This window comes from Saimiri boliviensis, chromosome 7, assembly GCF_048565385.1.
Source record: "Saimiri boliviensis isolate mSaiBol1 chromosome 7, mSaiBol1.pri, whole genome shotgun sequence".
NCBI lineage: Eukaryota > Metazoa > Chordata > Mammalia > Primates > Cebidae > Saimiri > Saimiri boliviensis.
Genome location: NC_133455.1, coordinates 123,940,736 through 124,011,974, shown reverse-complemented (window position 1 = coordinate 124,011,974; position 71,239 = coordinate 123,940,736). Strand labels below are relative to the sequence as shown.

Sequence of the window (71,239 nt, the reverse complement as noted above, 5' to 3'; positions counted from 1 at the left end):
GCCTCCCAAGTAGCTGGGACTACAGCCCTGTACTATCACGCCTGGCTAATTTTTGTATTTTTAGTAGAGATGCAGTTTCACCACGTTGTTCCAGGCTGGTCTCAAACTTCTGATCTCATATGATCCACCTGCCATGGCCTCCCAAAGTGCTGGGATTCAGGTGTGAGCCTGAATTCAGGTGTGAGCCACCATGCCCAGCCCTAGAAACCATGTTCTTACAGAATATTTAATGATATAACATTCCCCTGATATGTGATTAAATGAAAAAAGAGTAGGCCGCTATTTATTTATGAGCTTGATTTTTTTTTTTGAGACAGAGTCTCACTTTGTTGCCCGTTGCCAGGCACCAGGCTGGAGTGCAGTGGCACAGTCTCGGCTCACTGCAACCTCCACCTCCCGGGTTCAAGCAGTTCTCCTGCCTCAGCCTCCCAAGTAGCTGGGACTACAGGCACACGCCACCATGCCCAGCTAATTTTTGTATTTTTAGTAGAGACAGGGTTTCACCATGTTGGCCAGAATGGTCTCGATCTCTTGACCTCGTGATCTTCCCTCCTCGGCCTTCCAAAGTGCTGGGATTACAGGCTTGAGCCACCGTGCCGGGCCATGAGCTTGATTTTTAAGAAAAAATACATACATATTTTCAAAAGACAAGAAAAAAACATGTAATTCATATCAAGGGTTTCTATACTTAGTAGTTATAATGTTAAAAATGCTTGCTCTGCTCTATTACTAATGAATTTGTTTCCTGAGACACATGCATACAAATAAGCAAGGTGTCTTTCACAAAGAAAATTATCCAGAGGGTAGGTGACAGAGAACATACAAATTGTTCTCTGTGGCTATTCATACATACTAAAGCAAGGCAACTGACTATTTTTACTGTGTAATAGAATACAGCTGAGAATGTTTTTTAAAAAAACCTTAGTTGAGGGGTAGTGTGTGCCTGGTATTTGTTTTGCTTATTTTTAATTAGGTCACTTTATGATGCTAAGATAAAGCTCTTTAAGACTTACAAGAATAGAGGCAGGGCACAGTGGCTCAGGGCTGTAAACCCAGCACACTTTGGGAAGCCAGGGCGGGCGGATCACTTGAGGTCGGAAGTTCGAGATCACCCTGGCCAACATGGCAAAACCGTGTCTCTACTAAAAATACAAAATTAGCTGGGTGTGGTAGTCCCAGCTACTTTGGAGGCTGAAGCAGGAGAATGGTTTGAACCTGGAAGGCAGAGGTTACAGTGAGCCAAGATCGTGCCACTGTACTCCAGACTGAGTGACAGAGCACGATTGTCTCAAAAAAAAAAAAAAAAAATTTAATTTAAAAAATTATTAAGACTTACTATAATAGAGACAAGAGGATTTTAAGTTTTAGACTAAAAATGGACAGACAAAACTGACATCAGATAGCACAGACCGAGAGTGTTTGGGACCAACTGAGAACTGTGGTTTTGTTATTATCCAAGTTATTTCTAACACCACTACTTTGCTCTTTTCTTCTATTGCTTTGAAGTTGGAAATTGTAGTGGTTCATGCAGATTTAATAAAAGAGAAAGTCTTGGGCCTTTACTGGCAGGGATTTTCTTGCACCACCCACTGTCATAATTGATTACATGCTGTACCCTGATGGAAGAACAGAATTTCTAGGCCAACAGAAAATCACAAATACATGGTAAACCATCTGCTTTGTCCAGCCACTGAGAAATAATAATGTGACCAATGATCCAAGTGAGAAGGGACTGCCAGTCCAACTGTGCCCAGTCCTCCATCAGCTTGATGTCTGAAGGTGGAGGGAGATTTGTTTTGGCAGCTACTCTGCCAACATCTGACATCTGTCACCAATAGCTCCCCATTATCGCCGGTTCCAAAAAAATTATATCTGCCAGTCAAACAGCTTTCCTACTGATGGACAGTCGAAAGATGCCTTCTCAGCCTGCCATGCTTCTGGGGAACTCCCCTTTATTTGAATACATGCATCCTCTAATCCCTTTTCACGCCTTGCCTGTTAGCCTGTCGCTTAGCGGAGAAGAGAATGCTCCCCAAGCCCAAGTTCTTTGCTGTTTGGAAGAAGGGCAGCAGCACCGAGGGGATATGATGAGAGCCGTAAACAATCATGTATCACCGCTGTGCTCTTGATAGTAGTCTCATCAGGATCCACAGAAGAGCCCTATCCACCTCCACCCCTGACTTTTTGGGAAAGTAACATCACATCTATAATGCTTTCCAAAGGAATGAACACAGTACTTGTTGTGTTTGCGTATGTTCAGACTAGCTGATTCTTGTTCAAGTTTCCTATATATTAGGCACGTTACGTAGACTACGTCATTTAATCCTTCTAATTATCTAGAGATTTTATAAAAGAACAGCGGAGACTCAGGGCTTATACAGCTAAGCGGCAGCCCTGGGATTCAAAGTCAGATCATCTTTTTAAGTAAGCCTTTTTCCGATGCAGCATCCTGACTTTGTCACAATGATTATATGTAATGCAGAAATGCGTGATACAGGTCGTAATATTCCAGGCAAGTAGCAAGCACTGGGGGGACATCAACTAGAAAGGCCAAGTCTCTTGCTCTTACCAGAGCCCTGACAGAATGCTAAAGAAAAGAGAAGACCGGTGGGCCCTACAATCCTAGGTGTCCTGGCCCTAATACCCAGCCAGTGCCATGCAGAAGTAAATCTTCCATAGTCCCTTCGTTTTGAGTTTATAGGAACATGTGAAAAATATAAGTGAGTGACTGCTTTTAAAAGATGTGGTTCTTCAAGATTTTCTGAGACAGTATTAACCAAGATGTCCAGAGGCTTATTATTATGATTAACCAAGATGTCAGAGCAATGATTGGAAGCCTGCAGAGGCCCGGGCTTCTCTTTCATGTTCCTTCACACATTGCTGGGTCACCCTCAGTGTGGCATCCACTCTTAAAGGGCCTCAGGTCATTGCGTCCATGGTAAAACAATATTTTTTAAAATATTAATCAGCATTTTTCCTCTAGTATTTTTCCTCTACATTTTCGGGCCCTTCCTCTTGTATCCCTTTTTTCAGGCCAAGGAAGGTGTTCACAAAGATCCAAGAAAAATAGTATCTCTTCCTATAGGATAATGAAAGGAATCTTGACATAGCAAAGGCTTGGGAGGCTGTGAAGACAAAAGCAAGGCTTCCCTGCCCCCCGGACTCAGATTCTCTGGGCTAGAAGCGGGAGGGAGAGAGTGTTGGAGGAGAAATAATAATAACACAGATATTCATGGGTCCCTGAAGACAAACTAGAAATGTGATTCTTTTCCTAATTGACGTAGGTTTGGGGATTTGGGAGGAAAGCAGACCCCATGGCTCCCTCCCTGGCGGAGCCCTGGGGAAGTGGTGAGACCCCTGACGGGTAGTGGCTGGGCAGTGCACCTAGAGTCCTGAACAGTCCCTTGGTGCCAAGCCCCAGAAGGGTGTGGGAGCAGCAGAGCTTTTCTTTTGCATCTGAGAGTAGTAAAAAGTCATGGAGAAAATCACAGTTACACTCTCTGCAGTTCTCCTTAAAATATTTCCGAACATGTAGCATCTGTGGATGTGATTTAGGAAAGCTGTAACCCAGGTGCTACCAGCAGCTCTGTCTTAATCAGCTCAGGCAGCTTAAGCGCAAACATTTATTTCTTATAGTTCTGGAACATGAAAAACTGAGACCAGGGTGCCAGTAGGGTTGGGTGAGGGCTCTCTTCAGAGATGCAGACCCCTGACCTCTCATTGTGTCCTCACATGGAGGAAAGAGGGCAAGAAAAGTCTCTGGGGTACCTTTTATAAGGGCACTAATCCCATTCCTGAGGGCTCCACCCATATGACGTAATCACCTCCCAAAGGCCCCACTTCCTGATACCATCACATTGGGAGTTAAGATTTCAACCAAGGAATTTGGAAGGGTGGCGCAACATTTAGTCACGCATTCTACTCAAGAATGTGTCATCTAGGGGTAGCCTACTGGGACCCTCATCAAGGGCCTCACATCCACAAGATATTCTGTTATCTGTACTTGAGTGGATAATGGATACTTTACTAACCATATCTTCAATTTCAGAACTGAGATTTTATCGGTGAAAATAGCAGCCTGTCAAATCACAAAGCAAGTTCAAAAGGGACCTCACTGAAGTCAAGATAGGCGCATTGGCTGCCTTAGACACATTGGAGACACTCCTCAGCCCTGAAGGAATGCGGTGAAGAGCCCAGGAGCCTGTGGCCTGCACCTTTAGGGCTACCACTGAGCCTGGCCTCTCCTCCAGCCACCAGATTGGGAGGCCTCTGCTTGCTTGCTGCTGACTCTAAGCTAAAAGAATCCCATTTTTGGAATATTCACCTTGAGGGGGGAACTTTCATGCGAAGTGGCAGTGGAGACAGATCCTTGGAGTGTCACAAATCATGTCATCTGTGTAGGGCCTGCTGCTGGTCTGCTAAACGTCTGTCTGTATGCACCACAAAATTTAGTTAAAAACTTGCTTTCCTCATGAGTTAACGGCAAAGTTGTGAGGGAAAGGCCAAGGCTCACCCCCTTTAAATTTTTTAGTGGCTACAAATATCAACCAAAAGAACTTAAGAATGTACTTAGGTCAGTATGGGAAAATCATCGATCCTAATGGGCCCAGTGATGGGTGGGAGGATTACGTCCCCTTCCCCTGCCCCTGTACCAGCACCTGAGTGCTGTGGTGAAGCAAACCTGAACTGAAAGGGGGAACAAAACTGTGAATGGCTTGAGATTCAGGTTCTTCCTGTAAAAACTTGAGTTTCAGGGGAAATAGTTTCATTCTTGCATGTGTGAGTTTATGAGTGACTCATTTACAACCTGCGTAGAATGCGTCTGAAGAACAGCCAAGGGGCAAGGCAAAGACGCTGGAAAGAAAAGGCTTCTCCCTTGGTGTATATTCACTAACAAACTTCTCAGATTACAAGCCTCTTTACTTTTTTTTTTTTTTTTTTTTTTTGAGGCGGAGTTTCGCTCTTGTTACCCAGGCCGGGAGTGCAATGGCGCGATCTCGGCTCACCGCAACCTCCGCCTCCTGGGTTCAGGCAATTCTCCTGCCTCAGCCTCCTGAGTAGCTGGGATTACAGGCACGTGCCACCATGCCCAGCGGATTTTTTGTATTTTAGTAGAGACGGGGTTTCACCATGTTGACCAGGATGGTCTCGATTTCTTGACCTCGTGATCCACCCGCCTCCGCCTCTCCCAAAGTGCTGAGATTACAGGTTTGAGCCACCACGCCCAGCTGGCCCTTTACTTTCTAAATGGACTTTGTCTTCATTAAAAAACTGGCCAGGCCGGGCGCGGTGGCTCAAGCCTGTAATCCCAGCACTTTGGGAGGCCGAGACGGGTCGATCACGAGGTCAAGAAATCGAGACCATCCTGGTCAATATGGTGAAACCCCGTCTCTACTAAAAATACAAAAAATCCGCTGGGCATGGTGGTGAGTGCCTGTAATCCCAGCTACTCAGGAGGCTGAGGCAGGAGAATTGCCTGAACCCAGGAGGCGGAGGTTGCGGTGAGCCGAGATCGCGCCATTGCACTCCGGCCTGGGTAACAAGAGCGAAACTCCGCCTCAAAAAAGAAAAACAAACAAACAAAAAAACTGGCTGGGCTCGGTGGCTCACCCCTATAATCCCAGCACTTTGGGAGGCCGAGGCAGGAAAATAATGAGGTCAGGAGTTCAAGACCAGGCCTGGCCAACATACTGAAATCCCATCTCTACTAAAAATACAAAAATTAGCCAGGCATGGTGGCACATGCCTGTAGTCCCAGCCACTCAGGAGGCTGAGGCAGGTGAATCACTTGAACCCAGGAGGTGAAGGTTGCAGTGAGCCAAGATCATGCCAATGGCCTCTAGCTTGGGCAACAGAGTGAGACTTCATCTCAAAAAAAAAAAAAAACAAACAACTATCCCCTGATGATTTCAATAAGTAATGTCATCACCCAACTCTCCCACCCCCCACATTGGGCTAAAATTCTCAGTCTTTCAGCTCAATGCTCAGTAAACAAAATATAGATCAATAAAGTAGCCCAGTGTAGCAGAAGACGCAGGATGTTTTGAATTGAGACACATCTGAGATCCAGTGCTAGCCTAACTTTGTAATGAGCCACGCAACCCTCCATCACTTAGCTACAAAACAAGGTACCAAACTCACCAGAGAGTTACGGGAGATTGCAGGAGAGGCTTGTAGAACGCTCTTTTGAAACTATGAAACCCCATTTCACAGATGAAAAAACTGAGTCACTGAGTTTACTATGAGTTACTGGGTGGCTCGGTAATAAGCCCAAGGTCACGAAGTGAGAGGCTGGCTAGGTGGGCATTCCAGAGCAGGCTGGCCACACAGCACTCGTTTTCTGGGCCAGCCACCAAATGGCAGTCATCTTTTTATTAGCCTGTGAGAGCAGAGATCTCATCCCTGGAAAAGCAAATACTGAAGACACATTTGTTGAATGAGGCGTCCCATGCGGAGCACCAGGCATGTACCCAGCCCTCATCCATTGAATAAACCAGCAGTGCCCAGGAATCTTATGGGCGAAGGGGATGATGAAGAGTAATGATTTCCAGTGAATGGGTTGATTGAAACATAGCCACAGAGATTTGCACTTTTTCAACGAATCTAGAAATCTCACAGATTTGTCTTCTCATGGGGTCTCCATGGTGCCAGGAGCACTAAAAATGACTCCCCAGACAATCAAAAGAAGGCAAAACTGTCTGCACGCAGTGGCTCATACCTGTAACCCAGCACTTCGGGAGGCCGAGGTGGGAAGGATCTTTTGAGGCCCGGAGTTTGAGAGCAGCCAGGGCAAAATAGTGAGACCCTGTTTCTACACATTTTTTAAAAAATGATCTAGGTGTGGTGGTGAATGCATGTGTTCCCCGTTACTTGGGAGGCTGAGGCGGGAGGACCACTTTGGCCTAGGAGATTGAGGCTGCCCTCCACCCTCAGTGACAAAGGAAGGCCCTATCTCCCGAAACAAAACAAAACAAAAAACCAGAAAAAGCAGATCTTTACCCACCCAGTCTATTTGCGCCTACCTGGAAACCTGTGCCTGGAGCTGAGTATTGGGATCTCATAGGAATTTCAAAAATCTGGCCCAGCCCCAGGGTAATCTGATAACTAAAAACAAAAGAGACTGTAATGCTTAATGAGGTGTGAAGGTCTTTATCTGCGAAGAAGAGGTTGTGGTTCACAAACTGAAGAGCGTATTCCAGGTCTGTCTGTGGTGGAGAAGACTGGAGGAAGATGACTCTACCTGGGGTTTATTGGATCCTCCTTCCCTGTCCAGGGGGTAAAACCAGCACAGATTAGGCTACAGAGCTGTAATCCCTAAGCGGACTGGCAGGTGCTGTAAAAGAGAGCAGCGGGTTCAGTGGGTTGTGGGGTGGGCAGGGGGTAGAGAAAGGGGCCGGTCACACTCAGCTGCAGCCTTGTAGGCCTGTGGTTGCCAGGACTTAAATTTCCCAAGAGTGGTTAAAATCCTGACTTTTACGTGAAAGCACTCGTATTGGCAAGTAAATCCAAGACAATTTCAATCACTGTGGGAGTCAAGCTAATGATGTCTGCAGGCTGGATTTGGTCTGCAAGCTGCCAGTGTGCCATCGCTGGATTAGACATGGAAAAGAATCGGGAAAGGTGACAGACCAGCACCAGCCACCCCAGAGAGAGTCGCGACGCGGAGGTAGTGAGAGAACCAGGTTCGGGATCTGCACGAGGAGCAGACGGGAAAGGCCTGAGGTTCACTGCCAGGCTGCCCTGGGGCGAGGACGCACGCAGGCTGCTGCTCCTGCCGTCTGCGGTCGGGAGGTGCTCCCTTCCTTCTAGGGCAGAGCCATCCTATACCTGGCTGGCTCTGGGTTTGTGAGGGATCCCCGTCTGTGGCATTAGTACCACCTAGTGGACTTTGCAGGAAGAACCGTATGTTGAAACCATGCGGACTGTCATTTACCGGAGTGGTGGGGGTAAGGGCAGTCGAACGGCCAGGGCCCAGGCAAATCAGTATCAAAGAAACCGTCATAATGAATAAACTCAAAGAAGCTTCAGGGGGATAATCAGACAGAGGCCGGGGAGGTAAGTTGAGCTGGTCTTGCTGCTTTCTCGGGCTGCCCAGTTCTATTTGACTGAACCTGTGGGCCGAGCTGACGGAATCCGCCCCTCCAGTGTGGGGCAGGCCTCCAAAGCCCAATGACAAGGAAAGCCACCAGTCATCTTGAAACTCCCAGCCTTCTTTCCTTAAGCCTCATGAGAAATTAAGTGGGTGGTAATCCCAGATCAATGTTTGTGCCTGTGCTTATCCTGTTTCACAAGCGTAACATCTGTGTTTATAGTGTTTAGAATCTATTAAATTGTGTGTGCTCTTCAAGCTGCCTATTTGAATATTTTGTCTTCATTTAAAAAAATTACTTCCCATCTCTTTTATTTTTGGAAAAGGTCACACTGTTTACATTTCCAAACTATGCTGACCCACACGAACTTCCTAACAAACGCATTTTCCTAAAACCCACTTGCTTGAGGAAACCTGTTCCATCTACTCTGAAAGGGCCCCCTCCAACACCTTAGCATCGATTTCCCCTGGATTCATTTGCATTCGCTGCTGTTCCTCTCGGCAATTTAATAGGCCTGTGTGTCCTGAGGTTCTCTGTGCTTTTCCTTAAAGGCCCAGTACAGGCCCCACCTAGACATCAGCTGTGAGCACTAGGCTTATCTTGATATGCTGAATCTCCCAGCTCCGTCCATAGCATGTTTGCTGCTGCTGTTACTGCTAGCAGAGCAGGGCAGAAGCAATCTGGTGTAATATTCAGCTTTCGAGTACTTGCTTCGTGTCAGTATTTTGACAGTATTACTGCTAAGTCAACTGGGAAGTTGGATTTTGGTGATACCTCTGCATGTTGAATAAAAGCTCCAGATCTCTGAAAGTCGTTAGATACAAAAGCATTCCCTTGAACACACACACAAAAAAGATCGGGGATTTCCAGGTCTTCATTGCATTTTTAACTGCCACTTTCAGGAAAGGCACTTTTAAGTTTGAGATTTTTCCAGTTATAAGATGATCTGGATCTGAAAGAGCATGGATGGGGCAGTGAGATTTATCACTGCTCGACCGTGTGCTTCATCTGCTCTTCCTGCCCTTAAAACATTCATCGCTCAGAATGGGGCAAGCCTGGCAGTGGTGCTGGGTGGCCTTTGGGAGACGGAGTGGCGTTGTCGTGCTGTAAACAAGACAGCATTGCTCCTACAGAGCAGAAAGATGGGGAACGGGAGGGAGAGGGACCCAGTTGGACGTCATGTCATGCCAAAGAGAATTCCAAGGATGGTTATGAATCGCAACCAGAGGCCCTTGAAACTCCCTAGAGGCCAGCAAACTTCACTAGGCAGAAACCCAAGAAAAAGTTACCACTATTTGTCTCTAAGAATGGTGGATGTCAATGGAGAATGGAAACAAAGGGGAATTTGTAGGGTCCTTGTAAGCTTAAAAGTCCTATGAAGTGAAGTTACTTGAGATCCACAGGGAATATCTTATTCTGGACTTCCCCAATGGCCAGTTTACAATCTTACTGTTTACAACTCAGGTCAGAATTAAAATGGAAAGCAGCCTTCAATGACTTTCGGACAGAAAACTTTGGAGAAAATGAATTTTATAACAACATGAAAATGTCTATTAGAACTTGTGCAAAAGCTCCAATGTACCTAATCTGTCCCCAAAAATAAGAAAATTAACCGGGCATGGTGGCGTCTGCCTGTAATCCCAGCTACTTGGGAGGCTGAGGGAAGAGGATTGCTTCAGCCCAGGAGTTTGAGGCGACAGCAAGCTGGGTTTGTGTCACTGCACTCCAGGCTGGGGGACAGAGAAAGACCCTGTTTCAAAAAAAATAAAAATAAAAAAAGGCCAGGCACGGTGGCTCATGCCTATAATCCCAGCACTTTGGGAGGCTGAGGCAGGCAGATCACGAGGTCAGGAGATTGAGACCATCCTAACAGTAAAACCCTGTCTCTACTAAAAATACAAAAAATTAGCTGGGCATGGTGGCGCGTGCCTGTAATCCCAGCTACTCAGGAGGCCGAGGCAGGAGAATTGCCTGAACCCAGGAGGCGGAGGTTGTGGTGAGCCGAGATCGCGCCATTGCACTCCAGCCTGGGTAACAAGAGCGAAACTCCGTCTCAAAAAAAAAAAAAAAAAAAAAAAAAAGTGTTTATTAGGCTGCCTTCTGTATACCCACCACACCTGGGAAGAAAGCTGGTCTGAAGAGCTGAGGTCCAAGAGCAGCTGAGCCTAGGGCCCTGAAATTCATTCAAGCAGTATGGAGACTGTCACATCCCATTCCCAGGCTCTGCCTCTCCAGACTCCACCAAGGGCAGTTGTGGCCTGTGTCTCAGAGGAGGGGTGAGGAAGGATCAGAAATCAGATGGGAGCCACTAAGAACAGCAGGCAGAAGCCAGGAAAGCTGCAGGGGCAGGGTTCCCCAGAATGTGGAGATGGCACCACAGGCTTCTGGTATCTCTCATGCCAGGAGATGCTTCCTCACAGCCTAGAGTGAGTAGCTGGCAACCATCAGGGGTATCCTCTGAGGACCAGTCATACTGTGTGGGATGTACCACCTTCTGAAGGTGGACTAGGACTTCTCGCTTATAATCTGGCTACACGGGCACTCCCGTCCCCTAGCAATGTCAACAGTGACTTGTCCTGCCGTAACACAGAGGCACACGTAGATTCTACTCCAGGTCAGAATGTGCCTTTTATGTCCCTACCAATTGTTGCAGCAGCATACGAGTTCTGACATGACACAAATGTATTCCATTCTGAGGACTGCTGGTTGAGAAATAAGTCAAAAATGGCCAGATAGTTTAGGTCAAGGTGAGTTTATTGTCCAAATAGCATAACCTAATTGCATTCAAAACCATTTTCAAATCCATCTTTAAACTAGCCAGAAAACAGGTTATTATTTTTTTAAATCACTTAATACTGAACAAATAAGACCTCTTAAAATGCAGCTGACTATATCATGTCACCATCATAGCCAATACAACATTTTGCCATACTTCCTAAAAACCTTTCTGCATACACTGATCATGCTACTTCAGCACTTTCTAACGTCCTGACCAAATACACACCCACACCTCTTATAGAGTACATGGTGAGAGAATAACATTGACTTGATATGGCATCACACTTGTTTTAAAGCAAAAAAAAAAAAAAAAAGAAAAAAAGAAAAAAGAAAAAAAGAAAGTCCAAGACGAGAAACTACAAGAGAGAGAGAGGAGAGAGATCTGAGGTACATGGTATAAGGGTAATGAACATAATGGAAAAAATCCAATGGCCCAGTGATTTGCTGGGGATGTAAGAGTTGGCCAGCAGTAAGAACTAAACCAATTAAAAATAAAAATAGAAACCTTGTGTTTCAAGGACAGGCACCTGTCAAAAGACATTGGATACTGTAATGGCTACAGTCAGTAAGGCACTTTATTTCCCCAAAGTAGGCTGCAGGCAAAGGAATGAAGGCTGCAGCTGCAGCGGGCACGTACGCATTTGCTGATGGCTTCTTAAAACCTGAGCCAAGAGTAGGGTCCGATAGCCCAGCCAAGTTTAAAAGCAGAGACACACAAATGTAGTATCATTGTGCCTGAAATGACCATTCTGGGTCATTTCATCCAGAATCATCAAAAGCCATGTGGTATGAGGAAGCAATAAACATCCTCTGGAATCTTCTTACCCTATTTTGCACAAATGGATGGCTGCATGAACAGCTCTTGTAAATTGCTCTGAGTCAACACCAACAGAAGACTGCACTCATTCTACAGCTACGGAGGGTTTGTTGGCTTAAGGGGACTTTATCGTCTCAGCATTAATTTCCTTTTTAAAGCTATTCTCAAGGTTGGACTGTCTCAGAGATAAACAAAGAGGAATCCTTTTGGCTTAGAAGCCAACTGGCTTACTCAGACTTCCTCTCCTTCCTACCTCCAATTCCCACGCTACCAATATTATCTTCCTGAACTAGAAAATCAATTATTTACATGACATAAGGTGCAAGTCTATTTCTTCTCCCAGCCCTGTCCCCTGCGGCCCATGGAGAGAAAATTCCCCTGCCCTCTTTGAGAAAGTCATCTGATCCTGCCTAATGTTCTTAACCTTTCAGTCCCAGAGCTCCCTGGGCACAGTCTGGAGAGGCCCTAGAGGTGCTAGACAGAAGGAAAGCGGCAGCTCCGTCTGAAGAGCTGCCCATCCTGCTAGCAAAGGATGCCGTGTGACGCTGTCAGGGTTGTGTTCTCTCTGGCTTTGTCACATAAGCCATGTGTGCCCCTGACCTGGCTGGTAAGAGGCAGAACAGAGCCTCCAGTACAGAGCACACAGACCAAGGGTAAGCCAGGGGTAAGGCATGCTGTGCTCTCCAGTGGGGTCCTGGGGCGGTTCAAAATAAAGCCTCCTGGAAGAGCAGCTCCTTTTTGAAGGAGCTTGCCTCTCGGCACGCATCCGGCGTTCTGCAGAGGGAACTGCCCTCGGCTTTCTCCTGCAGGCTTCTTGGCTATTACAGACCCGCAAGGAGTTTAATTATGCTTAGCATATATTTTTGGCATACTAGGATTTCTTCCCCCTAGGATCTGGCCAAAAGAGGGGAAGGATTAAAATTTGGCAGGCTGGGGGAACAACTCAGCCCCCACTGACGGAGAGAAACAAACAGGTGGGAGTAAAGACGAGCTACAAAGACAGTAAGGGAGAGAAAGACCAGGAAAATCTAGAACCCCTTTAGTGGAAGGTGAGAAAAAGAAGAGAAAGAACAACAACAAAAAAGAGCGAGTTCAAATCCATAGGGAGAACCCCTCTGGAACAAACTCCTACCAAGGAGACCAAGATCCAAAAAGAGGGCAAAATCCAAGGTTTTGGATTTTGGACAAATCCAGGATTCGTTCTTTTGTTTCAGCAGGGAGCAGGTAAAAAGCCCAACAGCCCCGCACCTTCCCATCAGCAGCCCCAGACCCATCAACACGAGAGGCCCCAAGGATGGGAAAGAGAAAAGCTAGGACTCGGGGCCTCGGGGCGACAGGAAGAGTGGAAAGTGACAGACTGTAAATGGAGTCTGAGAGGCCTGTCCCCTTCCTTATTTTCGGGTTCTTTCATTTGCTGCTTCTGTTTAAGCTCAAGGGTCAGTCGCCATGAATGGATTTGCACCTCGTTTCCTCTTTAGGCTCCAAGATTCCCAAGAACTCCAGAGTTCCCACTTTCCCCATTCTGTGGGACTCCTTGGGGCCCAGGAGAGCGTGCTGAGCAGAGCTGGCTCTTGAGAAAACTCTGGCTAACTTGCTGGTTGCTCCACTTTCTTCTCCAAAACTTCAGAGTTCACCACCCACTGTCCCACCAGAAATCCCCTAGAATTTTAGGGTCATGCTAACTACAAAATCCTGAACACTTCTAAACACACTTCCCCAGAGACTGACTCATCTGGAATTTCACCTCTGTAGAGAAGCAGCCTCTTCACCTCCCTTCAACTACCATCCCATATTTATCTGACCTATTTTTCTTATCCTGCCAATTCAGTAGGATTGAAAACCCGAAAACCATTGAGTACCGCTTAGCAGAGGACGTGGGTTTGCATAGTGCCTGCCCGCACCGTGTGAGACAGAGGGAGAAGGAAGCGCCACACACGCGGCTTGCTGCAGATTCATCTACTCGCAGATTCAGACCTCACAAATCTGCAGAGATGATCCTGAACTCAAGGTGTCCATGCCAGGGAAGGGGAAAGACGGAGGAAAAAAACTTCAAGATGAAAGGGCCCTTTGCAGATGAAGCCCTGCTTCTGAAAAAGCTGCAAGATAAGGCTCTCTATACAGCCTGCTGGAATTCTTTTTAGTCTGCTTCCTGATACCTGGTACCTAAGTGCAAATCACGATGTTTGTACTGAACGTCTGCCTTGAAGGGGAGGGAGGATCCCTTGGTTCAATGTATTTTTTCCATCATGAGGAGGATACCGGGGTGAAAATGGGAGCCCAATGGCCTCCATGACCAAAAAGGTCCTTGGGAGTAAGACTGCCCTGCCTTCCACCAGAGGGAAGTTCAGCCCTGCTCACACTGTTCTCTATTCCTCACACGAATGGGCTCCCAAGCAGAAAGTATACGGCTGTGAGGTATAACGAAAACCAAAGTGTGAATCGTTGTCTTTTGTAGTTATTGATTTTGTCCAGTAAACCTGAGGTAAAGAATACTCCGTCTTTGAAGAATGTGATCAGAGGAAAACAAAAAAAAACAAAAAACAAAAAAACCAAAAAACCAAAAAGGAAAACAAAAAAACAAACAAACAAAAAACCATGAATAGGCTACGAGGAAAAAAAGCAAACTACGGAAGGGCTTTTCCAGTACAAAGAACGCCTATCTTAACCATCTACTTCAGGACTTGGAATTTAAGCAGTAAAATAATATATTATAAAAATGTTTATAAAATAGCAGCACACTCTGTGAAACATTACAGCTAGGTACTGTCAATGTGAATAAGGATGGATGATTTTAGCTTCTTAGCAGCGCAAAAAAAAAAAAAAAAAAAAAACTGAACGAAACAAAATGAAAAAATAAGAGACCCTTAGATTTTTTTTCCATCTTCAACCCTCATACTGTGAAACAAGGCAGAATCTGTGTATAAAATAATTCTTCAAAGTAGCCCTGTTCTGATTTTTCTTTTTTACTTGAAAAGGCAAATATTTTAACAAATAGCTTCATTACCTATCAATTACAAATTATGCAAAAAAAAAAAAAAAAGTTGCTCCAACCTCTTTGCTAACTGAATGCCTCTAAGAAGTGGAGAGGAAAAAAAAAAAATTCAAGTACGCTGAATACAACTTTGCAATAAAATTAACAATGACAATAACAAAAAGAAAAAAAAAAAAAACAGAAAAGGGAACAAAATGCCACACCCTGATGTTCAGCCATCTGTCTTTGCACCAGCAATAACTTTTCTTTCCATGGCCAAAGGAGAAGTACAGAGATGGGAACTAAGATCCTTCTGTGCCATCAGAATGGTAGTTTATAGGCTTTTCTGAGGAATGTTGTGATGGGAATGTCAGCAGAAAGGGGGTGTCTCAAGAGTCCTGGTAGGAACACCAGAACTGTGTACCAAAGAATCAGATAATAGAAGCAAAGAATAACCCAGACTGGGGGCAGAAGGGAGGGGGCAGAAGAGAAAAGGAGAGGAGTATTCAGCTTGACTTGCATAAACCATCCCATCTATCGCTTGGGAACAATTTTTCAAAGTGCTTTTCGAATGGAATGGTTTATAACAATGCTAAACTGTGAACCAGACATGCCAATCAGCACCAAAAATTAGGTTTTTTTTCTAAGAAGAAATGCCAAGGCCACATTACCCTTTTAAATAGAATAACAGAAAAGATTCCATTCTGGCTCCCACCCTTGGTCTCCATCTTCCTCTGTTTCATGTGAGTTTTGGTTATGGTCCATAGCTACATTTCCCCATTAGACAGCAATACGGTGGTGTCTGCAATGAACTGCATTTGGAAGAAGAAGCAGGATGTCACAGAACATGAAACCCAGGAGCCTAACACCTGTGTCCAACTGGCAAAATAAAACATCTGTTTTAGGTAGCAGCTACTGTAGACAGCGAGAGGACGTAAAGTAGAGATCCAACCACGCTCCTGACTTAGTAACAAGTGGCTGAGAGCAAAAATGCTTCTCCTTTCCAAATGGTTCCATCGTGTTGAGAGATTGTTTTGTACTGCCTCCCCGTCATGTCCCTCCTTATCTCAATTCCTTCTTGAGTTCATTGCTTTGCAATCTAATCATGCCATAAATGGCGTACACAGTTCCTTGAAATTATACTACAAGGGGGTGTATGTGCTAGCTCATAACATGAAAAAAAAAAAAAGTCTCCTCTAATTTGTTCCCATATTGCAGGCATACATATTCTCTAACTACGCTGCAGGTTTTCCTGTAAGCATTTTACTATTACTTTTACATAATCAAACAATAACTGTTCGCATATACAAGGGATTCCCTTATGCTGTACTTCAAATAGGCACCAAATGCTTTTTATTATTCGGTTTTTATAGGACCTTTTTCTCTCACTTCTAAAAGATCTTTAAATATGATCTAGGTGGGGGCAGAATTTTTTTTTTTTTTTTTAAGTTTCACCCTAAAACACAAAGCACAAAACATAACCAGAAAGAAGGAGAGAGCAGATTATGAGTGCGCCTCTCTTCCGGCCCGACTGCCATCCTCACAGGTCAATATCCCGCACGTCTGTAGGGGTGCTGGCTTGGTCCAGTTCATCCTCCGACTTGGATCCGTCGCGCTGGTCCTGACGGTACTGCTGCAGGCTGTTGAGGAGCACGGCCTCAATCTGCTCCTGGCAGGCTTTGAGACAATCCTAGAACAATGGTCCAGACCAGAGCTGTTAGCAAGAGGAACAGGACGCAGAGCATCCTACCAAAGAATACCAAGGAAACATGCATAATTTAGCCCGCATAATTCTATGCTAGTTTCCAGCAGGAATAAATGTGAAATAAAGGAGGGATGTTCTTAAAGTGCCGAGGAACCTCACTACTCCAGGTGGGGTCTGTGGGCCGGCAGCATCAGCATCACCTGTGAGCTTGTTGGAACTGCAGAATCTCAGTCAACCCAGGCCGAGCTAATCAGAACCTGCATTTTAGCAGAGCCCAGGTGATGGGTATTCTGAGAAGCACTGGCCTAAATGATGGTCTGCTTAGGGATGCCTGGTGATCAAGGGGCCAACCAGATGCTTTCTGCCTGGGGAGGCTGGGATGTGGCAGAGAAAAGGGAAAGGCTACCAGAGGTGCTATGACATTAGCAAACTCAGCCCCCGAGAACTAGAGAAGAAGGAAGCCAAGAGGCCACTGTACTGACCCTCACTTAAACTGTAAATACTTCTTTCTTCCTTTTTTTTTTTTTTGAGACAGAGTCTCACTCTCTCCTCCAGGCTGGAGTGCAGTGGTACGATCTTGGCTCACTGCAACCTCCACCACCCAGGCTCAAGCGATCCTCCTGCCTCAGCCTCCTGAGTAGCTGGAATTACAGGTGCACACCACCATACCCAGCTAATTTTTGTATTTTTAGTAGAGACGTGGTTTCACCATGCTGGCCAGGAAGGTCTCGATCTCTTGACCTCGTGATTCACCCGCCTCCCTTTTGTTTCTTTCACTGTGCAATTCTTACCACCTAGAGGCTTTCTATTTGCCAAGCAGAAAAGCATTATCTTTATTTCCCAAAAAGCTAAAATGCACCTAGCCAGGCACATTGGTATCTGCTGTCCACCCACCATACTTGCAGGTGGCACGGAAGTTATTTAACTTTTCTTTTTCTTTTTTTGAGACGGAGTTTCGCTCTTGTTACCCAGGCTGGAGTGCAATGGCGCGATCTCGGCTCACCGCAACCTCCGCCTCCTGGGTTCAGGCAATTCTCCTGCCTCAGCCTCCTGAGTAGCTGGGATTACAGGCACGCGCCACCATGCCCAGCTAATTTTTTTTTTTTTTTTTTTTTTTTAGTAGAGACGGGGTTTCATCATGTTGACCAAGATGTTCTTGATCTCTTGACCTCGTGATCCACCCGCCTCGGCCTCCCAAAGTGCTGGGATTACAGCCACTGCGCCTGGCCTAGTTATTTAACTTTTCTGATCTGTTTCCCCATCCATAAAGCAAGGACAACAAAACACTCAGAGTAAAGGGCAACTGAGATGCTCCTGGGATATGTGTAGTGCTAAGTGGAGCTCAACAAATGGTCACTATTATGTGTAACAGTAAATTGGTCCTGGAACCTGAAAGAATACCTCAGATTTCTTTGAAATGAGGTCTAGATTAGCGTTTAGTCAAGACTGGTGAATTGTGTGTCAAGATCTTGACACTCTTTAGTGAAGATTGTGTGTCTGGTGCTAGGGAGAGCGCTGACGGTGACGTGACCCAGCAGCAGGGGTTTCCGTGCCACCCTGAACGAGGCTGAGGCGGAGTCAGGTACTGGCTTCCAGGACTTGCTAACATCTCTCAGACTTTCCTGTGGCATCTCCTGGTCGCACCCCTTACCCTGCCCGACCCGCTGAGCTGAATGAATGATGAGAAATCTCATGGGGCTCGCCTGCCTTACCACTGTTCCACTCTTCCCAAAGTTTTTCCCTCAAGGACTATGTGGCAGTTTTGTCATCATAGCTTACCACTTGCTAGGTGGCGAAAGCTAAAGGTATAATGTTTCTTTTTTCTTTTCTTTCTTTCTCTTTTTTTGAGATGGAGTCTCGCTCTGTTGCTCAGGCTGGAGTGCAATGGCGCAGTCTCAGCTCACTGCAACCTCCATCTCTCAGGTTCAAGGGATTCTCCTGCCTCAGCCTTCCAAGTAGCTGGGATTGCAGGCATGTGCCACCACGCCCAGCTAATTTTGGTATTTTTAGTAGAGATGGGGTTTTACCATGTTGACCAAGCTGGTCTTGAACTCCTGACCTCAGGCGGTCTGCCTGCCTTGGCCTCCCAAAATGCTGGAATTACAGGCGTGAGCCACCACGTGTGGCCTGAAAGTATAATGTTTCTAGCAGCACTTACATTTTGGTAGATGTTTGAAAACCTCAAACCTTATAATCTGAAAAAGTTAATATTAAATATAGAATCAGAAAGAATGTGGGGGTTAAAGGCAAAAAGTGATTATAGTCAAAATTACTGTGGCATGTCCCGTGGGAAGGTTCCACATCAGAGAGGAATGGTAAGTCTCACCCTATCAGTTTTTCTTCTAAAGCTGGGACAGACATGACAGCCCTTTCTGCATTTGAGCACGGCAGGAAGGAGTCGACTTAAATGCTGGAATCAACGTGGTGTGATGAAATGCTCACTCCACGGTGCAGGGGCAGGAACCAAGACCCAGCACAGCAGCTTCAACCCCATATCCCATCTGTCCTCCCTCACCCGCTATGTGCACTCAATGAGTGAAATGCTGAACCTAACAATCTAAATTCATATTTTCTTCTTTCTCTGTTTTTTTTTTTTTTTTTTTTTTTTTTCTTGCAGAGAATAATGCACTGAATCCAGGAAGTTCACGTGTAATGTCCTTCCACTGTACAGGGACTTGAGGAACAGCTGAAGGGGATGTTAACAATTGTTCTTTTTTCCCAGGAGGCAGAGAGACTAGCTCAGAGTACCTCCCTACCATAGAGGCAGTGACTATATACTTGTTTTCAACTGAATGCTCGTCCATGAAAGACAAATCCTACCCAAAGCGTAAGGCCTAAGAGCTTTTGTTATCTAAAGGAGATGGCAGGATTCTTGGCTGACTGAGGGACCTTCTGTGTGTTAAAGTGATTCTCCCACCTCAGCCTCCCAAATAGCTGGGACTACAGTTGTGTGCCACCATGCCCAGCTAATTTTTGTATTTTTAATAGAGACAGGGTTTTACCATATTGGTCAGGCTGGTCTTGAACTCCCGACCTTAGGTGATCCACCCACCTTGGCCTCCCAAAGTGCTGGGATTACCAACATGAGCCACCACGCCAGCCTGACCAGCTCTTGATCAATGATCCCTCTGACTGGAAGGTAAAAGGATGACCAAAGCAGGTACTCCATGAGAGAAGAATTCTGAACTCCCTTCCCCACCCTCTTCTAGACTTACCTCGTGGCGAAGCAGGATGCTAACCCTCTCTGTAGTCCTGCCTAACCTTCTTTCAGGCTCCACTTCCTCGCAACTTGACAATGATCAGCTTGACTTTCAACTACACAAATCCCTCATTCTGGCTCAGCAAGACTAAAGGGCAAAAGCCTGTCTTGTATAAATGATGTCAAACATTATTCTCTGATGGTGGAGAGACAACTTGGCCTCTCCCTTCCATGCGACGTAGCTCACTCCCCGCATATGAATACCTTTATTTAACATGGCAGGGGCCCTCTTTGGACTTGTGAAGGGCATAAAAATTCTGTACACTGGTGGAAGGTGAAGGGAGAGGAGACTGCGCAGTGGTGCCAATACCTGCCACTGGATGTGCCAACTCCACACAATCCCGGTCTTGCCCAAAGCAGAAGGGCAGGAGAATGCATGGGATTGGGATGGGGTGGGGATGGGGCAGCCACCTGGAGAGAAGACCCCCACTCCAGCTTAAATCCAACCGGCCTGCTTCTGTTAGATGATCAAGCTGAGAGAAGAGTGGAGTTCGTGTTTCCGAAGGGCTGGATTATAAGAAGACATATATAAATAATCACAGACTTGGATAATTTGGAGGTCTAAAGGGCCTTCGGAAGTCAAATAGCCAAGTGCTCTCGTTTCCCAGCTAGGGAATGGAGCCTGGAGAGCTGAAGTGGCCTGCCCCACAATGACATCTGGCCAAAAGCTCAGCTTGGCTTCAGAGAGGGCAAGCCTCCAATTTCAGAACTTTCTTTTTCTGTATACCTTGACTTCTAAGCTCTAAGTAAAGACAGACAGACCAGAGAATCTCCAAGAAAGAGAAACATCGCCCAAGTGGCTGGAAAAACACGAAAGCGCCTCCAATAAAAAGATGTTACATGCATGTAAAGTGCGGCGGCTCTAGGACATCAGCTTTCCTGCAGCCTCCAGAGCACCAGCCATTGTGTTAAGACGCCCCAAATTAAGCTGATTAAAAGGGAAGCCATAATGCTCGTCTGTCAGCCTGGACAGGTGGTACCGTACCGCGCTGGAGGTCGGGCAGACCTCCAACTTCCACGATGATAGGCCCCCTCCCTCGCCCCCACCCCCGCCAAGCCTGGAGCCCTGACAGCAGTGTTTGTGATCTTGAGCTCGTTACAAGGGCCTCTGACTTCCTCTGCTTGCTGGCTCGAGCTCTGCGCCCTGCACCCTCCTCTGCCTCCATGAATGGGCTGACGGAACTCCTACCATTAGCCCTCAGTGTAACTGCACCACTCCATTGTCACCACACACGCACTGCACTCAACAGGGGGACAAAGGGCTGAATGAGCCCCAGACCCGCGGCCAACTCAGGCAGAGACAACTTAGGAAACTATCTCATTCTTCCTTTCTTCACAGGCTGTTTGGCTCATTTCCTTGCATACCAAATGAGGTCCACAGAAAAACGAGGCAGGAGAGGGAGGCATCAGCCGCCCCCCCCCCCCCGCCCAATTCCATGCCACCTCCCCACCCCCAGCTTCCAGCAACACTTCACAAGGTTCCTGACCACAGGCCCTGAAGACAGAATCTGCAACAGCGGAGCCTTTAAAATGACATGTGCTTCGAGGGTGCTGGGGCTTCCAGCCATGGAGCAGAAAGACACGATGCGAGACCCCATGCATTACATGTGGTCAAAACCGAGACTTCTTTCACGGCGCGGCTTTTTACTAGCTCACTGACAACCAGTTTTGATGTGACCGAGATATAAAATGCTGGGATGACCCTAAGGAAGAGATATCCTGGAATCTTCTCTGGGCAAGATTTAAGAATGTGTCTAGGGGCGGGGACAAGAGTTGAAAAACTTGCTATTGGGTACCATGTATACTGTTTGGATGACAGATTCACCTGAAGCCCAAACCTCAGCTTCACACAATATATCTACATAACAAACCTGCATGTGGACCCCCTCAATCTAAAGTGTTTTTTTTTGTTGTTTTTTTTTTAAAGAATGTGACAAAGAGTTTTGATGTGACCTAGACAAAAAAGGATAGTCTAATGAACAGATGACTAGAGTCTCTATTCTGTTAAATATCTTGCAATAACTTCACAACATCTTCACGGCCTGTGAGCCTCAATTCCACTTTTTAGTTAGTGAGTTTGTGCACCTGTGTCATGTGAAAATGAAGCCACTTCCGCTAAGATACCGTTAGGGAAAACTCAGAAGACTCGCAAGGCCCTGACACAGAATTAAAGTGAAAATGAAGATCCAACTTTTCAAAGGACATGGGGAGACCAGCGAATCGGAAACACACTGGAAACCCATCTGCCTGCCTTTGTCCTTCGGGGGCTCCTTCCTTCCTCTTCCCTCCCGCTCTTAAGCATTACTCCCAATGACTCTGCCAGGGGCTCGGATAAAGAGCTGAGGAAAAGCTGGGCCTTATTCAAGAGGTTCTATAGACAAGGAAGCACTGAGATAAAGGCTGGCGTGCAGCCCGAGGAGAGTGCAGAGGGGACGAGGACCCCAGTTCGGCTTAAGGAAGCAGGGGACCCAGGCCCGTGCTGTTCTCCCCTCTCAAACCTACCCAAGGCACTGGACACCCCCAACAGAAGTGCCCCCTAAAGCCAAACTGCCTCTCTAGCTGTTTTTTCCAACTCTTACGATTGGAAGGAAAAAGTATTTAAAATATACCACCTTCTGAGACTTTTATTCCCTATAGAACTATCAGGCCCCTCGCTCAGCTTTCTCTTTGGAATGAAGCATTCCGGTTTATTTTGGCAACCAGACAGAGCAACAAAGGCTGACTTTCTCAGAGCCGCGTGGGTCCCTCCCATCAAAGCTATCTGCTGCCGGCCAGTGAACCAGAGAGACCCGCCTGGCCATCTCACAAGATCAGGGGGACCCTCTTTCAACAGCTCGATCCCCGACAGCCTGCAACCTAACATGCAAAGTGACAGAGAGCACGTTTGAAGAAATCATAAACAGCAAGGTGTGTAGGAGCTGACGTGTGACTTCAGGGGCTCTCAGGGAAACCGTGAGCCTCTCCCAATTCTTGTTTGTCAATGCATTAGGGCCAGGGGGCAAAATTCTGTCCTGTGTACTTGGCTTTTTCTGGGAAGAGCTCAACACCAACCTATGGGCATTTCATAGCGTGGCTCAAGGTTGTTTTAGACATATGTACACACATATATATACCTATGTGTGCATGCGTGTATGCATGTACATATATGCACACACATTTTACTGTGGTAAATATACATAACGTCAAATTTCCCATTTTAGCCGCTTTTCAATGTACAGTGGTGTTAAGTACATTCACACTGTGTGTGGCCATCAGAACTCTCCATTTACAGAATTGTTTCCATCATCCCAAACTGAAAAGATAAACCTACGAAACAGTAATTCCTCATCCTCTCCTCCCTCTCAGACTCCTGGGAACCTCTATTCTACCCTGTCTTTATGAAATTTGACTTTTCCAGGTACCTCGTATAAGTGGAATCATACAGTATTTGTCTTTTTGTGTCTGACTCATTTCACTTAACATAGTATTTTCAAGGTTTGCCTATGTTATAACATGGATCGGAACTTCATTTCGTTAAATAACATTCCCTTGTGTGCGCATACATTTTGTTTCTCTGCTCTAAGAACAGTTTCTATTACCCAAGTTTTCTCTGCTGGGAGGCCTGCATTCTACGTTAGGCATCATGAGCTCCTGCTTTTGGGTTGATTTCCTCTTGCATTTAGCGTTCGTAACACATTAGTTAGCAGACATTCATTTATGTTCTTAATTTCCTAGGGTTTTGCGTGCTTTACTCTTGATTCATCATACAGCTGCTAAGTTCCCTGAATGCAGGAATTTCATCCTCTATCTCCCACATGCCACCCATCCGCCCCGACTTCTAGCAACAACTGGGCCTTCAGTAAAGACTTCCAGAAACGGATGAAGACTTTAAGTGCTTGAAATACACCACTTCTTGACTCAAGAAATGGTAAACAGAGCTCAGGATGCAAAATTCACCACCCTCCCAATGCTGATGCGTTCTACATTCTAGTCCTTTTATCTTTCTTCCCTCATCAGCTTTTCAGAGAACACAGGCTAACGGATGGGAGGAGATTTATCACTTGGGAAGTTACACACACACACACACACACACACACACACACACACACACACACACAGCCTAGCCCAGCGCTGCTTGAATCTTTCCACTAACAACATTTTCAGGGAGAGTGAACAAGCCTCTGGGGTGCCAGAGGTAAGCTTGGAACTTCCTGAGGTCTCCGATTTTTATTTGAAAAACTGTTATTAATTTTACATTTCACTATGTTCACTCTTGGTTTTTAAATATGAAAATGTTTAACCTAGGCCCACTGGTATGAATGAGGCATACACAGGCAGCCCTAGTTAAGAAACACAGTGTGTGCCCGTTATAGAAGTGACGTACCAACTCAACCAACAGCTGGGATTTATAGGAGGCCACTCCTCAACCAGCTTCCTACCCACTTCATGTCTATTTGGCCTGGCTATGTGGTATCAGAAAAAGGCAAAACAGTATCTCCAGATGAGATGACAAACTGACTTGCCTGCAGTCTTGAAAAGCCAAGAGATTTAGCAGCAACTCCCAGGAGTGAAATTGACACCACCGTGCACGTGAGATCAGTAAGGGAGCACAGAGGGAGGTGAGAAAAGGCTGGAGACAGAAGGGTGGTCAGCCCTCAGGTCTGTCAACTTTGGGAAAAGGTTCCAACGCCTGGGGGCAGGAGGAGGGGAGCCGCTCACACTCTGACATTTTTGTCTCCAGGCTTTGAGGAAGGGCTGGTCTTAAATTGGTTGGGAGTCCTATTTGTAAGGCAGCCTTAACTGGAGACATTCAGAAAAAGAAGAAAGCATACCATTTCTATAAATGTTAATTCCTGTCCATGATTTTTCTCTGGAGGATTAGAAAAGCATTCTTCACGCTGCACTGGAGGGAGCTTTTCGGTCTGTGTTTTGGAGTCCTCGTTTAAAAAGCGTATGTTTGGAGCCCGCATTTTAAAACCGTATCTAAGAACTATCTCAGAGGAGGACCTCGGATTTGCTCTGTCAGCATCTCCCTGCACCATTTCTCTGAGCTGGGAACAAATGCCAGGAAAAATCCAGGTGGACGGCAGAGAAAGGCTGCAGCCGTGGGCTCTCTGACGTTTAATCTGTTCAGTATCCCTTGTGCAGGCCTCAGCCTAGGCCTGTAAATCACATGATCCCTTAACTCAATAAAAGCCCGCAGAGGGCCTCTGAATCCCCCTGGACCATCCAGAGGGTGTCATCGTGAAGTGCTCTGCGTTCTTGAGCCTCTCCATGGCGATGCATGAAGGCTCAGGGCCAACAAACCCCTCTCGGGTTGCCTTTAAACCCAAGGTTTTTTTCAAACCAGAAGATCCCAGGAGCGGTAGCAAGGGTGGGGTGGAATGTTTCTTAGGGGCAGGTGGAGTTTGGGGGTTCTAGTCCCGGCTCTGCCACAGCCCCGCCTCCTGGCTGGTTACTACAGCCCGTGTCCTGCCCATGGAAAATGAAGGAACTGCCTCTCTGACGTCTCAGCACCATCCCGGCTGGGACGCCCTGGGACTGCAGCTTCCTACCAGCTGCATTCAGAGTCTCACTTGACTCTGGTCTCTCTCAAAACCTTTCTTCTCAGGAGCTCCAAATTCTGGCAACAGGAAGTAACAGCCTCTGGGCCGTCCACAGGGCACACAGAATGGGGAAGCTCCCGAAGCTAATAATAGTTTCTTGAGTTTGTATGGAACTTCGTCTTTTGAAAGCACTTTGTAATCCACTACTGCACTGAACAAAAGGGAAGAGAGACCGGGGAGGGGTTGAGAGGTCTCCCAGGGACGGACGCCGTTCTCACAGTGGGGCACCTCGTGTGTGTGTGCTCTGTCCACGGCAGCCGAGTCCTGGCTCTCCTTTCTCCTCTCCGTGCCTTACAGCCTCAGCGTGTGTGAGCAGACACGGCAGCTCTAACGCTGCTGGGCAGAGGCAGCCCGTCAGCGTGTACAAATATGGCAATGAAGCCACAATTCAGACCCACTGGGAAGCCCACGCCAGAGAGGAACATCGGTAAACAGCCCTCCGCCCGCCCCTGCATCTGCTTCCTGAGTTTTCTTCTGTATTTTACGGTGCACGGTCTTTCAGAATTTTAAGAGGGGGGTGTCACCTGCTGAACTTTGTACTCCCTTGGATGTTGATCTTAGAAAACAAATCCCCAAAACACCCCTGACATGACATAATCAAACCCGCTGTCTCTTTCCCTGAGCCGAGAAGAGACATCTGGTCTCAGCCAAGACGGTGGAGGCCACCTACCACGTCTGTGTTGGTGATCTTAGCCAGCAGCTCAGTCAGGGCATCGCAAGTGAGCGAACTCACTTCCTCATCCTGCTGGAGGCCACAGATGGCTGCTCCCACACTTCCAGTTGCGATCATCGATGGTGGGTACATGGCGAACTTAAAGTCTGCAAGGAAGGAGAGGCACAAGGTCAGGGCACAGAATGAATTTGGATGCAGGCGCTCCCCAGACTGCAGAGACTCAGAAACAGGATGGCAGCAGGCCAGTGGCACAAGTGACCCCTTGCCCTACAGGCATGTCCTCCCTTGAGTTCCTTCACAAGGGGCCCTGTGTTTATTTGCCATCACCATGGCTGTTCCAGATTTAAACGGAGGAGACTGAGGCAGGGAAGGAAGATAGCTTATCTGAGTGCACATAATCAATGCACAGAGGAGTCAAGGTCCCCAGTCCCCAAATCCCAGTCATATTAAGCATGTCTGAGGTAACACTCTTGACGCTGGTGGCGGCAGCAAGGTGAGTGAATCGTGGTCTCCTCTAGAGGTGATGGTGGGAACAGAGCAGAGAATGTCTGAGACCAGTGCAGTTAAGGTACCCCATGGGCTGTGCAAGCAGGATAGACCGGGGGCTCCAGATGAAAGAAGGAGGGAGAGTACAAGGAGGCGAGAGAATCGGGCAAAATCGATGCAGAACGCTAATTCAGATGGGATCTTGCTATAGTTTCTGGACAGGCATCGAGGATTAATATGACCCAGAACAAAGATTTGATTTAAAACAGGAAATGAGAGAAGCAGCAATGCAGGGAGTGGGCGAGTGGGGGCCGAGTTCCACCCAATTCCCAACCTCTGGCTCAACGGCAAGGATCTCAGAACATTACGGCAGGGGATTCTAACCCTAACACAGGGCTCTAACTAAGCACCAAAGATGAACCATTGCGTCCGAATCAGATGGGTGACTTGGTTTCAGTGTTATGACTCATGAGCCTGAAGGGCCATTTTATTGTTAAGAGAAGACAATGTCACTTGCTACAGAAAAGTGCAGAATGAGGAGAATAAATGAGAGGGGCTTGAACCCCAACCACTGCCATTTCCGACAGCAAATACAGAGGATGCTCCTGTGTGCTAGAGGGATCCTCTTGGAAGACCAGACCCCTTGTCTTTCTCTGAGCACTCCCCAGAGGTGCTGGATGACCACGACACAGCAGCTGCTTGGTCCATCAAGGGGAAATAAAGGCAGCCAACTTCCCCATTACTGCTGCCGACAGCTCCCAATGACCACCATATGCAATACGATACATGTTACATCCTGTTTAATCCACCCATCAGCCACTGAAGGTGCACACGAGCATCACCCTAATGCTGTGGGTGAGAACCCTGAGACCTTTGAGAGTTTAAGTAAGCTGCCCCTGCTGGTGTTGACACAACCATAGGGTGGGGACAGTTTCAGCCATCACCCTAGTGACAGTCCTGGAGAGCGGCAAGTCTTCCGAAGTGTACTCTTTCTAGTTTAGCATTGCTCCGTTGAACTTACTGTGTGTAGACACGGGAAGGGCACACAGGGGCAGAAGACAGCATATAGGGAAACATGGGTCACCCTTCAACTTACAGCAGAAACAATCAGGTTAAACCTACAAAAACCAGCCCCTCTCTTATTTCCCCTTCTTCCTATGTGAGGCTCTATTACACACACATTTTCCACGGCAGCTCTTTTTTTTTTTTTGAGACAGAGTTTCGCTCGTTACCCAGGCTAGAGTGCAATGGCGCGATCTCGGCTCACTGCAACCTCTGCCTCCTGGGTTCAGGCAATTCTCCTGTCTCAGCCTCCTGAGTAGTTGGGATTACAGGCACGTGCCACCATGCCCAGCTAATTTTTTTTTTTTTTTTTAGTAGAGACGGGGTTTCATCATGTTGACCAGGATGGTCTCGATCTCTTGACCTCGTGATCCGCCCGCCTCGGCCTCCCAAAGTGCTGGGATTACAGGCTTGAGCCACCGCGCCCGGCCCCACGGCAGCTCTTTTAATGATAAGCCCGTCACCCCAGCATAAGTTAGCAGTGTTGGCAGACACCATGGACCCCCACACCATGCACAGCCCCCCCTCCCCCGACTCCCATCATGAATGCAGAGCAAACCTGGCCATCTGCCTGTCTCTTTGGCTTTTCCTCCTTTACCATCTCCACCTCTTGAGGAACAAATATGATGGTGCTGTGCCCACGCCTGCTGTCCCCCTGCCCCTCCTATGCTTTCTCTGTCACCATGGACGGTGTGACAAAGCCGCCTCCCTGCCTCTTGCTCTGCTGTAGGTCTCTTCCACATGGGTCACAGGAGAGTGTTTCTCTGCCCAATAACCTCGTTAGCTCCCCCCTGTGACATTCATAACACAAGCGGGGGGCAGCCAGCCAATGGCCCTGGGCCCACAAAGGCGCGGGTGGGAGCATCTGCCAGGGAAGGGGCAGGAAAGTATCCTCAGCCCTCCCTTCCCTCTGCCACAGGCCTCAGAGCGGGGAGCACACCTCACACATGCCCGTCTCTGCTGTCCCACTGCTAGCAAAACCAACTCTTATTATTGGCATATGAATTAACTTGTGGAAGCCAGCAAGCACAGCGGGAACAGGAGCATGGTTGCACAGGGAGACTTCACCTCCTTTTTGTTTTACTGAGAAAATGTTCAGGGGAGTCCTCTGGGGGACACGGTCCCATCCCACAGAATTGGGGAGCACTGTGTGCATGAACTTGGCTGTGTCTCAGCAGCTCAGAGTGGCACCAAAGGGGCAATGTTCCCACAGCCAGACAGAAGACCTGCTGCCCCCGCTGCCATCGCCTGCTACACAGGAGATCAGCATCTTCCTCTGGACCCCTGACCCTCACCCCATCTCTCCACCAGGTTAGTCCAATACTAAGGTCACATCAGCCCTCCAGCTAGGTCCAGACTGTGAGCCTGTGGGCAAGTCACTTCCTCTTTCCAAGGGCCTGGCTTCTCATTTGTCTAATAAGGGGTTGGGTTGGGTAAGTGTTTTTCTAATTTCTAGTTGCAACTTATTAATGGGTCATGAAATTCACGTGTGGGTCGTGACCAGCATTTTTTTGTTGTTCTCCTTTAATCAAATAAGAGTAGGATAGAAAGTATCCGGCTCACTGCAAGTAGTAAGAGTAAATAGTGTTTGGGGATTTTGTATCAGTCTGATGTACTTGTACAAGCATCCTGAGTTGTGTTGTAAAATGCATTTCTTCTTTCATGACTTAGGTCAAAGAGTTTAAAAATAGCAGGCAGGATAGTCTCCCAGGTGCCTTACAGCTCTTCTTTGCTCTTAATTGAGGATCTGGACTGAGAATGACTCCCAAGGAGAAGAACAATGAGGAGACAATAGAATGTATCGTGACAATAGAATGTATCGTGACATTTACCAGCTGGCCAAGTCACAAAGCACCCCTCTCCACTGAGCAGCACTACTTCCCTGCAGCCCAGGGCTGCCCCAGGACCACCGACAAGGACATACCCCTCTGTGCTGGTGGGGAACACTGAACAGAGAGAAAAACAGAAAAACGAAACATCAATTCATCTGTGCACTAGCTACCTAGCTGTGGTGAGTCAACCCCCTCCCCCGCGACCTGTAAAAAGCTCCACCTACCCAATGCAGCCATTCCTGGAAACCTTCAGCTTTGTCTCTATGACAGGACAGAGAAATGGTCACAATATCCACTTAGAAGAAGGGAGCAGAAAACCAAATTGCATGCATGCAAAGACGAAGATGACCACCATGGGTAAATACACACATACGTGCCTACGGATGAACTGGAAGGAGGCACGGAGATAAAAGCTGTTCTGTTAGGTGGGGGAAACGCAGCTAAGATTGTAAAACTTTCATGTAATGTTATTTTAATGAATAAGAACCAGGTAAAAATTTCTCAGCAGTCTCTTACGTCTCTTGATCAAAAATGCCAACGAGCTGTATGCTGGTACAGAAGGCACATTCAGGGGCGAGGGTGTACCCTCTCCAGCATTAATTGACCACCTGGAGAGGTGAGATGCTGGTGACTTCCTGAGATCCCGCCTTCTCCTGCGGCAGAGAGAGGGGCAATTAACTGATCAGCGATCCATTCTGATCAGCTCATTACAATGTGCTCCTCCCTGTTTCAGGCAGCATGGAGGACTCTCCCAAAAATATACAACATTGAGACTTCTTACAGCTGGGCATCAATGCACTGGATAGCAGAGGATGGTGTGCTGTAATGGCTAGGTCTGTACTACAATATAGGTAACTTCTAAAGAAACTTCTCAAAAAAACGAGGCTCTTGAAGGCTGGGCGCAGTAGCTCACATCTGTAATCCCAGTACTTTGGGAGGCCAAGGCAGGTGGATCGCCTGAAATCGGAAGTTCGAGACCAGCCTGGCCAACATGGTGAAACCCTGTCTCTACAAAAATTAGCCAGGCATAGTGGCAGGCACCTGTAATCCCAGCTACCCAAGAGGCTGAAGCAGGAGAATCACTTGAACCCAGGAGGCAGAGTTTGCAGTAAGCAGATATTGTGCCACTGCACTCCAGCCTGGGCAACAGGCTCAAAAAAAAAAAAAAAAAAAAAAAAGAAAAAAAAAGAAAAGAAAAACCCCCCATCAAACAAAAAAGGAAGCTCATAAGTGGAGAGGAGCATTTGAGACACTTCTCAGAAGACTCTCCAGGGAGATAGAAAGGATTGGGAGATCGCCCAGGAAGCTCTGAGTTGGAAGGTGGAGTGCTTGGAGCTTGGGCAGCCTCCACTCCTGCCCCAGTCCCCAACCAAACCCAGGGCCTCCTCTAGGTTGCTGCATCTGGAGAGCTGAAGAAAGCAGAAGCAGCCACACACCTTGTCATGGGGGACAGAGCATCCCAGGGCCTAGGGCTCCAGCTCCCCTCCAACCAAAGCAGACCTCTGGAGAACGCAGCTCACTGGTTCAGAGTACTAGCTCTGGAATGAGAGTGAGGTTGAATCTCCATCCCATCACCTACCAAGGGTGTGAAGATGAGCACGTTACCTGATCTCTCTGAGTCTTCATTTTCTGACCTCCAAATAATGAGAATAACAATACCCACCCATAGTGTTGTTCTGAGGATGAACTAAAATAATCCTTGTAAAGCACAGTGCCCGGTTCAAGGTAAGCAATGAATGTCAGCCAGCCTCCTCCCCATCCTGCCCCTCCACCGCTCTCACTCCTGGGACTTCCTGCAGGACTGTGGTGGGTAGTTCTGACTGGAGATGCTCTCCAGTGTCTGGAGGGGTGAGGAGAAAGGCGCCTAGCATCCCTGGTTTGCAGGCAGACGCAGAGAGCAGGCCAAGCAGGCCAGGAAGAATGAGGGCTCTGTGCTTCCTGGAGAATCTGTCACTATCCAGTTGTGTATGTGTCCCAGAAATGACATCATCGAGTCCCCAAAGCCGCCTGCTGCTTTGCAGAACTGGGAGAAAGTGCAGCCCCACAAGGGAATGAAAAGAACCCCATGAACACTCAGCGAATGGAAGAGAGGAGTTGGCAACTCTAGCCCTGCACATTCCACATTCATTCAGATGCGGTTCACCCGAGCCAAGGAACGATACCCACACAACCAGGAACAGCTGACATTCCCGCCTCCCTCCTGGCAAAACGGTGGAGGTGAGGGGCACACCTCAGGGGAATCCCAGCTGGACCCACAGGCGCCAGGGGCAGCTCTGGTGTGGTCTGTATGCCTGTTCATGGCGGTGGTGGTGATGGTGAGGTATTAATAAAAAGGAGCTTGAAATTCATCAGTTTCAAACATCTTCTACAGGTGAATCAATGAAGTCTTGGGGGATGAAGTGATCTGTCTCATGTCACTCACTGTGAGTGCTGGGCCTGCAGTCCAGATGAAACTTTGGGACTCTGGATCCAGAGCTCCTCATAACTTACCGGAAGCTGACCAGCTCCTCAAGGTCACCTCCCATATACCACTAAGGAAGACAGGGCAGCCCTTCATGTCACGAGTGGAAGAAAAGCCCCAAAGGCGGCACTCTGGCTCAGGAATCAAAGCACTTGGGTCCCAGCCTCAGCCCGGGCACCAGCAAGCACAATGGCTTATCCTCCCAAGGACACTCGGGAGCCCCTGAGGAGGGTCCCACTGGGCTCCCCAACCTGGGCACCAGCCCTGAGAAGTGCTCCATTTCAGCAACTTGGTATCTGTACTTCTTGGCAGGATTTTAATGAAGAAAGAGTTTAGGGCTAAATAAGTTTAAAACCACGGACTACGTGGTCGTGCCCAGTAACTTTAGCGTTCAACATTTTGGCTACGGTGGCCAAGGTCTTTGGGTGCAAGGGTGACGGCTTTGCTCCTGTCCACAGATAGTGGGAGAGAGACAGTGCTGAGACTGAAGACGAAGAGGAAGGCAGGGTCGGGCTTTCCCCATCTCTCCCCTCCTCCCACTCAGAGTCAGGTGGAAATTCAAAGAGCTAGAACCAGGGTGTTCATAAGGCCAGGGACATCACTGAGCGTGCACCTCATCTGTCACTCCCAGAACAGGAAGGACCAGCATGGCCCGTCCTTGTGGGGCGGGGCTGCCACGACAAGGGAATGCCCATGCAATTGCAAGGCCTGCTGGGAGGAGTTGGGGAGGGGGCTAGTGCTACCCATTCTCTTAGGGCCAGAGGGAAGAGAGATGGCAAGCCCCCCACTGCCTGGCTGCCTGTCCCCACAGGGCATGCTAACAACTCCCCTCAGTCCCATGACCTCTCAGCTTCAGGGGCAGCTCAGAGGCTTGCAGATGCAAAGACGGGTTTCCACTCCCCTTCCCAGCACCCATCAAGGTGAATCTCCCACTCTAAATCAAGGGCCACAGCATTGAACTTCTCGGGGCCACCACTGTGTCCCTCTCACTTGGGGATGGAATCTGAGGGAACGCCTGGAAGTAAAGCCAGGGCAGGGGCTGGGACAGCACAAAGGGTTATAGTCAACACTGGGCTCTGGCCTTGGGGCGGCTATCCTGTGCACAGATAGCAAGGAGCAGCATCTTAGGGTGGGCTTCTAGTGCAGAAAGGGGATGTGGGTTCCTGGGGAGGGTGAGCACCTCCCTGCCCCTGGTGCCAGCTGTAAACTCAATGCCGCTGGCTCTCCTAGACTAACTGGAATCATGCATGGAGCATGGCACCACATGTCAGGAAATCTCCCAATGCCACAGTACCGTCCCGGGTCACATCCAGTGGTCTTTCCTCACTTGCAGACCTGGGCGCTCTATCAGCAGAGCTGCGACCGGGAAAGCGATGGCCCAGTTCTGCTTCCCCCAGTTTCGGAAACTCCAGGAACGGGAATGCTAGGTCTGTAGTCAGGAAGATCCCCTCCCAAACACACACACACCCACGCCTGCACTGACCAGGACCTGCTGTAGAGGGATATCAGCAGCTTGACGCCCTCCCTCTTCCAGAAGCCATTTTAGGCTGAGCAGGAAAGGGAAGGGAAGGAGGGATCCTCTGTGCCTGGTCACCATCTTACCCCAGAGCCCCATAAAGCAAGACCACTCTGCCACCCTTCCCACGGCCCCTGTGTTCTGCTCTCCCTTCCCCTTTCACACACACATACGCTCCCCACACGCTGCAGAACCGATGCCAGCTCTTTCACAACCAGCTTTTCCTGTCAAATTGCTGCACGGCCTGAGGGTTGGTTACCATCTCTCGGGACCCTCACCCTCCACCCGCTGTGCACCTCCAAGACCCTGGCCGCAGGTGTTTCATCAGCTTCAGAAGGAGCATCCAGGACTGGGAGGAAAGGGGAGGAGCAGGTGAGGACAGCAGCTCAGGCTGGGATCCGCGCCTCCTACCTCTGGTCCTCAGCTCCTCTGTGCCCGCCACTGGCCAGACACAGTCCCAGGCCCTTGCACATGCATCACACCCTGTCCCCACGACGCACAACCTCCTCTCCGTGGAAGGTGCTTCCTCTAAGAAAAGTGGCCTTTGGTGTTTGTATTGTGAAGCCAACTGTTGTAAAACTCCAGGCAGCCAGGATTCTATGTGACTCGGTCAGTTACACACACCCAAGTGCAGGTCAGGGAAAGAAATATCTTGCGAGCGATACACGCCCATCCTTTCCATACCCAGGAAACTTCTGAGGACCTCCCCCTGCTCTGCCCAGTCCACACCTGAGGCTCAGTGCTTTAGCACATGGTTTGCATTTGGTTTGGGGGTGTCCTTTCTCCTGTCATTTCCCAGCCCCTGACCAAAGCTAGCTCAAGGCCCCCAAAACACAGTCTTTATAACTGCCTCTGTCTCCCTCTGGGCCTCTGTCCTCAGTCCCCGAATCCCAGGCTCCCTCCTCTGGCCCCAGGGTTGGCAGCCAGCCCGAAGATCTGGGCAAGAAGGCCACAGGTGGGGGATGGGATCCCCAGTTTCCGAGAATGGGTCTAGACAGAATCTGGCGATCTGCCCACCCCCAGTAACTCCACCCAGGACCCCTACCCCAATCAGAGATCAGAGAGGAGGAAGGGGTGGACAGACCCCCAAAAGATCTGTTAGTCAAGAGACAGTGTCAAAGCAGAGCTCACAGCTGGGCAATGGGGAAGTTTAGGGTCGGGGGTCAGCTGTCCTCGGGCCAGAGAGAAACAACTGGTTGACCCCTCCCCCACAGTGAATCAAGATGAGAGAGGAAAGGGACAGCCAAGCCTGGGAGACAAAATGACAGGTCATTGGAGGTCTGACCTCTCCGGCCTGGGCCAGACAGCAGAAGGGAAGGAAGCCAGAGTGACCACTGTGCAAAAGGCAGCAGGGGTCCACTGGGCTCCTAAGAACCGCCCCCAGGGCTGCCGGAAGAACAATGGACTCTCCCACCAAGGCACACGGGGTGCATGTGCACGCCATGAGGCCTGGCCTGCATCCAGAAGAACAGGAGTACAGAAAACCAGCAAGGGGAAACCTGCACCCTAGATGAACATGCAGGCAGCAGGGAGGACTCCACACTCAAGCCTGCAAGTACAGAGCACGCAGGTCCTACCAGAAACAGACATGGGCAGCCCGTAAAGGAAAGCCATCATATCCGTTTTAGTAGGAACAGTTAAAATCAGTGTTAACATTGAAGATGGTAGCATTTTCATAACTAGTGAAGGTCCAACCTACACATCTAGTTTACAAAGCACTTCCACGGGCATCATCTCTTTCTGATTTTAATTTTCCTAGGCGCTCTGAAAAGGCTGTAGGATGATGTATCAACAGGCTTGTTTTGCAGACGAAGAAGCTGGGGTTCAGAGAGGTCAAGCAGCTAATCCAAGGTCACCCAGTTTCACAGTTCCATGTAGCAAAGCCTGACCTTTTGACTGTGAGCACAGGGCATATGCACTACATTGTATATTATATAATCATCTGTAGAACTCAGGAGTAACATGTAACAATGTATTGAAAAAAGTTACTACCGGAATCCACCTATGCAATTTAACTACTCTTGGCTAACTGGAGGTGAACCACACCAAAAGGTCTTCCCAAGTGATCAGCTTTTTACCTAAGGTTTCTGATTGTCAAAACATGAACTCCTGACACCTTTCCCTTGGATGAGTAAGGTTCTGGGGTCTCTGCCATGGCCACTACCAAGAAAAAAAAAACGCAGTAGAAACTGGCCAAGGCTCCTTTAATAAGGTAACAGCAAACCACTGCCTTGAGTTCATTAGGAAAATACAGAGCAAATGGGCCAGTAGGAACTGTGTGTCAACTGTGGGATCCACGTGGTAGGCAGAATTGCAATGTTAAAGGCTGCGCCAAAATCAAAACACCTCCACGTGAAGTGAGGGTATCAGAACCCAGTGCTCAGAAAGTAAAGCCTTACCGGAAGCCAACCAGGTTCACTTCCCCCGCAACACACATACACAGTGGAGAGAACAGCCAGGAGGCCATAAATGCCCCACAGTTAAAAAAAAAAAAAAAAAATTCCTTTGGTCTCCCTTACCACTAATCAAGGAAGGCAGCATATTTATCTTGACATTGTTCCTTTAACCTGTATTTGCCCCCATCCCCCCCACACCCCAGATTTCCTCTTGGGCGTATCTCCAAGCCATCCTTTTCCTTAAAGATTTAAACACAACCGATGAGCAGTGTGTATAATCTTCAAAGAGCACTTTAGCCATCATAAAGAATATTTTAACAGGCACTAATTTTTTCCCCTTACCACACCTGTCCTCATAAACCGTTTATGAGTATAACAGAGAAAGCGAACAGACCAGCTCAGATAAAGAGAAAGCCACCCAGGAATGAAACTTCAGACTTTAGACTACTCACCACCACCCCTCCCCTAAACTCCTAAACTGACATGAAAGTTCACAAGGCCTTTGGCCTCTCCCTGAACATCTCCCAGAAGAGCTCTCCGGCCTCCCTCCCTGGCCCAAGCCTGATCTTACCGGTGGCACACAGAGCGATGAAGGTCTGGGCATGCTTTCGGATCAGAGACAGCTTCTCCCGCTGCTGAGGCAGCTTGCGCAAGATGTGCTCAATGAAGTCATGAGGAGTGACAGCTGCCAGGTTCCACTTCAACTTCCCCAGCACCACCAGCTCCCACTCCTGGAGGAGGAGAGGACAATCTAAAATCCACAGGCTGACCTGGTGAAGGGGGCTGGGGGTTGGGCTCCAGACCAATTTTAAGGCCGCTCATTAGGACGTGGCTGCTAGATTGCAAGGCGGGCCCATTCGTCAATGTGCCCCTCAAGCTTTGAAGTTGCTGACAGCTCTTCTTATGCTTCAAATGTCAGGCTCCACTGAAAATAATGAGCGCCCAGGTAGCTGTTGCCAAGATTCGATTTCCTTCTATTTCGTTTCCACTCCAGCTCCCCTTACCCCCTCCCAACCCTGACTTGCAGGCAATACTGCCCGCCCACCCAGAAAGCCGAACCCACAATAAGATGCGACCAAGGTCACTGTGGCCCTTTCACGGTGATTGATTGTGCATGTCTCTATCACCGAATTAATAGTCTTTTTAATCTTCATGGAAAAATGATGCACGCAGATAAAGCTCAAAGTAAGGTTCCCTGGTCCAACTCCTGGGCAGCTCATTAGCTTGCTTTCGCTTACTGCCCAAGTGCCTTTTTTCTCTCAGCTGTTCAGACTTTCCCCTTTGACATATCACGCAGAAACCTTGGGGATGTGACACTCAGCCCTTTCACCTCAAGGTTTCACGGGCGGTTGGTATCATGACTAAAGGACCACATGGTCATTAGCAACCCCATTGTGCAGATGGAGGTGATCTGAGGCAAGGTGAAGGTGCTGGCTCAGCGTCACAGCATCCTTCCATGCAAGTGAGGGGGCATCGAAAGCCTGTCTCTTTCGGGCCTCTCATCAGCAGCCCACCTGAAGAAAAACCTGGTTTCCCTCTTTCACTGAGACACGTATGGGAAACTGTGCTCAAAGGGAAACAGTCCAAAATAAAACATTAAAAATATTGTATGTGCTATCAGGAAATATGCCTATCCACTGGGCTATCATCAGAAGAATGAGAGGTTGGGCCTGTTTGCCACCACACCCCGTCTCCCATTCACATGAAGAACTTGGAATCTCTTTCATTTGCTAAACCAGCAACCAGAACACCAGTCCTGGAGCAATGGGGCAGGGGGTGATTCCCTTTCCCTCCCAGGCCTCAGTCTTCTCATTTGTAAAATAGTACTCTTCCAAATCCCAACTTCTGGGATAAAAAGGCCAGGGTCGTGTAGAGCAATATATTGCTTGGGTAGTCTTGGAAAGATTCACGTGTCCTGAAGAACACCTCAGTTCACCATCCTCTTGAAACAAATGAACCATATAAAGATTGTTTTTCCTGCTCTCCCATGAGAAAAACAAATTGGTTCCCAATTCTAAGAATGTTTTTTTTATAAGCTTTAAAAATCTGCCTCGGCTTTCTGTGGACAGCTGGGGTAAAGGGCCCCAATAAACTACTAAACCACCATCATCTTCAAAAAGATGGCTTGAAATGCCAGGCCTTCCTTCTCACAGGGTAAGGCGAGTACGGACCACTCGTCTTGCACCATGATTAAAGGAAGCAGATCTCCCAGAAGAAAGCACCTTTCTGGGCCTCTCGGACCAAACCAGAAGCAGCTAAAATCTGGCAGCGGTTCAAAGGTGAAGTCATCCAGGCCCCTCTCCACATTCTCGGCAATTCCTCCCCCAACCTTGTGCATGTCTTCCACTAGATGGCAGCACAGCCCCAGAAAGGAAGGCTCCTCACAAAGAGCCCAGTTCAAGAAGCCAGCCTCAGCCCTGTGGACTTTGGGCAGGCCCTGCCAGTAATGAGGGGGAGGGGGCGGGAAGCCGGGGGGTGCTTTTCTAAACAGTTCAGAGGGGGTGTGCAAACCACTGAAGGTGGGCCTTGGAGCCGCTCTTCCATCCAGTACTGCTGCAATATGGCCGTCTTATATGTCAAGCTGCAGGGAAAAGGAGTTAGATCAGGTGGGAAAAAGGTTCCCTGGTAGGAAACCAGAGATAAGACAGGACCCCTGGGGTTGTACAGAGGTCACAATCCTACTGGAGTTAGGAACCCAGGCCTGGGGCTCCTTCAATGAAAGGATAAATTTTGACTTTGCGCCAAAGTCAATGAACTGATATTTAGTGAACAGCTATTATGTGTAGGTATCCTGAGGCTTTATACAGAGGGCATTACCTTTGAACTCCAAGTTTTTAAGAGACACACACCACAGCCACATACCTATCATGTGAACACATTCTCAGACTATTTTTGAAAATTTGGAATTTAATTAAAATATTATCACTGTTCCTTAAAATATTCCACGCTTCCCCTACACACATGCACACACATTGCGAAAGAGTCTCACCAACCCAAATCTCCATGAGGATCTTATTCAGATGTAGCCTCAGTGCTGGGCACGGAGCCTGGGCACATAGTAGGAACACACACACAAAAAAAAGACAGTGGTTTCCTATTAAGTGAGCCATCGCCCGTAAGTGTGAACATTCTACTGGTGGGATCATTTTTGGATCACAAGAATTTGCTCTGAAGTGGTGAGTAGACGGTATATTGCTGGCCAGGGGAAAGCGGGAATCGCAGAAAGGCAGGGAGGAAGGGGCCCGTCATTACCAGCAGCTCCTGAGGCTTGATGGAGTTGTCAGTGTAAATGCACAGCTTCTCCGCAGTCAGCGGGCTGGTTTCTTTGAGCTTGGAGGCCAGGAACATGCAGACAGCACCCAGGAGTTGCAGATGGGACTTTGGAGTCGGGACCCCAGCCAAGAAACGGTCCAGGTAATTCATGGCCAGAGGGAAGACCTCTTCTTCGCACTTCTGTTCCTCACAGACCTACGATGGGAGTGAGAAAGGGTTGGGGGGCGGGGGTGGAGAGCACAGCATCAGCAAAAGAGAAAAATAAAAAAGCATAATGTATGGAAACAAAAAAAATTAATTTTTTGTGAGGAGGGGGAGGGGAGTAGAATGTGTGATAAGAATAAAGAACAAAGATGAGGAAACTGGGGTGCCTTAAGCCCATCCGCGCTTTGGCATTCCCAGGGAGCCTATAAAAGGGGGTGAACTACAGCTCCAAAACGGGGAGTCGGGGAAGTGCGCAGCAGCCGCGGCAGCTCCGCGACGCTCCCTTTGGCTACTCCTTCGCGCACTCTAAACTCACTCACTCTTTTTTGGATTTCGTCATCTTTTCAAAAAATCAATAAAAATATTCTGGAGGCTCCGAGGGTCCACTTCTTGGTCTCATCCGGATCCTCAGATCCTCCTCTTTCATTCCCGACAATTGGAAAAAATGTCCGGGGGGGTCCCTGCGGCCCAGGGGCCGCTATTGGGGGGGCGGGTGGGGAGAGGTGGGGAAGAGAGGGGGAGGGAGGAGAGGAGGAAGAGCGCCGCAGCCTCGGCAGCTGGAGTCGGAGCAGGGGGGGGACAGTTTCAAAAAATAATTAAAAATCGAGGAAATATCCTAGAAAAGCCCTTTTGGCGTGAAAACCCCAAAGAGGAATCAGGCTTCCCGAAACGTAAGTTTCGGGTGCCAGAAAGGTCTGTATTCCGACCCCTGGGGCTTTGGATCCCGGGAGGAAACTTGAAGGGGTGAGCGCCGCGGCGGGAGTGTCCGGCTGCGGCCCACAAGGACAGAAACGAGGGAACGTGGTGACGAGCTGGGGGACAGACGGGAGCAGGGAGCCCTGGAAAGAGGCATGAGGGGCTCCGACCTCTCCTTTAGGGGTGACCCGATATCCCTCCTACACACACACCCTCCCCCCCCTTCCTACCCCACCCAAATCTCCGCACAGAGGAAGCTGGAAAGCCAAACTGTAAGTAACCTTCGCGAGGTTGGGGGTGGGGGAGAGGGCACGATTCAAAGCGGGGTGGTCGGGATAATGGGGTGCGAGGGTAAGCGGGCGACGTTTCCCAGCCTTTCCAACGGGAGTTTGCAAAGCAACATGGCGAAACCACGGCAGGTCCAGAGCTGTGCATACGTGGGCACACCGCTCGCTGGGCAAAGACTTGGAGTGAGGGGCAAGACGTGGTTCTTTTGGGTTCCCCTGAAACACACGTTTCTTCCTTGAAACTTTCAGGGCTCCAAAATTCCCCGTTTCCCTCCTCCCTCCTTCCTCCACCTCCCCCCTGAAGTGCCAGCGCGGAGTCGCGACCACATGCAGGGACCTGAGGCCAAGACGAATGTGCTCTGGCCTTTTGAGGGGACTGCCTTTCTACTCGGGGTCCCGGTTTCTGGCCCCGACTCCCTTCCTGGCCGCAGCGAAAGCAGCCGCCGCGGCTTCGCAAAACACAGGTCGCGGGGCGGGGTGCGTGGGGGGGGGTGGGAAGAAGAGGCAGCCACATGCAGGCACACGCGCGCGGGATGCTCCCCCACCCCCGCCCAGGACAGCCTCGCTTCTTCCCCAGATTTTCCTCCTGCCTCTCCCTCCCGAGTTAATCGGGAGAGGAACAGAAATGAAGCCACGCGTCTCGCCAAAGGGCGCGCGGTAACCTCCCGCACAGGAGCCGGGAGGCCGCCGCGGGGACTGCCCTCTCCCAGGTTTAGGGATCCTGCCTGGGGGGTGGGGGTGGGGGGCGAGAATCCGGGAGCGGTCCTGGCTCCTAGAGAGCGCCGCCCGCTGACCTACCTCCAGCATCCAGGTGGCCACCATCCTGCGCATGTAGGGCTGGATGTCCTTCTGCACGCACTTGAAGTAGGAGCACTGCGGAAGGTAGCGCTCCTCGATGGTGAGCAGGTTCTGCAGGACGCGGTCGTCCTGGAGCAGGTTGCGGTCCCGCACGGCCCTGCGGATCGGGTCCACCTCGCAGCACAGCAGCTCCATGGCCGGCCCGGCGACCCCTCTCTCCCCTACTTTCTCCGGACTGAAATGTGGTTTTTTGTTTTTTTTGGAAGGGGAAGGGAAAGGGTTCCCCCGACCTCCTTCCTCTGGCTAAATAGGGGGGTTCGGGGAAGAAGTGAGAGCAGAGAGAGAAGGTGGAGCAGAAGAGGGGCGAGGATTGGGCGGTGGGCGAGCAGAGCCTCGGGGTCTGCCTCACTCGCACCGGTCCTCCCCTTCCAACTGGTCTCGCTCTCCCCAGCTCGCTCTTCTCCGCTCTGAGGCGGTGACGCAAGCTGGCTCGGCAGTTAGCTCTCCTCCCTCTACCCCGCTCCCCGCTCTGGTTCCTCCTCCCCTTCCCTCCCCTCCTGGTTCTCCCCTCCTCCTTTCAATCTCTCCCTCCCTCCCTCCTTTTCCCCTCTCGCTATTAAGGAGAGCAGCAGCTGCCCCGACCTAACTTCAAACGCCGTCCCCCGCCCCCCAACCCCTCTCCCTCCTCCAGCCCTGCGTGCCAGGGGCCCCGGACAGGGCAACCCACAACAAACTACTGATTCCTATTTCTGCCCTCTAATTGCGCTCATTCTGTAGGTGTAGCACGCCAAAATACGACCCTCCAACTTTGGCTTCGTCAAAACGGATCCTAATCCTCCTGCCCTTGTATTCAAGATCCAGGAATGTAGGGTAGATTATTGATGGGGTGAGCTCAGACCATTTAGAAATAGATCCCTTGAGTGAAAAATAAGGAAGGGGGTGATTTTAGAAAACAGCAACCTCGCATACCCAGAGATAAGGGTCATGTCCCTGAAGTTCATGTTCCTGATAACTTGGAAGCTGTTTCAAAAGCCCGGATTAAAAGGAACAGAACGTCGTCCCTTCTGCCGCCCCCCACCCCCCAGCAGAGTGTGTGGAGTGGAAGAAGAGGGAGGGAGGGGTGGGTGTTAGGAAGGAAGAGGGATGCTTCTCTGGAGGGATACAATGTGCTTCTCGAGCAGAAACCGTCGTGTTCCTGGGGACCCTAGGAGCGCCCTGAGGCGACGCGGTGCAGTGCCCAGGGCCGCAGGAGGCCGGGGGCAGGGCTCCCAGCGGTTCCTCCGCGGCCAGCGGCCACGCAGGAAAAACCCGCTTCCTCGCCCCTGCGTCTGCTGACAAGCCGCCCGAGGTGTCTGCGCCGAGCGTGGCCACACCGATACAGCTTTCTAGGAAATGGCCCGGGAGGGGGAGGGGGGCGAGTGAGGGATTAGGTCTGGCTCCCCCTCGCTCCCCCTGCGCAAACACCACCACCCCTTCCTTTCCTCGGAGGCAGGAGGCCACCACCCTCGGTCCTTCGCCCGCATCCTCGCCGACCCCTCCGGGTTCGCGCCTCACTCGCCAGGCTTTCTCCCTGGGAGCGGACTGCGGTGAAGTCGCCGCCAGCACTGTCGGCCCTGACACGTGCTCTAACGCATCCTCCAGTCAAGGCTGTCTTTACGGGAGATCGATCTGCTGGCGCTTCCTCACCCCCTTCCTCCTGTCACCCCCAACCCCCACCCTGCCCTTTCACTCCAGGAGGAAGGGGAGAGCGCAGCGCCCCGTTGTGCTGGCCGAGCTGGCACGTGCAGCGGGCATGGCGTAGCTCGAGCTCTCTGGCACACCGAGGCCGACCGTGTACCTCCCTCGTCGGGAGAGGGGGCCCGGGCAGGGGCGCAGAGAGCCAGCAAGGCGGGGTGGGGCGCGGGCTGGTGAGCCGTACGCTAGGTTCCCTGCAAGGCAAAGGAGGGGAGCGAAGAAACCAGAGGTGCAAGCGATTAACTGAGGCCCCGGAGCCAGCCTCTTTAAAAGAGGGTGGGGCGGAAGGTGTAGGGGGGAGGAGGGGGATATCGCTTTAAAAGGGTACGAGTTTGGGGCGCCGTCTCCCCTCCCTCTATTTGCATAGCCAATAGCTCTGGGGCTCCTGCTACTGCGCGCTGATTGTTACCGGGCAGATTACTTTTTTTTTTTTTTTTTTTTTTTGGTAGGACGCGTTCCCCACTACATCAAAAGGAAGCCAAGGGAGGGCGGAGGGAGAGCCGGCGCTGGGGCTGGCGAAAGCTCGGGAGAGGCCCGGCCGCCTCCGACCTTATCAATAGCAGCGGGAATGAGTATCCCATCTCCTATAAGTAAAGAAAGGGGAGGGAAGGGGAGGGAAGGGGCGGGCGAAGAAAATGTCTAATTGCTGTGGAAGCCATTAGCTTTCGTGAAGAAAAAAAGCTCGCTGAAAAAGCCAAGTTGCAAACTCAAAATGAAACAGTCCGGCGCCGCGGATGACAACCCGGCCGAGTACGGTGTTCACCCGCACACAGTCGGTCCCGAACAATCACCTATTGATTTTAGTCACCTTGGACTTCCCGATTTAAGCGTTTGAGTCACCCCTGGTAAATACATTCACTTACATTTTAAGACCCCCATAAGGGAATTACTCCAATTTCACCTAAGCCACCTTTGAGCCGATCAAAGAAAGTTGCTGCGTGGAGAGGGGAGAAAAGGAGGGAGCGAGGGAGGTATTTTTAAAGTATAAATCTAACCCGACAGGCAAGGACAGAGGCCGCCGGGGATCCCAGCCTCGGGACATGACTTGATAGCTCTGGGAGCAGGATCTCTTCTATCCCTACCCCGCACCCCCCTCCCACAAGGGAGGCATCTCCAGCTCTAGGTCTCCCGAAGTGGGGGGAGGGGGGAGGAAGAAGCGGGTGGTCTTCCGGGGCCTTGCCCACCAAGGGGAGAATGCCTGGGTGGCGAGTCCTCAGGTCTCGGGAGGGAGCCCAGGGCCCTCTCGCCCCTTCCCTTCACTCTCCCCCTTCCCCCACCCGTCTTGCTTTACAGAGAAATTCCAGCGGGGAGGGGGGCGGCGAAGGGGAGGGGCAGAGAGGGTCGCGGCCGGATGCCCCCCCTTCCCAGTGGTTTCTGCATTCTTGGAGACCCGCAAGTTCGGGCGCTTCCCGCGTGGCAGGCTCGTCTCTTGAAGTTCCCCTGTCCACTTCCCCTTCCGATTACGGACTGTTCCAGAGCGTGAACCTCGCCATCGAATCCAATCCCTGGTGGTTTTTCAGACACTCACTCACACGTGGGGTGGGGCGTGAGAGGGTGCGGAGGTTGGCAGGAATGTCTCTAGGAGACTTGGACTGGAAACTGAGTTTTCCCTTTTGGTCGCCACTCCAGCCATGTGTTAAAACCTTAATTTCTTGTTAAAATGCACTCCACCTAGCACGCGGGAAAAGGTATGTTGCCTTCAGGGCAAAAGTGCACATTTTCTTTCAGTGTAGACTCAGGTTTAGAGAAAAAGCGCCAGCGCCTGTGTTCTGGCTTTGAAGTCCAAACTGATCATCGTGGCGGGAGGGTGGGGGGCGGCGAGGGAGGTGTAGAATGTTGGTTCTTCCTTATCTCCTTTTCACTGTTCACGGAAAAATATATCTATCCCGTGTAGGACTGGTGATAAACTTTAGTGAACGCCAGTTTTATTGCACTTTTATTCCCTTTCCGGCCGGCTCCCCACCCTCTACTCGCGTTTTGGAGTTTCGGTTGGAAAGTGTACAAAGCCTGAAGGTGGAAGGTGCAGCAGGGCGTTGGGTGTTGGGTGTTTATAGGCACATTTCTGCAGGAGCCTGCAGCACTAAGCACACATACTCCCAAGCTCACCTGGCGGATGCCTGTCTGCCAGCCAGGTGATTGCGGTCGGCTCGAGGCCCGAGAGCAGCGCAAGTTCGAGTCCCGCCGCCTCCGCGCAGGGGCGTTTAGGCTGGGTGGGGAACGGGGAGTGATTGAGTTCAGACTCAGGAATGGGAGCCACTGCCTTCCCCTCGGCTCCCTCAAAGAGTGGAGCTGCGTTTGTGGTTCTCCGTTGAGGGAGGGATGGTCAATCAAAACCGAAAACCCAACTGGCAAAATGAGAGGGGACACGTAGGAGGCACATCAAGAGGAAGGAGGGGGTACAGGCAAAGTAGAAAAATGCGGGCTAAGAGAAGAGGGAAACGTCGGGAAGCGGAGATCTCGGGGGAGGAGGGAGGGTGGGGACCGCAGTGCGATTCCAGGTGTGACTTCGCTTCCGCGACCCTCTGGTAGCAGACCCCTGGGGCGCTGGGGTGCTGGGACGCTGGGGCGCTGGGGCGCTGCGCTCTGGAGAGGGGCAGAGTCTGCCCGGCCTGTGCATCCGCACTCCTCTAGGCGAATTTCGGTTTGGACCGGGCTGGATTCTTGAGGCGGCAGATGCGACAAGCGAGGGTTAAGAAGGCGAGCGCCTGCCGTCTGTCACCCACCTAACGTCTCACTCCCCTCCCTTAGGAGAAAAAAAAAAATTAAAGACCCGAACTTCCCCCTCTTCCTGTCTGATTCAGCTTAGGACACGCCTCACGCGGCCGAAAATAGCTCTGGAAATACATTTGCTTTACAAAAGTGAATTTTCCAATCAGCTTTGGGGCGGGGGGCGTCCGGCTGCTGGCGTCGCGGGGGCCCAGCGTCCCGGGAGGAGAAGGAACCCGCCGCCTCCGCCCTTCTCCCCCTGCAGGAGCCCCCGGGAGGGGGCCGCTGGGCGGCGGAATCGCGCCTCCGCTCGGGGAGCCACCACGCGGCTTTTTCGCGGAATTTTGACGTCATCTACACGTGGGGGAAGGGGCTGGGAGAGCGAGAGGAAGCGGCGGGGGAGGGGGCCGCGGCGGGGAGCGCGCGGCAGCGGCGGCGCAGCGGGTCTGGCACCCTCGCGGGGGGCGCCGCGCTGGGCAGGGTCCGGGCCGCCGGCAGCGCGGCGGAGACGGCCTTACCGGGGGTCGGGGAGCCGGCGCCGCGACCCTCCTCCCTCCCCGCCCCACGCCATCTTCCACCCCTAAGCAGTTTACTTTTTTTTTTTTTTTTTTTTTAGCTTTGAATTCGGGGCGGCTCTTTGCTCCGGAAAAACCTCTTTTCTTTGGGTTGTGGTCCAGTCCGGCTAGGTACTGAGATCAGACTGAATATCGTGATCGCTGGTCGCGACCACGCCGCTTGACTTTCTGTCCTCTCTCCAGTAAGAGAGTCGTGAATGTCTTTTTCGGTTCCTCGGGGAGTGAGTTCTGCGTTGACTTTGACACCCGGAGTTTTTCACGCACCGCGTATTCCTCCCTGCTCCCCCGCCCCATTAACCATCTCAGTATCAGCTGGGTTGGTTAATACGATGGCTATTACGTGTAAGATGTCTCGCGCAGGCATTGTGAACGATATCGGATAAACTGGCTGCGTTTGGAACAAATCGATCTAGAAATGCCCTTTTCAAAACAGTTCTTACAAACCGATGGGAAAACGGGTAGGGCGGCTCCCTTCCCACTCGCTGGGTACCCTCGTGGCATCCGTACTCATGGAGAATCTTCTAAACTGCAAGGGCTGAAAACTGCAGCTGCAGAGTGAGCCCACGCACCTTCGTTTCCCCTAAATTTGGGCAAAGTCCTTTTAATCTTTCAATCTAGGGGGTTATAACTGAAATGTGTCATTATTTTCTAAACCCACGGTGACAGTTCTGAGTTTATGCTGAAATCTACAAGGAGCGTCAGTGGGGATGTTTGGAAGAGAAATACTGGGAACTGGCTTTTACCTCTTTGAGGTAAAGGGGCTGTTGTAGTAATCAGATGCAGAAAGCTAGGGGCTTCTCTGAAAATGTGGATTTGAAGTAGAATTATTTGTTTCTAAAGTAGGAGAGAAGCTTTCTGTCTGAAGCAGATATTAAGTGTGGAAATTCTTTTTTTTTAAGGTGACACAGTTTGGTTATGAACAGTACTTTTTCCTTCTTTTTAACACATTCCTTCTATTTTTAACTTATTATTTATTTCTTTTTCGTTTTATGATTGCTGGTCTGACACAAGAGACTTGGTTTTGTTTCTTCTGGGGGATAAAATGAGCTATAATTAATAAAAATGTCAGTAATTACTGTCATGCTCAGCCTTAGTGAACTGTATTTAAGAGGGCTTGCTTTTTGGTGCCTGATTTGATGGACACTTGGTTTGTCTACACAAAGGTGGAAATAATAGAATAAATTATTAAAAGAAATAAAAGGAGGGAGCCAAAGGAAGTGTTTAAAAAAACTAAAAAGACAAAGTGTCCTTTAAATTTTGCTTTAGCCTCATTTCAGACATCTAAGTAGTGGAGGTTAAGTTAAGCACTTTAGAGATATAAATTCTTTGTAAAATGTCAGGACTGTCCCCACCAGAATTTGTTTTTGAACAACGGTCAATTTTATTTGTTTTCTAAACACTTTAATTTTGTCCAAATTCAAACATTCATTCCCCTTAAAAATGTCTATTTTCCCCATGTGATTAAATATTCTTTTGATTTCATGGTTTTATTCAGCTGTGTATCCATTACAGCCAATTAAAGCAATATAAAGTATTTCTAATAAATATTTCATATTTTAATTTTCAATCTTTAAACTTAAGAATTTCTAGCATCTGTTAGTACAGTTTATAACATAATTCCGTAACATGCTAAATTTATATTTTCCAAACTTTAAAAAACAAATGAATAAAAAAAGTGGAGAAATAGTTCTCTTCTTGAGGCTTTTTTTTTTTCTTTTCCTTGTGGCAAATTTCAGGAGGCAGATTTACGGTTTTTCTAAAATCATTTTCTTGTTCTTTTGTTGGCATTAAGAGGAATGAGTTTTGAAATGTAAAACAGGTTGATTTTAAAGTTTTATAATCTTCAAAACTTACACTTCTGGAGAGATATGTTCCATTTTAGAATTGACCTGAAAATAGGCAGTTTGTATAAGTGTGCTAGACAATCTAAGCTAGGTTGGGTGTGGAAGCCTATGAGGAGTGCATTTCCTCTTTGCTCAGTCTTAAATAAGAGCATCTGCTCTTACATGAACTTGAAACAAAGTCTGTACCTGTGCATCATGCAAACAACTCAAAAGCACAAATCCAGAGCAAAGGGGTTTATGTGGAAGGTGAAATTAGACCAAAAACATCCAAATTTATTTCTGCTCTTAGCTAACTCAAATATACTTTCATTATGGTCTCATCAGTTATAAACCAAATAATTATTTCTTTGTGATGTGTAGAGGTGAGTTCCTTCAAGCCTCATTGGTAATAATAATAATTATGATGATGAGAATAACAAAAATTATCTTACATAGTCTTTTGATGAGTGTGGGGGGGGGAAGTTCACTTTATTCCTTTAAACATTGTCATCAAATTATTTTAAAAAATTATGGATGCCAAAGTTAGGTTATTGTTCTGAGAAGTAACACCAAAAACATTTAATTTTGTGCTTTCAAAAATAAAAAGTTACCAAAATTTAGTATATCTATTGCCTAGGGGAAGCAAAAAAAAAGACACAAGATTAAAAAGGAACAAGAAAATTCCTTTGCCTAATTTCCAAAGCCTTTCCTTCATCGTGCCCATGTATGTTTCCATTTTTGAGAGCAGCTAGTCAGTCCGTCGGGCAAATGCAAACCCAGGACCAAAACTCTTTCCTGGTGTCAAGGAAGATATTCTGAAGCAAATGGTTTGGGTTAGTTTACGTAAGATTTCAGATGAAATGTCTTACATCTGGCATCCCACGGCCACCAATTATTTCAGGATCGTGAACCATTATTTTAAAAAAAATATTTTGAGCGAGGGAAGCCTAGATCATGGATGAGGGCTGTGCAGGCCATTTTGTGTGGGGGTCTCACTGAAATCATTTAAACTCAGAAAATTTAGTTGTTTCAAGTAGCAGCACGTGATCCCCATTGTGTAGTTCCAGTAAACTACTCACTTGCAACCTTTTCTTCCCCCTACCTTCTTCTGACTATATATTCTTCTAATGTTTCTCTTTTTAAATAAAATGGCATATTTAATTTAAAATTTCCCTAACAGAATAGTGAATAAGGCTCAAATTTACTTGCTTTTGTACAAGAAAAGTTCATGTAATTACTCTTTGTAGTGTAATTACCAGCAATTTTATGTCATCTAGCAAATGATTTAAGTAAGTCGGTAATGGAACGCCAGTGAAATTTGCTTCACTTGGGATGAAAACCATACTTACCTCAAGAAATCAAAGACTGACCTTCCATTTAGGCATTTAAGACTTTATCTAGGCAGACTGTATATTTCATTCAGCGGAAATATTTCAGATTCAGGAAAGCATCGTTCTCAGCCACAGATTAGATGCAGTCTTGCTTGGAGCCAGCGGAATGGACTGTAGGACCTCATGCCATTTTGGCCAGTCATAGAATATGCCTTCTGTGTCTGGAAGGTTGAGACTGAAACTCTATATAGTATTCATTAAGGTTGTTCATGCTGAGAGATCACATATGTGTTAAACTGATAACATCACAGGTCTGTGTATAGATACATCAGAACGTGTCAGGGGTATGGTTCCAAACTGTAAGGTAGAATTTAAGTGGTTTTAGTGGAAGAGTTAAATATGCTGAGATTTTTGTGCTTTGGAGAGTGCTTTTGGGTTTTGCAATTTATCCGTTCCTTTATTTGATTAAAATTGAGTCATTACCACGTACCAAACACTGTGCTAGATGTTGGGGATACAATGGACATAGACAGTGTTTTGGAGGGGAGGGACAGTGGGGGGTGGGGAGGTTGGGGAGGGATAACATGGGGAGAAATGCCAGACACAGGTGATGGGGGGATGGAGGCAGCAAACCACATTGCCATGTATGTACGTATGCAACAATCCTGCATGATCTGCACATGTACCCCAGAACCTAAAGTACAATTAAATATATATATATATAAAAATTAGTTAGATTAAAAATTTTTTTAAAAGACAGTGTTTTGGAAGGTAGACAGGAAGGAGAGTTGAATCATACAGTCCTTGTCCCTGAAAAGCACATTGTCTAGTGATTAAGCCAGGGAAACAATATCCCAGATAAGTAGATGTTTTAAAAGGAAAGAAAATCATAGAACGAAAGGCATAGAATTAAATATGCTATTTTATCCACCTTACACAACCCGTCTTAAACCAGGGAGGTAGAAATTTATCTTCTCTTTAAAACTCAGTCTAGTCAAGTAACTATTACTTGGATTGCATTGTGATTTTAAGAATTATATTCTTAATTTGTTTATGATCTATGGGAACAAGTTGGTTGGATGTCTGATTCACATGTCACATAGCTGGGACTCAGTCCTTTTAAAGTAGCCAAAGATAGAGCCATTTCCTTGGTCCATCATTCTGAGAGCATTCCTTTCTTTGAGTAGCTGTATTTCCCACAGCATCTGTTTCTTGTCTGAACGAGCCCTCCCTGTATCTGACAAGGCATTGATTAGTGTTTCACTCCTTTGGCTAGGGAATTTGAGGTCACAATAGCTCATTTTCTTGTCCTGGGACACCCAAACATTGAGACCAGAATATAGAACTCCGATTATTAGCCTGACTGTCTCCTAGAATTGATGCAGAAAATACAGTCCTTTTTATTAGCATCATGCTGGTGAAACAGCTATAGCCTAGAAGTCAGACCACGGTCATCCCTCTGTGTCCGTGGAGATATTGGTTCAAAGACTCCCCGCCCCACCACCAAAATCCGGGATGTAAAAATTCCTGATATAAAATGATATAATATTTGCATATAGCCTACACACTCCTCCCATACACTTTAAATTATCTCTAAATTATGTACAGTACCTAATATAATGTAAATGCTATGGAAGCAGGTATGCTGTGTTGTTTTATTTGTATTACTTCTCATTGTTGTATTGTTATTTTTTTACTGTGTTTTTTCTCTGAATATTTTTGATCCGTGCTTGGGTGTGTCTATCTGTGGATATGGAACCCATGGATAGAGAGGGCTGACTGTACTCTTTTCCTCGTTCCTACTCTGCCACTAACTAGCACTGTGACCTTGGGGATAGCTTGTGTGTTTCCAAGATTGAGTTTCTCAGTTACAAAACTAACCAGCAATAGTGAATGATCATTACGTTCCCTTTCAGCTTGGAATCTCTTAAATTTTAATGACTTTATTGTCATCATCAAAATAGGAATCAATTTATTATATGTTTTATGTTTTAAATAAGGATTCTTAAATTGTGGGTTTAGGTATGTTCTCACTTCCTAGGAATCTGGGCGAATTAATCTATCAAGAATTGGAACTTTTAACATTTAGTTCCTCATAGATAAGCACTTGGTACATTGTCAGCTGAGAGAAAATGCCATTTTCCTTGTCCTAAATTTATAGAATGGTAGTCTTCAAAAATACATAGAATCTAAGAATATATGGAATATAACACTGTTCCAGGGTGCTTAAGGAAATCTTAGCACTAACCTAAAGCTTATTCCTACCACTCAGAGCCCCCCTCAGAGCACATAAAGATGTGGTCTGGAATGGACCCTAATTTGCAGATCCTTCTCCAGGTGACAGTTCATGGCCTTGGTGAGCCTCTTTAAACAGGGCTCATTCTGAGCTACCCAGAACTCATGGAGTATCAGGTTGCTCCTTTAGTGAAAAGGGAATTAAGCGAATTTCACGGAGTTGCAATCTTTGGACAAGACATCTCTTTTTGTTTCCTGGCAAGTCTTGATAACCAGAAACAAGGAAGTAAAGCTTTCTGCTGTATCCCACCTTTCTCCCTCACTTTTCATTGCTTTGAACATGGGAGAAATGTCATTCACTGAGGTTACATGCACTCCAGTGAAGTCCACTTAGATGCAAATTATCTGCTTTACAAATGATATGTTTGTAGACACATGTTTCCTTTTCAAGGTGTGGCTACTAAGAAAGAGAAACTCTCACAGTAATTAATAAATGATTAGACCTGGGATAGGTTTTTAACAACGTTCTATATAAATTTTAAAAATCATAGTATATGACATGGAGAGAGTGCTGGATTTGGGGTTAAGAGAGGGGTGTTCTAGTCCCCACTCTGCCACAAGCTGTGTAACTTGGGGTAAGACTTGAACAAGATCACAGCATCCCTTAGGCTTGTAGGGAAACTTCATGGGTCTCGGAGGTCATAGTCCCATCTATCATGGAGGAGCCTATTTAGTCAAATGATTTACTGAAGGTCACACAGCTAGTTAGGGGCCCAAACTTCCTACTTCCTGGCAATTTTTACCCTTAAGTGCTGTCTCCAGCCACTGAAATGAGGCAGAACAAGCCTCCCTCATTTATACTGACAGCTGCTCAGATACTTGAAAGTTCCGTCTCTTCATCTTCCATCCCTTAGACTGAATTACCCTTTCCCTTTAGCTGTTCAACTGGACAATAAACTACCAGCAGGCTGCCATCCTCTGGATCCTGACTAGTTCACTGATACCCATCTTAAAGTGTCGTATTCTTCTTAATGTGTGGCCGCTTCAGAAACCTGCAGACCATCAAGGCCGTTACAGCAGAACACGATAGGGCATGACTGTCATCTTTGCATTCTCGACCCCAGGCTCCTAGAGCAAGCATCCTCCGGTACCACTGGGGATACTGGTCTAGAGAGGAAAGATAAAATAGTTATCTCTTCTTCTGGAAGCTGATCTCATTAATGAAACTCCAAGTTGCACTCCATTTTCTCCTCTGTAAATCGGGTGAACTAAATGAAGGATCGTTTTACCTCATCTGTGTTCTGTGGTCCCAAAGAACAAAACTAGTACCACTGATTAAACATTAGAAGACAGATTTCTGGGCCTGGCACGGTGGCTCACACCTGTAATCCCAGCACTTTGGGAGGCCTAGGCAGGCATCACTTGAGGTCAGAAGTTTGGGACCAAGCTGGCTAACATGGTGAAACCCCGTCTCTACTAAAAATACAGAAATTATCTGGACGTGGTAGCGCATGCCTGTAGTCCCAGCTACTTGGGAGGCTGAGGCAGGAGAATCACTTGAACTGGGAGTTGAAGTTTGCAGTCAGCTGAGAACACGCCACTGCACTCCAGTCTGGGTGACAGAGCGAGACTGTCTCAAAAAAGAAGACAGATTTCTGTTTGTATAATGAGCTTCCTCTGCAAGCCATCCCTACACGGTGGGATTGACTTGCTGGAATCAGGTAAAGTGCCTGCGGCAACTCATTAGGATGTCATGAGGGGACTGAACAGTCATTTATTTGCTCTGAGCCTTGGTTTCCTCATCTGTAAAATGGGAATAATAATACATACCAAGCAGAGTGACTGTACTGAGTAAATGTTTATAGTATGTTTAATTCCGTGCTCTGGCATAGTAAGCACTAAAACAAAGCTAAGTGGGTTTTAAAAATTACTGTTGACCAGGCGCGGTGGCTCACGCCTGTAATCCCAACACTTTGGGAGGCCAAGGTGGGTGGATCACGAGGTCAAGAGATCGAGACCATCCTGGTCAACATGGTGAAACCCCATCTCTACTAAAAATACAAAAAATCAGCTGGGCATGGTGGCGCGTGCCTGTAATCCCAGCTACTCAGGAGGCTGAGGCAGGAGAATTGCCTGAACCCAGGAGGCGGAGGTTGCGGTGAGCCGAGATGGCGCCATTGCACTCCAGCCTGGGTAACAAGAGCGAAACTCTGTGTCAAAAAAAAAAAAAATTACTGTTAAAGTCTATTGTGTTATGTTCTTTCAGAACCAATTTACCTCTAGGGGTCTGTGGAATTATTAATGTTTGTCATATACTGTGTGAAGGTATGGGAATTTGTGTGCCAGATCTCATCTCTGGTTTTTTTTTTTTTTTTTACTTTTTCACTTCACCATGGGTCAGTCACTCAGTGGCTGTGGCCAACATGCTGTAATCTCAAACCAGTCTATTTTGAACTCCAAATTACCTCATCCTCACTGACAGGTATTAAGAAGTAACCTTCTGACTTGAGCAGAAGGCACAGGGAACTCTCATCCACAGAATCCCAGAAGTGCCAAGAACCTTAGGCATCCAACCCAATGTTTCCCAAAGTGAGGAAGAATGCATTAGTTCATTTTTGCACTGGTCTAAAGACATACCCGAGACTAGGTGATTTATAAAGAAAAGAGGTTTAATTGATTCACAGTTCCATATGGCTGAAGAGGCCTCAGGAGACTTACAATCATAGTGGAAGGTAAACGGGAAGCAAGGACCTTCTTCACATGGCAGCAGGAGAGAGAAGGGCAAGCAGGGGAAATGCCAGATGCTTATAAAACCATCAGACTTCCCGAGAACTCACTATCATCAGAACAGCATTGGGGAAACCGCCCCCATGATCCAATCACCTCCCACCAGTCCCTCGCTTGGCATGTAGGGATTATGGGTATTATAATTCAAGATGGGATTTGGATGGAGACACAGCCAAACTGTATCAGAAGAAGCTTATTTGTGCAGGAGCATGCATTTTGTATTTTAGTAATTTAGGGTTTGTTCTAATAAGGATTAGGGAAAAAAAGTAATATTTAAACTTGTAATTTCTCAGATATTACAATGGTATTTAAGTTTATAAAGGGCATTGATTTTTTTAAAAATTCAGTTGAATAAGTGATACACAGATAAAGATTATTAAAATCAGGAAGGTTGTATGCAAATAACCAAGATTTAGGAAACATCGCTTCCTTAAAAAAACTCCAGATCAGAGAGGGACAGCAGCTCATGTGTACCCAGGATCACGTAGCCTGTCAGTGACAGGGCTGGGACTAAATCAGTGCTCCTCACTACTAAAACTACGGAGGTTAAGTCTTTGCATGGATTCTTCTCCTTTAAACAGTGTTGTTACAATTTTCTCATTCCTTCTGTTTTGTTTTTTTTTTTCTGATAACATTTTCCTTCACTTACTGTTTCACAAATGAATTCTGCCCTATGAATGACATTAGATACTTCTTACTGCTCACTTTTGCTTTATTGATGCTCCCTACTTTGGGTTTTTGGATCATGTACCTTGCTTTTCACTGGACCTGTGAGCTTAGAGTCCCTGGGTCGGTTTGCCTCTGTCTTCTCACATTCTCAAATTTCTCTGCTTTTTCAAAGTCACTTTTGAACTTATCTTTCAACCACCTGAGGTGGTGATATCAGTTGGTGCTACCAAGAGGCCGACTAGAAAAAGGAAAAAGAAGAATAGGGGAATGTGCTGTCCATAAGGGACTTTGAAAAGCTCTGACATATTCTTGAGAATCTAGAAGACCACATGTGTAGCTACAGCTCTGTGCATGCCCACGAAAGACCTGAGAAGGCGCCACTCTTTCACCACCAGCTGACCTGGAGGCTCTGTGCAGGTAGAAAGTGACAGTGAAGACAGAACTTTAAGCTTCCCACCAGATTGTTGAAGGCATGTTCCAATAGATACAGAGTCCCTCAGCACAGGCTGGGAAATATATTGGTTTCAAGCATTTGAAGAAATCTCTGTCTAGTCATTAGCTGACCATGAAGTAAATTGGACACAGAATTTAGTGGTTGCACATGAATGCCAAAAACACAGACTTTGTAGAACTAGTCCAGGAAAATAACTGTGTAAACAACAACAACAAATTCAGCAGGATGTTGACAGATTCTGATTTCCAGAGTTGCAAACTTGTATTATTTTAAATGTCCGGTTTTCAATAAAAAATTATGAGGCACGCAAAAAAGCAGGGAAGTATGGCCTATTATGCATAGGGGAAAAAGCAATCAATGGAAACTGTACCTGAGGCAGCCCAAATGTTGCACTTACTAGATAAATATTTTAAATTAGCTATTATAAATATAAATATGTTCAAAGCACTAAATGAAACCATCTCTAAGGAATTAAAGTATAAGAAATAGAGCATGTCAGTAAAGAGGACGAAATTCTTTAAAGAACCAAGTAGAAATTCTGAAATCAAATAATAAAATAACTAAAATAAAAAATTCACTAGGTGGGGGCTCAATAGCAGATTTGAACTAGCAGAAGAAAGAATCACCTAACTTGAAGCTAGGTCAATCCAGTCTAAGAAACAGAGAGAAAAAAATAATGAAGAAAAATGAACAAAGTCTTAGAGACCTGAGGGGAACCATCAAGCCTGCCAACATAATCGGAGTGTCAGGAAGAGGAGACAGAAAAAGTGCAGAAAGAATATTTAAAGAAATGATGGTGGGAAAATCCCAAGTTTATTTAAAACATTACACATACAGGAAGTTCATCAAACTCTAAGTAGATTAAACTCAGAGTGACAGCTAGACATGTCATAGTCAAACTTTCAAAAAAAAAAAAAAAAAGAGAAAACTTGAAAACAGCAAGAAAAAAACAGCTCATCACATACAAGGGATCCTCAGTAAGTTAAACAGTTGACTTCTCATCAGAAACCATTGAGGCTAGAAGGTAGTGGGCTATCAATGTTCAAAGCACTGAAAGAAAAAACAGTCAACCAAGAATTTTATATCTGGCAAAATTATTCTTCAAAAATGAAGGCACAATTAAGATATTTCCAGATTTAAGAACAAACAGAGATTTCATTGCTACTAGACTCATCCTACAAGAAATACCAGGGAGTTCTTGTGGTTTAAATGAAATGATGCTAGACAGTAACTCAAATCCACACAAATACATAGAAAACACTGGTAAATGTAAAAACGTAGGTAAATATATAAGACAATATGAAGGTAATTTTTCTATTTTTGTAATAGTTTTTCCTCTATCTGAATAAAAGACAACCAAATAAAGCAATAATTTAAAAAGTGTTGATGGGCTTATAATATATAAAGATGTAATTTTTGTGACAATAATAACAACACAGGGGAGGGGAGGGAGCTATGCTATCTTGGAGTAAAGTTTTTACATAGTGCTGAAATGAAGTTGGCATTAGTCCAAACTAGATCGTTTAAAATTAAAGTGTTAATTGTAATCCCCAGAGCACCCACTAAGAAAACAATTTTGAAATGATAGGAAATGTAACAAAAGAATCCACATGTCATACTAGTTAATAGACATTTAACACAAAAGAAGACAGTAACAGAGGAACAAAACAACAGAAAAGACATACTACATATAGGAAACAAATAGCAGAATGGCAAACATAAACTCTGCCTGATAGATAATTACATTAAATGTAAATTAAATGTAGATTAATGTAGATTTAAAGATTGAAAAAATACATACTATGTAAATAATAACTAAAAGAGAGCTAGAGTTGCCATACAAATACAAAGCAAAATAGACTTTAAGACACATATTGTTGCTAGAGACAAAAAGAATGTTTTATAATGATAAATGGATCAGTCCATCTGAAGACCTAACAATTGTGAACATATATGCACCTAACAGCAGAGCTCCAAAACACATGGAAAAAATACCTGTTTTGTATTGAGCAGAAACTTACCTCCCTGTTGCTTTTACTCCTGGATTCTGGAGCCTCACACACATATATCTAACACATATTGACTAGAGGGCTTTTCAGATATTTGAAGCCAACTCTCATGCCTTTTCTTACTTTCAATTTTTTATGTGACCTTGCCCCTATAAATTATTTCCCAGAATGTATTTATATCTTTTATAAAGAAGGCTACTGCAATGTTAAGAGAGGAAACTACTTTCATAGAATTTCAGAGTTAGAGGGAAAACAAGATGATCTTATTCAGATCTCAACTTTCATAGATGAGTAAACTGGGGCCTGAGCTGGTTAAATCATTGAGCCAGTTAATGGCAGACCAAGATTCATAATCTTGGTTTCCAGACTACTTGTTCAGTGCTTATTCCAACATTTTCCTTCTTTGATAGTTTTTCCTACTTTAGGTTGCTCTTTCTTCTGCCTTTCAGTGGTATCTGGCATCCTTCATAGGAGAAAAAAGCTCAGAGTAACGAAGGAACTGCACTAGACCTTAAAAGCCATGGATTCTTAAATTTTTTGGTCACTGATCAACTTCCGAGGCCTTGGATACATCATTTCAGAAAATAATAACTATTGTTATTCACCAATAATATTTTACATGGTCTATTGAGTACCTGCTGTTTCTGAGGCGCTGTGCAAGGCACTTTACCTATATGCCTCTTTATATAAGCATTCAAAATGTGTCTCCTTTCTTATCTGTAGAATAAGCAGGCTGTCCGTTGTCCTATCCAGCTCCGGAATTGGGTGATTGTAAAGAGATATCTTTATGAGTATAGTTTTACAGTGCCTGAGGCTTCATCTTTATCTTTCTCTTTGTTTCTTGAGCTGGCAGGAAATGGTAAGGAAAATTAGAATAATTTCTCTAGATTCGTCGCTGTAGCGAATCCTTTGTATGTGTCCACCTCCTCTTTATCCTTCCAAGGGACTTTCCATTTTCCCATAGGACTTGACTTCACTGGTCCTGTTCAGGGTTTCCAGGATCATATTCTCAGCCCACTTCAAACTTTAGATTTACCTATGGGCCTTTGATTCACTCTCATGGCTTCACATTTCACCTGTGAGCTCAGAGAAGTTAATAATTTGGAGAAGTTCACTCAGCTTTAAGCAGCAAACCTGACAGTCTGTCTGATCCCACTGTGTTTGTTATTTCTGCTACATGATTCCCATCTCTGAAAGTTCACTTGATCTTACTTTCCCACCCTTGCTTAAGACCTAGCTCAAGCCCTAACCTGTCATTATCACACCAGGCCAAGTGCTCCTCCCTCCCAATTTACCCAGAGAGTGATGTTTGCACTGCACATCAGGCACCACCATGGAACTCATCCCTTGGCAGACTCTATGGTCTAGTGGTTATGAATGTGGGGGACTGGAGACAGCGCCAAAGTATGAATCCTGGCTCTACCACTTATTGGCTGTGCAACCACAGAAAAGTTACTTAGCCTCTCTGGGCCTCCGTTTCTTCAGCTATAAACTGGGACTGCCAGTAGCACTTACTTTATAGGGTTGTTCTGAGGATAAATGTGATAATCCATGTAAAGGCAAATAGCATCGTGCCTGACACATGAAAGAAACAATAAATTGACTCCTTCACCAGATTTTGGGGTAATCCCTGATTGGCCCAAGATGATTAACATAATCTCATTCATTTTGCAGAGTGATTGAGTCAGTATTGGGTACATGAACTTGACTGGTTCAGAGTGGCTTGCAGGACTGCAGATGATGTGGTCTCAGGCACGAGGCTTGGAATTGCAAGAGCTTTTTCTTTTTTCCTTTCCTTTCTTTCTTTCTTTTTTTTTTTTTTTAACTAGAGGAAAGTCGGCATGGGGACAAAGCTGACACATGCAGTAAGAAAGAACTGAGAAAAGCAAAGGGACTAGAACCAGAGGCTTGATCAGGTGTCTCCTGAAATCCCATTGACCTCTGGAATTTTCATTGGTTGAGCTAATTAAAAATTTAGTGAGCCAAGCGCAGTGGTATATGCCTATAGTTGCCTGTAGTCCCAGCCACTCAAGAGGCTGAGGTAGGAGGATCACTGGAGCTCAGGAGTTTGAGTCCAGCCTGGGCAATAGCCTGTCTCTTAAAAAATAAATAAAAATGCATACTTTTAAGTCCGGTGGGGTGGTGTGCACCTGTAGTCCCAGCTACGCAGGAGGCTGAGGCAGGAGGATGGCTTAAGGCCAGGAATTTGAAGGGATAGTGTACTATGATCACGAACAGCTCCTGCACCCCAGCCTAGGCAACATATGAAATCTCGTTTCAAAAGATAAATTGGTATTTAAGCTGATTTGTTAGTTTCTTAAATCATCTGCAACTGAAAATACCCTCAATATCCTCATTGATATTGTACATTATTATTATTGTCATCTTCTCATGTATGTCAGACCTTCGTCATTAGATCATAATGTCCTTTGGAACAAAAATGAACCTCCTAAGTAGTGTGCCGCCGTCCCACTTAGTACAGATCTGGCACGTAGCAGGTTCTTGTCCATTCACACTTCATGTCAGGTATTCCTTTCCCTTTCGTATCTACGGACTTGGAACTTTTTTTTTTTTTTTTTTTTTTTTTGAGATAGAGTTTCACTCTGTCACCTAGGCTGGAGTGCAGTGGTACAATCTCGGCTCACTGCAACCTTCACCTCCCAAACCATTCTCCTGCCTCAGCCTTCCAAGCAGCTGGGACTACAGGCATGCACTACTATGCCCGGCTAATTTTTGTATTTTTAGTGGAGACGGAGTTTCACTATGTTGGCCAGGCTGATCTCAAACTGCTGACCTCAGGTGATCTGACCGCCTCGGGATCCCAAAGTGCTGGGATTATAGCCGTGAGCCACCGTGCCTGGCCCAAACTTTTAGCATTATTATTATTATTATTATTATTATTATTATTTTTGAGACGAAGACTTGCCCTGTCACCAGGCTGGAGAGTAGTGGTGTGATCTCGACTCACTGCAACCTTTGCCTCCCAGGTTCAAGCCATTCTTCTGCCTCAGCCTCCCAAGAAGCTAGGACTATAGGCATGCACCACCACTCCTGGCTAATTATTTTATTTATAGTAAAGATGGGGTTTCACCATGTTGACCAGGCTGGTCTTGAACTCCTGACCTTGTGATCCACCTGCTTCAGCCTCCCAAAGTGCTGGGATTACAGCCGTGAGCCACTGTGCCCGGCCCAGACTTTGAGCATCTTTTTTTTTTTTCTTTTGAGACGGAGTTTTGCTCTTGTTACCCAGGCTGGAGTACAATGGCGCGTTCTTGGCTCACTGCAACCTCCATCTCCTGGGTTCAGGCAATTCTCCTGCCTCAGCCTCTTGAGTAGCTGGGATTACAGGCACGCGCCACCATGCCCAGCTAATGTTTTGTATTTTTAGTAGAGGTGGGGTTTCACCATGTTGACCAGGATGGTCTCGATCTCCTGACCTCGTGATCCACCCACTTCGGCCTCCCAAAGTGCTGGGATTACAGACGTGAGTCACTGCGCCCGGCCTGAGCATCTTAAGGCAGAAACAGGAGGTGGCCAGGGTCCCAGATAGGGTGATGGCCTGCTGCTGCTTTATCTTCTTACTGTCTATAATGAGAAGAAAGTAAAATACTTAACAGATTAGCTCACCCTTATTGAACACCAGGCATTGTACACACAGGATCATCTTTTTTCCTATCAGTTACCTATGGGTATATTATTAATGCCCTGTATCACAGACTGCACATTTATGCTCAATAGTGATATTACTCATGTAGATTACACGGCTTCTACATAGCATAATTTAGGATCCTGCACTGAAATTACTGTATCCATAACTTTTTCTCATTCTACTTTAAAGAAAATGTAATTAGAAGTCTTAGATAATGCATTCTGTGTATGGCTTACACATGAAAGACTGTGTACAGCTCTAATCAGCAGACCCATACTAAAAAACTTTGAACTGCTGTCAAGAAATAAATGTACATCAACTTTAAATAAAATGTTTATGGTATGTTTGATTCATTTTTTATGACTTCCCACTTTCCCAGCATTTTCAGATAACTCACCATTTTCCCAGTCACATCAGAGAGATCTTTACGGCTTTCTTTCTGGAACATAACAGTCTAAAAATCTAAATAGGATCATGCCAAACCTATTGTTCTGTGATTTGACTTTTTTCAGCCAATAATAATCTCTTGGAATCTTTCCACGTCCGTACATATAGATTTCCTTCATTCAATGTAAGCGCAGAACGCTTTTCAATAGCAAGGATATGCCATAATTTTACGACCTCCCACAATTAATGAGCATTTGGGGCCCGCCTCACCAGCTGTTTGCTTTTATACATCATGTGCCATCAGCTCTGCTGCATTTGCTCCTTTATACATTCAAGTGCCAGTGGAAGGAAAAAGATCCTTAAGTCTTGATTCTATCAATTAAGTGGTCCAAGAAAGAGAATGAGCATCTCGAGGTCTCCATCTTCAACAGCCTTGCAGTCTGGAGGGAACAGACACACACATCACTTTTACTTAGGGATATGGGGGTCAGCTAAAGGTTAAGGGAGTGCAAGAAGAGGGAGACCGAGGGGTTCTGCTGAGGGGATGCCTGAGAAGGCTGCCTGGAGGAGGTGTGCTTGAGTCCCGGGTTCAAGGGTCAAAGGGCTCTGACGCTTGGTCTGCTAATCTTTCTTATCGTATCGTTGCTTGGCAGTGTGCCTGTTAGTTGAGTGGACTCTTTCTTGGACCATTTGCTTGGATGAACAGGGGCAGAGGTGGAAAGGAAGGGTGCTCGGGACAGAAGTGACAAAGCCTAGGAACAAAAGTGGGAAGGTACACGGTGTGCCCAGAGGGCCAGGAATTGGGTGGAGTGACTGGCTCCTTGGTCACTTGCAAATAGCACGAGAATGGAGGGGGCTGGGGCATGCTCTAAAAAACACCCAGGAGGAATTTAGGTTTGCACAGAAGAGGCTGTTTCTTTGGGGTATGTGAGGAAGGTTGGGTAGAGGATCTAGGGATGGAGCAGACGGCTGTGGATGGGATGACGAGAGCGGAGAGGCAGATCCACATTCTTTCCAGGTTCCCCAGCAGCTGCAGCTCGCCCTGAACCTGGCACATGGCAGCCTCTAGGCTTCACTTTTGGGGATTGCTTCTGCTTTGAAATAGCCACATGGAAGAAAAACTACAAAGTTTTGAGGGGAAAAAAAAACCCCCACCTAACTTTAGCTGCCATTGTGTCTTCATCTGTAAAAATCTTCTTGTCTCGTGGATTTCAACGTGCAGTTTGCCTTGGTTTGTTCCATGAAACATCAGATGCAACTTTAATGGCCTAACCCCAAAAAGATAACTTGACAGCCATCAAACATTCAGCAGCGTTCCAAATACCCTCTTGCTGGAGCCTGCCTTCTACGGGGCCATGTGGATGTCAGGCACACACAATTTGAGTCACGCTGACATAGCTGGGATGCCTGGATTGCGCTGCAATCTCGGGGGGTACCAATCACAGGCCAGAGAGAAGCCATTGGCTGGAAGGAACAATGCCAGAGTGTTCACCGTCTCTGCAGAGGAGCGGGTGTTGGTGATGAGGGGAAAGACAGTTGCAGCCAGAGGAGGAAAATGACCCCAAAGCAGAGTGGGCATATGTCAGTGATGCTGGGCAGAAGCATTCCAGAGGCTCAGGTCATGACCACACCCCTCTCCTCCTGCTCCACAACCAAAGAAATTAAGAAGGCACAAGATTTTCCCTAAAATGTCATGTACAGAATGCCCGGCTGTCTTCAGGGGTTTGGGAAGTCCAGGGTTGACGACAGCCCAAATTTATGAAGCACTTACCTGTACCAGACACTGTCTGTATCTTACAAATAATGCATTTGATTCTCATAACTCCTTCATGAAGTAAGTCTTACAATTTCCATTTTATAACGAAGGAAACTGAGGCTAAGAAAGATTAAGAAACTTGCCCTAATCCTGCAACCAGAAATGGGCAGAATCAAGACTTGAGCCAGTCTCTCAAAACCGAAACCCCGGACACTCACTCAACAGCCCTGTGGCTGGTTTATGCCATCTGTGCCACCCCCCACAGCCACCTCTTAGACGGCCAAGCCCTGTGTGTTGAACAAGTAGAGAAAACTTCTGAAAGGATTGTTTTTCCTCCGCTGTTTTCCTGGGAGTTGAGCAGACATGTTTAAACACGCCGTTCTTGTTTACTTTGGTGGTTGTGATGTGCAAGACCCCAGACCAGGAACAGTAAGAGGGCCTAAGGATAACCCAGCATGGGGACTGCTCTGGAGGAGGCTGCAGACTGGAGAAACTATTGTAGCCAGCTGCGTTTTGGAGGCTGGGTTGCATGTCAGATCTCTAATGAGTTTGGTCATTATTTTTTCAGCCAGGGTTTTCTTCCTCCCGACCCCCTCTTCCTTCCTTCCTTCCTTCCTTCCTTCCTTCCTTCCTTCCTTCCTTCCTTTCATCCTGTGATTTTCTCCCTTTTTCTGTCTCTTTTTCTTTCTTTCTTTCTCTCTCTCTCTCTCTCTCTCTCTTTTAAAGGTGTAAGCCTTTTTCTGGTTTACTACATGCCAAGGACTGTGCCAAATCATTCACATAAAACCACGAGCATGCATCACCTTATTTGGTCCTCCCACAGTCTAATGGGTAGGTCCTGTCATTATCCTCATTTTAAGAAGAAACTGAGCTCAGAGAGATTAATTGGTGTCTTCACCGTCTGCCTAATTCAGTACCCTGCACCCTTAACCACTATTAACTAACAACATCCCAGTAGTTCCCTAATGTTGTAAAGGGCGCTGTTTTAAATGTGTCCGTTATATCCACTGACTCAGTCCTCGAAACAAGCACAATAGAGATGACTATTATCCTTGTTTAATAGATTGGGAAATGGAAGCACAGAAAGGTCATGTAATTTTCCCAGGTCACCCAGCTAGTAAGTGACAGAGCTGGGCTTCTGTTTTACCGAGGAAGACACTCCTCAGTTTTTGTTCTGTTTTGTTTTTCACTTGAAATCCCCTGTGATGGCCCAGACTGGAATGCCAGGGTCCTGAGGATAAAATCTCAGAGCTGGACTGGGAAGGGGCGCCAGTGGCAGCTGCGTCCCCCCGGCAGCTCTGGAGGGTGGAGGCGGTGGAGAGAGCGACTGCACAGCAGCCGCAAGTCTGGGCCCCCGCCAGGGAAGACCTCAAAGCCCACTGGAGGGCTGGCTCCCCTGCGCTGGGCTGTGCAGAAAGGCGAGTCGCGGCTTCCAGAAGACCAGCCAAACGTGGTCCTCGGGAGAGGAGAAAGCCTGAGGGAAGGGCGGGCAGGACGTCAGCCGTCAGCTCTGAGAAGGGCTTCTCTGTAGGAGAGGGGATGTAGGCAGCAGCTCTCCCAAGAGCCAGGCAAGCAAAAGCAGGTTTCTGTTTGAGCAGCAGCCAGGGGGTGTCAGGGAGAGAGAGAAAGCCATTCCCAACAGTCCGTGATGTTCAACCCTGGAAGAGGGCACCATGGAGGTGGGCTGCCCTTAAGCCGGTGTCTTGATTATCTCTGCCCCTAACCTTTGGGAATCCTGTCCATCTTTGAGCCCCTGGCGCCAGTGACTCCACTCTGTGAATCCCTTCCAGACCAGCCATCCCCATACACCCATAAAACTCCAAGTTCTTCTGGGGGAACAGAAAGCCCAAGGGCCCTGAGGTCCAGGCTGGCCCACATTCATCCCTGGGTGGGCTGTAGGTCAAACCAGCCATGTGGGTGATGGACACCTCAGACACTCTGGAAGCTAGCCCAGTTGGTCCTGGTGCCCCCAGTAACACCCACACCCTATTCCCCCACAGCAAATAGACCCTCCCTACTATTCATTTGGCCGTGGGTATTAGGCATCACGTGACCTCACTGGTATAGCATCTCCTGGTGTTAGTGGCTTCTTGCCTGAGTACATTTCTCATACACTCAGACAACACTTGGTGAACACTTACCATGTGCCACCCACTGCTGTAACTGCTTTATGGGGTTCTCTCATTTAATTCTCCCAAGAACCCCGTAAGTTGGTGATATTTTTATCACCATATTACAGGGAAGGAAATGACCCAAATGCTCAGTGGCTATGGGATGAGCTGGGAGTCAGACACAATATTGGAACCCTGGCCACCAAAGTCTGTGACTTGTCCCTGGTTTGTGTCTCAACAAAAAGAAGTCAGAGCCTTTCTTACTTCCTTATATCTCCTATAGCTCCTGGTGAGTGTCTGTTTACAATAGTTCTTCAAAAAAGTGTGGGCTTTTACTCACTGTTCAAAGATATTTCTAGTTTGGTTTTTTAAAGATCCATGAGACAGGTGCTCTTAACAGGACAAAACAGTGTTGAATCCTTGGTAGACAAAATCAGATACTTTTTGGAAGAAATAAGAGAGAGATTTGCAGGCCATGTCTTAGAAAACTTTGTTCCAAGTCTTTTTTTTTTTTTTTTTTTTTTTTTTGAGACGGAGTTTCGCTCTTGTTACCCAGGCTGGAGTGCAATGGTGCGATCTCGGCTCACTGCAACCTCCGCCTCCTGGGTTCAGGCAATTCTCCTGCCTCAGCCTCCTGAGTAGCTGGGATTACAGGCACGCGCCACCATGCCCAGCTAATTTTTTGTATTTTTAGTAGAGACGGGGTTTCACCATGTTGACCAGGATGGTCTCGATCTCTCGACCTCGTGATCCACCTGCCTCGGCCTCCCAAAGTGCTGGGATTACAGGCTTGAGCCACCGCGCCCGGCCAGTTCCAAGTCTTTTTTGTTTGTTTGTTTGTTTGAGACAAGAGTCTCGCTCTGTCGCCCAGGCTGGAGGCAGTGGTGTGATCTTGGCTCACTGCAACCTCAGCCTCCAGGGCTCAAGCAATTCTCCTGCCTCAGCCTCCTGAGTAGCTGGGATTACAGGCGCGCACCACCATGCCCAGCTAATTTTTGTATTTTTGTAGAGACGGGTTTTGCCATATTGGCCAGGCTGGTCTGGAACTCCTGAACTCAAGTGATCCGCCCACCTCGGCCTCCCAAAGTGCTGAGATTACAGGCATGAGCCACCGCTCCCGGCCGTGTTCCCAGTCCCAGCCGTGTTCTAAGTCCTTAAGGTAACAAAGAGAAATGTGAGAAGCCCATTTGGGAATGAAGGACGCAGGAAAGCGCTGACCAATCGAGGCAGCTGATCAGAATCTTTTATTAATGGCTCTCTTTCTTTTGTCCTCCGCTTCCAGGAGATTCTACAATGAAACTGGCAGACTCCTCCTCGTCTCTACCTGTGCTGTCTCCCTCTCTAGTCCCAGACACTGAGAGCGGGTGCCCCGCGGCCCCGTCAGGCCAGATCACCAAGAAGCTCACCAAGAAGACTGCGTGCCTCGCCCTAGCCTTCCTAAGACGGGAAAGTAGACTCTTGTTTTTGAGGGAAATTGCCTTTGAGAGAAACATAAAGGAATTTATTTTCTCTTAAGTGAACATTCCACTTGTAAAAATGAAATCTGGAAGAACTTCTGCAAACTCTTGAGTGTTTTGGTCAATTGACCTTTTACTGTACCAAGCAAATCTGAAGCCACCAATAAACTGGGAAGAAAGGTATTCCCTTCACAAAAGACTTGTCACTTAGCCAGACACTCTGGTGCAGTGCTTCTTTAAAATAGAGAACATTTCTGGTGTATTTATTTATTTATTTATTTAGAGTCGGGGTCTTGCTCTGTTGCCCAGGCTAGAAGGCAATGATATGATCACAGCTTATTATAGCCTTGAACTCCTGGGCTCAAGTGATCTGCCTACCTCAGCTTCATGATTCATTGGGATTACAAGTGTGAGCCACCATGCCCGGCTCTTTTCCTGGTATATTTTAAATGGTTTCATTTGCTTAAAAGTGAGATTTATCTGTTGTATTCAGAAAATCTGGCAAGATGGACCTGATTGCTTGAGATCTCTAAAAATCATGTTACATTAACATTGAAAGAGGCATTTGAGTCTCAGGTTCTTACTTTACAGATGAGGAAACTGTGGCCCGGAGAGGTTAATTGACTGTTTAGATCACACAGCGTTGTGTGTAGCAGGCTGCCCAGTTTCCCATTACTGTGCGTCTTCCTTGCATCCGAGGTATGCAGGGAAGCTCACCTCCCAGTCAGGCCTCTCTACCTGGTCCTCAGCTGCCATCACAGATGTTTAATCACCGATCCCTTTTGTGGATTTCATTGTTATTTTTTCTTTTACTATGGAAATATTTCAGACATAAAAGTAGATAATATAATATAAATAACTACCATGCCCCCTCACCCAGCTTCTATAATTATTAGCACACGGCCAGTCTTTTTTTCTCTATACCTGACCCCACTTCCCCCTCCCACCCAGATGACTTTAAGGCAAATCCAAACATCATGTCATTTCATCTCTGAATGCTCCATGTGTAACAGTGGGGGAACCCTCTCCTACCTACATATAAGTCCCAGTACAATTGTCACAACTAAAAAGAGTGAACGATAATTCCTTAATATCATCACATTTCCCTGATTGTCTTTCTTACTATCTCTCTCTCTCTCTCTCTCTCTCTCTCTCTCTCTTTGCAGTTGGTTTGTTAGAATAAAGATTATCAGGTAGAATTATGAGCTGATCATTCGAAGTCCTTGCATTATAATTTTGCCGAATGAGGGAAAATAAATTGCATAATATGGAGATTTTATAATAACCACAGATCACATTTATGAACGCCTTTATACTTCCTAAGTCTCTTTAATCATAACTTTCTTTGTTTCTTGAGACCGAGTCTCACTGTCACCCAGGCTGGAGTATGGTGGCGCACTCTTGGCTCACTGCAACCTCTGTCTCCCGGGTTCAAGCAATTTTCCTGCCTTGGCTTCCCCAGTAGCTGGGATTACAGGCACCCACCACCACGGCCGGCTATTTTTGTTGTTGTTGTTGTTTTATTTTTCATAAAGACAGGGTTTCACTACGTTGGCCAGGCTGGTTTCGGACTCCTGACCTCAAGTGATCTGCCTGCCTCGGCCTCCCAAAGTGCTGAGATTACAGGCATGAGCCACCACACCTGGCCAACCATAACTTTCATGTCCGATAGGGAGACAGGTATCATTTGCCTCCATCGAATCTTAATTAGCGGTTGAGCTCAGATCTCCCACGCTTCCTGACTTGGCTCTTTTTACTGCAACAAAATCTCATTATAACTCCCATCTCATTAAAATTATAGCTTCAATTTTGCACAGCTTATTAGTATCAACCTTATTCTAAATACTTCCTATGTATAAGCTTATAGAACCTTTATGACAACCCTGTGGAGGAGATGCTTGGATTCTCATTGCACGGCTGGGGAATCTCAGGCACAGAGGAGTAGAAACGTTTTTCAAGGTCACCCAGCACGAGCATTTAAGCCCAGCTTTTTCTGATTCTAGAACTCCTGCTTGCAATCGCTGTTACACGTGAGCATCACGTTCCAAGGTGACTGTAATTCACAGCATCGAACATTTACTTTTATCAACTTTATCCTTATTCCCTTTTAGAATTTGGTTTGAAATGTGAAACCAAACCACATTTTTTAAAATGCCACTATTTTATAAATGTGGATGTGATTTTCCTTTATTCAAATTTATGAAAATCAACATGACCCTCGACTGCAAACTGCAGAGCTGAAAATGAATCCGAGACCCTGAACTGTCCATCCCGGCCTCACTCAGCTGGTGGCTTAGTGCCGCTCGGTCCCTGCCTTGGCCTGACCCTGCTTGCTCTGTCTTGTGCTTTCAGGAGCAGTCAAAGCCCTTTTTAGAAAATATTTCCTGGTCTACTGTGGCGTTGGATGGACAGAGTTTTCCACCGGGCCTTTTTTTTTTTTTTTTTTCCAGCCACACTGGCCCTTAAGAAGATGTTACTCAAGGCTCCACACCTACTTCAAACATTTTTAGGGGCCCTGGCTGGGGCCTTGCACAGAACTGCCAGGAACCCTACAGAGAGGAGGAGCCCAGCTCTGGGGGCCTCGCCCTGCTCCCAGTGTTTACCGAGCTGCTGCAGAGGCCCTGCTGCCAGTGTGCCGATTCTCTTTCTCACACTTCCCCAAACAGCATGGTCTTGTTAGGCAGCTGTTTCTTGCAAGGCCTTCTTTCAGCTGCGGTAGCTTTTCCCATGTTTGTAGCCCTGGTGTTTCACCCCTTCCTTTTTTTTTTGAAGGGCTTTTCCCCTAAGTCTTTCTGTCGCTGAACAGCTGTGCTCTGATATTAGATAGAATGTTTTCTGTCCTCACCACAAGCTTATGAACAAAAGGGTTTTAAGAACTCTGATAAATGAACAAGGTCTCTGGGAAGATGAAATGTTACCAACATTTCAAACAATCAAAATCCTTGTGCATCTCGAAGGCTTTGCCCTTTCAAAGCAGTGCCGGGTGGGTATTTTTGTCTTGGAGTCTTGGAGACTGTAATTTTTTTTTCAGTCTCCCTATCGACCTGACATGGGAAAGTTGGTCAGAAGATGGGCCTTTACTGCCATCAAAGCCCCGAGCTTGCTTTCCTATTGGCTGTTCATCCTGCTTTCAGGCCCCTCTGGAGAGTTTCAGGGGGTTCTCTCAGCAAAGAGAGGCCAAGGCTGGGCACTTTGGCTTCTGTGATCTTCCAGTTTCTGTTGAGGTTCTGTTCTCACCTGAAACAAACTTGTGGGCACCCTTGATTAGGCGCTGCCTGTGTGCAGGTGCGAGCACCTACCATTCTCCTATCCATCTGCAGAGCAGCCTGTGGCATCTGCATCGGGACCTCCAACTTTCACAAGTGGAAACTGAGAGTCAGAGAAACTGAGCAGCATGACCAAGGCTGCTCAGCAAGGTTGTCTGCAATGTGGGTCCAGCTCTCCAGCAAGTGGTGGAGCCAATATTCACACCCAGACGTGTTGGACTCTGAGGCTTCTGCTGTCTTCAGTCAAGAGTCCCTGAGTGGCCAAGGATGGCCAGAGAGGGGGACTCCTAGACTATTCTGTCTTCTTCCTTCCACGTAGGACCTCCTTCTAAAGCAAAGGGTTCTCCTTTATTTGAAGTCTTCACCTTCCCATCTTTGCCCCCCGTTGTACCCCCTGGCATGTGCACGGTCTTCCTTGACTTATTTTAATGTTGTCAAAACCTCAGGCTACCTTCTCTGCTTCACTAGCAGCCCAGTCCGGGGTCCGAGCCCAGACGTTTGCTCTCCAGCTCAAGCCTCTTCCTGGTACTGCCTCACACGGGAACAGAAAGGTCAAGGCTTAAAGTAAAATGACAGATGGAAAGAAAAGCCTTCCCCAGCCTGTGGAGCTCCGTGAAATCCTTCATTATGGGATTTCCCTTGTCAGGGCTACAAGGAGAAGCCTGAAGGCTCACGACAAAAATCAACAACACATAAAGGCACTGTACAGGCAGGCATTGCTCATCGCGGTGAAAACATCTGACAGGCAGTCCCAAGGGTGATGCCGCGGGGTGATGGGGAAGGAGGAGGCGGAGAAGAGAGGGAGGAGAAGAGGAAAATGACCAGCGTCGGGATTTCATTTGCTCCCTGTCGGCACCATGCCTTCTCTGTTCCACAGAGATCTTCCCTTCTGAAGAAGAGATCTTTTACAAATGCGAAAGAAAGACTGGCTAGCTCCAAGGAAGAAGATATAGAAAACATCTGAATCTAGAGACCTAGGCACGTCCTTCTCTGGAGATCTGGAAGGCCGGGGTTCAGACTCATCATCCGGGGAGTTTAGGGAAGGGCCCGCAAGGAGGTGGAGGCAGGGACTCAATGATGTTGGCCCTGTGGATTCAGGAGAGAGGAGCAGTCACAGGTAGCCTTGGGGGCATTCTCCTCTCAAGCCAGAGTAAGGCCAAGGCAATAAGTCCACACAAGGGACCACCAAGAGGCAGGCACATACGGCGCAGACTCCAGACACACCTGTCCCTGCCGGCACGTCAGGCTGCACACCTTCTTCTCATCTCCCCTCACCTTTCCCAGTCTTTTCTAATTTCCTTTACCCTTTGAAGCTTCCTATCACCTCTACGGGAAAATGCAGACAAAGCATCTTTTCATGGGGTTTTCATGTCCATAAAGAAAAACACTTGCAGGACACGG

The 71,239-nt window shown here is 47.3% G+C and overlaps 1 protein-coding gene and 1 long non-coding RNA gene across 2 annotated transcripts; one reads left to right on the top strand and one right to left on the bottom strand.

Annotated features, from left to right (window-relative positions):
• Window positions 1-10,826: 10,826 nt before the first annotated feature.
• On the bottom strand, window positions 10,827-41,384 carry CCND2 (cyclin D2). The gene is made up of 5 exons (XM_003942188.3): window positions 40,890-41,384; window positions 38,884-39,099; window positions 36,203-36,362; window positions 25,876-26,024; window positions 10,827-16,346 (listed from the first exon to the last, which is right to left on the bottom strand). The coding sequence occupies exons 1-5, from the start codon at window positions 41,082-41,084 to the stop codon at window positions 16,197-16,199; spliced, it is 870 nt and encodes a 289-aa protein (XP_003942237.1). The 5' UTR covers window positions 41,085-41,384; the 3' UTR covers window positions 10,827-16,196.
• On the top strand, window positions 39,619-66,755 carry LOC120360770 (uncharacterized). Its single transcript, XR_012518620.1, has 2 exons — window positions 39,619-40,076; window positions 66,398-66,755. It is a non-coding gene; the product is annotated as an uncharacterized LOC120360770 (long non-coding RNA).
• The last annotated feature ends 4,484 nt before the right edge of the window (window positions 66,756-71,239 follow it).

What these genes read in the sequence shown, in the direction of transcription:
- CCND2 (XM_003942188.3), bottom strand. Translation starts at nt 41,084, where the DNA reads ATGGAGCTGCTGTGCTGCGAGGTGGACCCGATCCGCAGGGCCGTGCGG. An exon ending in TGGCCACCTGGATGCTGGAG is followed by an intron (nt 39,100 to 40,889) that starts GTAGGTCAGCGG and finishes CTCCCATCGTAG; the next exon opens with GTCTGTGAGGAACAGAAGTG. An exon ending in TCAAGCCTCAGGAGCTGCTG is followed by an intron (nt 36,363 to 38,883) that starts GTAATGACGGGC and finishes CTCCTCCTCCAG; the next exon opens with GAGTGGGAGCTGGTGGTGCT.